The sequence below is a fragment of the Pseudochaenichthys georgianus genome, chromosome 1, assembly GCF_902827115.2.
Source record: "Pseudochaenichthys georgianus chromosome 1, fPseGeo1.2, whole genome shotgun sequence".
NCBI lineage: Eukaryota > Metazoa > Chordata > Actinopteri > Perciformes > Channichthyidae > Pseudochaenichthys > Pseudochaenichthys georgianus.
In genome coordinates, this window is record NC_047503.1 from 46465297 (window position 1) to 46526332 (window position 61036).

Below are 61036 nucleotides of genomic sequence, written 5' to 3' on the forward strand. Positions count from 1 at the left end.
TGCTTAAATTCTCTCAGAAGGTTACTGAAAGATACACTTTTGTATTTAAAAAGTTGAAAAGTAGATAGTGAAGTACTTTGTGTCAGTAGATTTCTTTAAGAATCTTACTCTTGATGGCAGTTTGTGATTTTGAGGCTAATTCGGTGAAGCAAGGCTGTTTTGAACATTTGACAGATTTATGCTTAATTCTCTGAGAAAGTTACTGAAAGATACACTATTATTTTTAAAAGCTGACCACCCCCATGAAAGTACTCTGTTTTAGTAGATTTAATTAGGATTCTGACTCTTAATGTCAGTTTGTAATTTTGAGGCTATTTCAGTGAAACAAGGCTGTTTTTAAACATTTGACAGATTTATGCTTAAATTCTCTCAGAAAGTTACTGAAAGATACACTTTTGTATTTAAAAAGTTGAAAAGTAGATAGTGAAGGACTTTGTGTCAGTAGATTTCTTTAAGAATCTTACTCTTGATGGCAGTTTGTGATTTTGAGGCTAATTCGGTGAAGCAAGGCTGTTTTGAACAGATGACATTTATGCTTAATTCTCTGAGAAAGTTACTCAAAGATACACTATTCTTTTTAAAAGCTGACCACTACCATGAAAGTACTCTGTTTTAGTAGATTTAATTAGGATTCTGACTCTTAATGTCAGTTTGTGATTTTGAGGCTATTTCAGTGAAACAAGGCTGTTTTGTTGACATCAATGCTTTATTCTCTTTTCTTGTGCTATAATCTTGTGTTATTTTAAACACAACATTACTTTTTTCATATTTTTTCAACATACTGTGATATTTTGTTTTTTGTCTTTCTCTCCTTTTTTCATTATATTTTTTGAAAAACTACATATTGATTTCTAGCAAAATACAACATGCAACTAATACATTATACAATATTACGACTTTTTGCGATATTTTCAACACAATATACTTGTCCCTCTTCCTTCACCCCTCACAACAACAATCAAGGTGGATCTGTGAAATGAAACAAAATTAATATGAATACCCTCTTTGCAAGCAGATACTTCCTTGTAGTTAACAGTTTCACAGAAAACTTAAAAAGAAACATCCTTAGCACTCACATATCATTTAAAACAAAAACTGAATCAGACCTAGAGAGGGCAATAACGTTTTTTAGGTCTCTTAGTGAGTGTCTTAATTAACATATAGATTAACATCCCCTGCTTATCTTAAATCCTCACATCAAGGGGCAACTCCAACATGTGTGTGTGTGTGTGTGCGTGCGTGCGTGTGTGTGTGTGTTAATTGTTCTTAAGGGTAGGGAACACTAACACTATCGCACAGATAGTGTTCTAAATCTGCCTACCTTCCCTGCACTTTTGTGTATAAAAGCTGAAAAAAGTAGATAATGAAGTACTTTGTTTTAGTAGATTTCGTTAACCCCCTGAGGCAGTACAAAAACTAAGAATCTGTCTCTTAACCCACCATCCCCCGAGAGCAGCCTGTCCTCCTACAAAAAACGACCATATAGGTCGATTGTTCAGCAGCTAAATACGACCCAGAGTCACGTTTTAAAGTGTAGCACCTCTAGTGGTCATGTAAGAAACAACATGCTCCTGTCGATTGCAAACGCTCCGGAGGGTCGTTTATTCACAAATAACCCTCTCTGGAAAATCCTAAATTGTGGAATAGTTTGGCCATTAAAATGCTTTTTTATTAGATTTCTAGCGAGAAGTGTATATTGTACTTTTATAATCCACGTCCAGTCGATGTGTAGGATCTACAGTTTGATAGATATACGAAGATGATTTGAGGTCTCGCCAGGAGAACGTGTACTGTATATGGGGCAACTTCCATGTAAAGTTAGCGTGGGTGAAAACAGTATTTCCGGTCTCGAAGTTTTCATAATAAAACCGGAAGTATTCCCCACACTGTCAAATGATTTTGCAGTGATATCTCCATTACTCATCCACTAAAAAACATCAGTTTATCCTTGTTAATTACACAATATTGATTGGTTTAAATTGTGTACAATGCTTTTGTGTTTTTAACCTTCGATTCGGAGAAACAAATTGTTTTTTCGGAGTTTAGACACTACAGAGTTTCCGAAGACACTACACTACCCAGAATCCCCAGCTATCGTTTGGGACTACAACATCCGCCTTGCTTTACAAACCCCGTGATTAGCCCTCAAGCTCTGTGATTGGATATTGGAGTGGCAGTGCGACAAGGTTACGCTGAGCGTCAACAGCTCTTTGAAATGGAATGGAACCACGCCAGACTATCCAAAACTGGACTTGGACGGGTCCAGCCCGGCCCTCCCCCCCAGAATTACACTTGCTGGCTATTGTGTGTTTCGCAACATGTTCTATGTCACGTCTCTACTGGGAAATATAGTTTTAAAAGACGTTTTCGTATTTCCCACAATTAGAAGTTGCCAGTATTAAACTGTATACATCCCTGGAGGTTTAGGGGATACGAAACACATTGGTGTTATCAAATTTAAAACATATAATTAATACATGGGTGAAAATTGCTTGTGTCCATAATGGGCAGCATTAATACCACATGACAGCTGGTCTTATGTCTGTGACCCCTCCTGTTTTTAATTGATAAGCCTGAAACATGCACTTGTCAAGGTTCAGATGCACATTTAGCAAATATGGCAGTAGCCATCGATCATCTTAAGATAAGATACTTTATTGATCCCAAGTTGGGAAATGTTTTTGTTACAGCAGCATGTACTACTTTGTTCTACTCCACTACAATTCAGAGGTTAACCTGGTATTTTTACTCTACTACATTTATTGTTGTTACTTTTCAGATTCTGATTAATGATGTGAAATATAAACAACCCTTAAATCAGACTTTAGTTACACCTGAGTAAAATTCAGCCTTATCAGTTTGTCTGTTTTGCATATCCTCCTGTTAATATCTTTGGACGTCCTGCACTAAACTGTTTTATTGTAGAGATCACTACAGTATCTTCTTGATATTTTCCATTCTATATTTCTATCATTGACCCCTATTTTGTATGTAGGCTACTCTTAATATTTAAATGTTTTCATCAAATATAACTTATTCAACAACTAAATTCAATAACGTGCTTTAACCACTTGGAGGTGCGGTTTAGACCAGTGGTCTAGTTAATAAAACATAATAATATCGTACATAATATGACTATTCACTTTATTGTGAAATTAAAACAGAACGGTAAAGGAAAATACAGTTTCAGTCTCTCGATGTGAAGCTTATGCATTGTACCATGAACCTGTATAGACCTGTAACAGTCAACTGCATGAGGAGTTGGAAAGGTAGTTCAGAAAACCAGTAATATTTTTAAAAACTACAAAAAAGTCCCTTTCTATCAGCTGTGCACCGTTATGGTGTAAATACAGACTATCTACTAATTGGATCAAATATAAAAGTCAGCCGAATTAGTGTTGATATTGCAAGGAGTCGTATTGTGTGAAAAGAAATGGAAGATGTTGTTTAATTGTTGATATATTTATGGTCCACGTCACGTATTCAGTTTTGGCGGCATCTCTTCCAGTTTGTCAAAAGGTCTTCTGATCAGGGCTCTATAAATACATATCTAGGGCAGATATGTAATATTTAATGCAGCCGAACCGTGTATTGCAATGCCGTTATGTGATGACTTCCAAAGAGAAAAGCAAGAACACTCGGAATAAAGTATTATTATTATTTTTTTTAATGTTTTCCGATTTCATATCACATAAACACCATATCCCGACGTGCATTGCAGCGTGATTTTAGCCTATCAAAACCTCTGAAAAAAGAAATGTGTCTCTCAGAATCGAAAGAGAAAAACCTATGGGAAAAACACAAAAGCATTGTACACAATTTAAACCAATTAATGTTGTATAATTAACTAGGATAAACTGATGTTTTTTAGTGGATGTGTAGTGCAGATACCACTGTTAAATAATTTGATCATTGGTTTTATTATGAAAATGTCGAGACCGGAAATACTGTTTTCAACCCGTAACTTTACATGGAAGCTTGCCGCATATACACGTTCTCCTGACGAAACCTCAAATCATCTTCGTAATATCTATCAAACTATAGATCCTACATATCGACTGGACGTGGATTCTAAAAGTACAATATATACTTCTCGCTAGAAATCTAATCATAAAGCGTTTTAATGGCCAAACTATCCTACAATTTAGGATTTTACAGAGAGGGTTATTTGTGAATAAACAACCCTCTGTAACATTTGCATTCAATGGGAGCACTCGAGGCCGACAATTTTAAAACGTAATTCTAGGTCGTATTAAGCGCTTGAACAAACGACATATTTGGTCGTAATAAGGGCTTAAACAATCGACCCATTTGGTCGTATGAGTTGGAGGACTTGTTGCCGAGAGCCATAACATACTCAACCCCCTGCAGCAGCTCGGGTGTGAACTCCCATACAGAATGTCAGTCACTGCGTAAAACTTTTTAGTGAAACTCTGCAGATTTGTGTGTAATTCACTCACAAAGGAACTGTAAGATACAATTTAATGGATGCAAACCTATAGTTAATAAAAGTAATTATACATTAGTTCACAATCCTACAACTAAAGAGAACATCCTTAGTTATCACTAATAAAAAACTAAACAAGATCTTTTAAATTAATATGAATACCCTCTTTGCAAGCAGATACTTCCTTGTAGTTAACAGTTTCACAAAAAACTTTAAAAGAAACATCCTTAGCACTCACATATCATTTAAAACAAAGACTGAATCAGATCTAGAGAGGGCAATAACGTTTTTTAGGTGTCTTAGTGAGTGTGTGTGTGTGTGTGTGTGTGTGTGTGTGTGTGTGTGTGTGTGTGTGTGTGTGGTGTGTGTGTGTGTGTGTGTGTGTGTGTGTGTGTGTGTGTGTGTGTGTGTGTGTGTGTGTGTGTGTGTGTGTGTGTGTGTGTGTGTGTGTGTGTGTGTGTGTGTGTGTGTGTGTGTGCAGTCAAACCGGGGGGAGAAATCCTGCTCCTTCCTTCAACCTTCCTTACAGAGCCCCTCCTCCAACACACATGACCAGAAAGAGGCTGTACTCTGAACCCCCGATGCCGCATTCGTTTCTTGACTGGCGCTTCAGACGGTTTACTTGGTAAGCTGAATTGTCTGTCTTTTTTAAATTTAGTTTTGAGCATATCTCTATACACTGGTCATAGCCTTAGGAGGTTCATTTATACAGAGGCTTTCATCAATGTGAAATTACACATCACATCAAAGGGCAAACATCAAAGGCTAATTAGATTAGACAACAAAGGGCTCTGAGGGGCAGGGGTCAAAGAGACTATCTTATTCAATACATCAAAAGACCTATACAACAAAGGGACTGCCTGGGGATAATCTAATTACTCCACTCTCAGGGGCAGGGGTCAAATACCTTAAGCTCATTTGCATAATTGGGGGCGTGTCCACCTGTCACTTTTTATGCATACTAATTTGACGAAAGGAACATCATTACTACTACTACTACTGTGTGTTTGATGTGGCTCTTTGCAGTAACATAGAACAAATGTGGCTCTTAACCTCTGACTGGTTGGCCACCCCTGGACTATATCATATTATTTTCGAATCAATAATTTTTCAATTTATGATTTTTTTTTTTTAATCTTTTTTATCTGGTCTCTCGCGCCCCCCACTTTGAGAACCACTGTGTTAGTGGAAGACTTTGAGTGAACTCACACACTGCAGGAGAGGGGAAGTCCTCATGTCCCTTCAAAGCACAGGAATAACTGTCTGCTGAACCATAACTGAAGTCTGCATAAGGAGATGTGTCTTCCTTCACTTCCTGTCCTGTTCTTAGACCAGATGTAGGAAGTATGACCAGGTGGACAACTGCTGATGCACTGAAGGTGAGTAGACGATCCTGATCTGCCCACCTGCACCTGGAGATCTGAATAAAGCTAGAAAAATAAAAATATCAATAATGTTCATGTATCAAAATTAATAGGACATTTTTCAGATACCTGTGACGGACAAAGTGACTGGAGGACCCCAGTGTGCATCTTGGTTTGTTGTGAACCTGAACCTGTACTCAGCTGAGTCGCTCTCTGTCAGGTTTCTGATTCTCAGAGTGCAGATGTGTGCAGAGATCCTCCACAGGACCTGCATACTCTGAGTCTGTGGTCAGATCTACAGGTTCACCATCTTTCTGTTGTCACGATTCTCAGGTTATGTCACGTTTGTAGTTTTGTCTGTGTTGGTGTCTTTCTTGTTTTTGGGTTTCCTGTCTTATTGTGTAAAGTGTTCACCCCCGTTTCCTGCCTGTCTGCTTTCTGTCTGTTTCCCTCCCTGATTACCCGATTGTGTTCACCTGTTGTCCTTGTGTTTCTCCTCCCCTGCCCAGCTGTGTCTTGTTCTGTGATTACCCTTCTGTGTATTTAGTCTAGTCTTCCCCTGTGTTCCATGTCGGTTCATTGTTTCCCCTCCATGTTATTCCACGGTCTGTGTTCCTTGTGCTGCTCGTTGGTGTTGGATTTTTGGATTCTGCCTTGTTTTTGCCACAGCTTTATTATTTAATAAAGCTCGCTTTTCGTTATTCTGCATTTGAGTCCTACCTGCTTCACCCATTCGTAACATCTGTTTAGTGAACCAGAATGTTTTCTGTACTGTGTTTACACCACCTTTCCATGTAGATGGGTATTCGTAGCTGCATCTCATCTCCACTGTTGATCCGTTCACTGCACAGACCTCAGTAGAAGAGTAAGTCACTCCCCAGCCAAAGAGACCCTAACCCACTGAAACACAGAGCACATCAGACTAGAATCAAATTGAATAACTTAAGTTAATAATTAGTTAGACCCAGTAAATCAAACTACACATGTGTTAATGGAGTTAATGTAACCAGAACAAGCTTCAAGATCAAATTATCAGCAGATATTATTATTAAAAAAATCCTGAACATGAATCTAACTCACTCGAGCTGAACTGAAAATAAGAATCATATCATGCATTTATCATAGTTGAGTTTCTAAAATTTGTAAAATATATATATATTTTACACGCAAGAGAAGAGGAGCACACATTTTATACACTAGAGAAGGCAGTTTATAACTGCTGCCAATACTAATGAATGACTTTGTTGTTTCTGAATTAAACCGGGTAGAACAGAAGTCAAAACACAAGGTGTCAACATGCCAGCACGAACATTACAAGATTAGGAATACTTTTATTTATACAGGTCTTTGCTCTTCTGTCCAGTTCCCTCTCTGTTCGCTCTGCGGTCAGGTTGCTGCTGAGGTCAGTTAGAAACATAACAATGAATGCAGAGCACTGAGGTGTGAGCAGCTTCTGTCGGATATACAGATGAGAAAAAGAAGAAGACTGCTTTTAACTCAGAGCGTGGAAATATAACACTGAGGTCAGAGAGGAGAGAAGGAACTAAGGCAAGGCGAGGCGAGGCGAGGCAAGGCAAGACAAGTTTATTTATATAGCACCTTTCAGCACCAGGCAATTCAAGGTGCTTTACAAAAATGAAAGACATTCAGACAAAGGCATTTAAAAACAGTAAAAGATAATAAAAGAAACATTAAAAGAAAAACAAAAAAATAAACATTAAAAGATAAAAATTACAGTGCAGTCTAAGATATGAATAGTTCAATTATTTCGGTTCTTGATTTTTAATTTTGGAAATCCGAACATTTCCGTCCCGATTGTTAATTTAGACTGATTGTTTTCACCATGTTTTGCTCGCATTACATCCACAATCGGACCCTCAGGAGGGTGTACTATCCCCCTACTCTGCTTTGCGTTCCATAACAAAGTCTTTAAGTGTTACCTGAACACCCCGTGTTACCAAAACACTATTGTTCACCCGTCGGTGATGTGATACTTGTTCCTCAGTACAAATCACCCAGAAACTGATCGTAAACCCTGGCTACTAAGGGTTTGGTGCAGAGGACTGATCCATAAGAGTTGAGTCAATATGTTTTGACTTAGAATAAGAATATCTCTCTAAATCACTTAAACTTCATAAAAACAGAGCTGGAGATTCTTGAAGTCGTCTTAAGAAAAAAAACAAAGCAAAATGTTTTTAGAGAGAGAGAGGATGGAACAGTTATGCATGCACTATATTCTCATTTTAACGTTTGTAAAGGTGATAAGCAATCTGATATGTTATGCAGATGATTGGAGCAAAGGACAGCGGCAACGCACGACAAGACCTTCAGAATATCCATCAAAAAAACTAGTAACGTCTTTGAGTTTCTACAATTCTACACACAATGACATTTTAAATGTTTCTGCTAGGTTTGACTTTTACACAAATCCATCCCACTTATTCCCACATGTGACCTGATTTAACAAGTCCCACATTTCCCAGAATCCCCTCTGTTCATGTGATGAATGTAAGTGTAGAAGTATAGTACCTGACACAGAGAGCAGGAAGACAACTAATCCACTCGCTGCTGCAGTTAGACTCATAGCTGCTCCTCTCATCTCTGTGAGACTATAAAACATGTCAGATTAAATAATGTTCACAGGAGGTTTACAGAATCATTACATCAATAAACTGTTTCTACTCACAGTGAAGGAGGAACGATGTGTTGAAAGATGCCTTTCCTCTGTCGCCAATGAGCAGAAGACGGATATCAGGCTGTTAAAAGACTAGATTTCCTTCCTCTTTAGACGATTAATATGCATGATGAGCCAAATGCCAGTAACACCCATCACACAGTAACGTTTTGTTGTTTTACAAAGTATAAACTTTTCTTATACAAAATATACTATGGCTTTAACTTCCATATAGCTCGCTAAACGTATGTTGTAGACGACTTGAGATCGCGAGCGAATGCTACCCGCAAATCCATTCTCACAGCGTTTATCAACCTTTTTCTTACTCGATATCAAGCCACACTTATTGTTTTTACTTCTTTATTTTAATTGAATAATGTAGGACTTTTGTTGCCGTCAGTTAGGGGGAGAGTAGGGGCTCAGAATACTGACATCTGTATCTGTATTAATGGATGTGCCGTTGTGCGATTGCGGTGCCAGGCAATAATTTACAAACTCTTGAAATACAACCCTAATTATATTTCAGATGTCAGTATTCTGAGCCCCTACTCTCCCCATAACTGACGGCAACAAAAGTCCTATATTATTCAATTAAAATAAAGAAGTAAAAACAATAAGTGTGGCTTGATATTGAGTAAGAAAAAGCTTGATAAACGCTGTGAGAATGGATCTGCGGGTAGCATTCGCTCGCGATCTCAAGTTGTCTACAACATACGTTTAGGGAGCTATATAGAAGCCTATGGACATCCCGGAAAGTTGAAAATGTACGCTAAGGGCCGCCCCCATTGCGTTGGAAAAAGCCGACAAGGCCGTCCCCCCATTGCGTTGGAAAAAGCCGACAAGGCCGTCCCCCCATTGCGTTGGAAAAAGCCGACAAGGCCGTCCCTCCATTGCGTTGGAAAAAGCCGACACAGGGGACTTCACACAACGTCAACATAGGCCGACCTGGGAGTGAGGATGTGAAGACCACTGACACCAGAAAAGAGCATTCAAATTATATGAAGAGAATAACAGTTGATCTCTCTGAGCACTGAGGACGTCACACAGTCTGCAGGTGGAGTGAAGGAACAGGAATGCATTAACCTGTGAAACCACGAGGCAGTTTGACTGAACAGCATGAAGAGAACCAAATTAATTATCAGAGAAGATGAAAAATGCCATTTCAATTCTCTTGGTGTGTTTCTTGCTTCTGTTTCAGAGAAATGCAGAACTCTGAGGCGTGAGAAACTCACATGCCTGTTAGTGTGAACCCAACATGAACACACACATCATCCACTTCGAGCGATAGAATTACTAACAAAGAATTACTAACAAAGCACTTATATACTAATAAAGGACTGGCTTATCTAAAGCCAGTTGAGTAGCACTTGAAATACTTGGCTCTATGAAACCTGATGTACTTTATGATTCTGTTTTCTTCAAGTTTGTATCTTGTTGGTCGAACGCACTAATTGTAAGTCGCTTTGGATAAAAGCGTCAGCTAAATGTAATGTAATGTAATGTAATGATCAAGTGGACTGGAAGGAGCAGACACACAATGGTCCAGTAATTATTGTTGGAGCTATTTATTGATTTCACATGTTGATCTGTGTAAGAAGTTTCCTTCATAATTCTCGTGTATTCTTCTTTCTAGTAGCATCCCTCGTAGCAAGAGTATATTTTACCTACTTTAAAATCAAACAGAAAACCTAGAGCCCTGGTTCAGTGTCTTTGGACTCTGCCATGTCTGCTGGCGCCCTCTGGTGGGTGAATAGATACATGACTGCAATGATGATATTTACATTTACTTTCATTTGGTTTAATTTGTTTATTCATTTGTGTTTACTACCAAGCAGAACCACATCGTGTGAAACACAGACACAGACATTAATTAATCTATAAATGTTGTTGGGGACATATTTTCCAAGGCCCATAACTGTGATCCAGTTTATCAGTTCAAACTGTCCTGACTGAGCACCTCGTAACCTTGGCTGCTGTGCTCTCAGTGTTCTGTCTCCTTGCTCCTGCCTGTTGGCGTCAGCTGATAGAGGTGTTATGGTTTTATCTTGTTATGCAGCATGTTGATGATTCTCTCGGAGCTAAACACACGGGTCTGGGGGAGAGTTCTTCAGAATTGACGTGGCATCTCTACCGTGCAGTCAGATCGTGGCTGCTGTGACTTGTGATGTGAATTCTCAGGCCGAAGCTCCAGCTCTCCCCGTGTCTCTTTCCTGACTCCCACTGCATTGCTGCTGCACAGAAGTTTCCCGTACAAATGTAAGTGAGAATAAATGTAAAAAATACATCATATATATATAATAATGTGTGTTCTGTATTATTCTCAACTTTAATTTTGTAATGTATACATTCATTTCAGTAATTATTATAATTTTTTATTATTCTTGTATTTATTCATGATTCTTTTCCTGTATTTATGCGTTTATGTATTTTTTACTTATGCCATGTTCTGTCCTCAATACCTGTGTGCTCGTTGTGTGCACAAAGGTACACGTTCACTCTAAATCACAAGACCTGTAGTTTGGCATTCATTATTTTAAAAACACACTCGTGGTCCAGAGGATTAAACAGCCGTAAAACACCAAAGAAGAACAAGAGGAAGTGCATCTATTTTGAAAGGATTCCGTGTTTCCAGGGTGCATTAAGCTTACTCGCAAACATGGTGGATACATGAATGGAAGAAGCTTGCATCTTGAATATCGGGTGGAAAGCTCAGTATATAGAGACCAGGTAGCAATTTCCACCTGTTACCACTAGAGGGTCCTGTTACAACAAGACATCTCTGAAATGAGTGATGAGGTGTGGCTTTTACAGGAAAGTGAAACTTAAGGTTTAGTTCAGTGAGGCAGAGCAGAAACCATGGCGTCTGGTTCTTTCTCCGAGGATTTGACTTGTCCTGTCTGTCACACTTTCTTCACAGATCCAGTGAATCTTCCCTGTGGACACGCTTTCTGCAGAGAATGTATTCCAGACGGTGTGAGTTCGCAGCTCTATTGTCCACAGTGTGGGGAGGCTGTTCCTTCAGAGGGGGGATGTCTGCCCACCAGCCTCATATTGAAAAGCCTCTCTGAGAAGGCCAAGGCTGAGGTATGTTGCTGCTGCTCACTTACACTCACTTTTGGGTGTTCTAAACCCACAATAACTATATAGGATGAAATAGTAGTGTTATAATAGCACTATTATAGTAGTACTACTAATAATACTATTTTGCTACGTATTCTTCGTTCTGTCTTTGTATGCACCATTTTTACAAAGGCAAATTCCTCGTATGAGTAAACCTACTTGGTAAAGAGCTATTCTGATATCTCAATTACATGGATCATAGTTTGAATCCTGCGAATATATTCAAGTCAACGGCAGTCATTACATGAGTTAATGATTTGTTTGTGCATGCTAGTATGGAGTCAGATTTGGGTCAATATTCTAGCGCGTAAAACAAGCTACTCACGAGCGTAAAATGTGCTTTTACACGCGCATAAAATGACCCTTGCGTGCAGATTAAACCCCCGCTAGCGCTAACTTGAAATAATGCAACAATGGGGCGGTGGTGGCGAAGAAGATAGGGACTCGGCTTGGCAACTAGAAGGTCACCAGTTCAAGTCCCGGCAAGACCAAGTGCTACCGAGGTGTCCCTGAGCAAGGCACCGTTCCCCACACTGCTCCCCTGGCGCGGTTCAAAAATGCAGCACACTGCTCCTAACACAGGATGGGTGAAATGCAGAGAAACTATTTCCCCACGAGGATTAATATAGTATATCAAATCAAATATATCAATCTGCCAATAGAAAAAGTGAGAATTAGCTTGGTAAGATTTCTTGAAATAAGAAGGGATATTTAATTAAATCAGATCTTGTAATTAGCTGGGAGAACTTATGTTGAACTATATTTGACCAGAATCAGGATATTTTGTGTTACAAATTATGCCGCAAATGCTCAAAAGTGTTGTGTTTTCTGACGTCAGTTGGTGATTTTCCAATAAATATGAAAATAAGTTTCATCTGAGATACAACTCAAGACCTGATATCTCACTGCTGTGTTACTTCTGAAGTTATGTCTTATAGCTAGTAGTGTTGTCACGAAACGAACATTTTGGTTTCGATACCGAGTCAAGAATTTCGATTTCGCAATTTGAAATTATTTTCTTAAAAAAGGGAAACCATCTTAAATGTAATTATTCAGGGTTCGTACGGGTGCTTGAAATCCTTGAAAATGCTTGAAATTTGACGTGGTGTTTTCAAGGTTGGGAAAGTGCTTGAATTTTGGGAATGGTGCTTGAAATTGAGATAAAGTGCTTGAAAATGTAAATGCTTTACTTTTACAATAAATTGTTGTCTGACTGAATAGTTCGCTTTTTAGATTAAAAGAAAAGAATTGCTTCGCTTCTACATAAAACATCTCCGCTGCGGCCTTCCCGCGCTATGCGCGCGACCTGCAAGTGTTCGGGTTACGTGTAACCTGGGCATTCTGATGAGAGTGATAGATGACTGTGTGCCAGGAGGTTGCAGTTTCAACGAGCGTTGGCTAGCAGAAGACAAATACAAGCCATGGCTAAGAAGAGGGTCAAGCCCACGATACATAACGATGCGAGAGTCTGCGCTGATGAGCCACATGAAAGGTACGACGTAGTAGAGCATTTTAGATTAGGCTAACGTTACATGTTACGTGTGTTTAAGCTAACGTTAGCGAGCTGAATAGCGAACTCGATTGAGGGATAATAATAATTGCAGGGGACAATCATTTCAGAGGAGCGTACCTATGTTATGTGCGTTACAGAAGCCATCCTGTGGTGTTCAGAGTAGGGCTGTGCAATTAATCGTATTTTAATCGCGATTACGATTATGGCTTGCGACGATTATGAAAACAGCATAATTGACAAAATACGATTATTTTGCTGGGTGCGCTTTCGCCCCTCCCTGAAAGCCCACTCGGCCACGTGGGAGTGACATGTGTTGTGAGTGTTCAGCGCGAGCGAAGATGTCAGAACAAGAGCAGCAACTCGTTAAAAAGAAGGGTAAAACTATTTCCCCTATTTGCAAGTACTTTGCCATTACATTTCACATCGCTAAAGATATGTGCCCAGTTAGCACTGTTAGCAACCAGGGCTTCAAGCAACTTGTCAACACGTTGGACAAGCGTTACGCGATGCCGTCTCGGTATTATTCCAGCAGGTCTGCGCTGCCTGCACTATATGACACATGCCGTGGGGAAGTTGAGAGAGATGTGGCTTCAGCTGACTACTTTGCCTCCACAACAGACCTATGGTCTAGCCCTGGGGTGCCCAACCAGTCGATCGCGAGATGTGTCTAAAAATAAAACAACAATATTCTGTTTATCGTTAATGTCCTGTAACATAATCTTCCTGTGCCAGAATAATGCACTTGAACGCATCAAAGCTTTGTGATTGGCCGGCGTCACCCCATGTGTCGGGGCGTGGCTGAGGGTCTTCAGTCCAGGTGGCTTGTCACCTGCCTGCGCTCATCTCTGAAACCAGACCATGTCAACAGGCTGGTGTTTCTTGCATCTTTAAGAGATGACATGAGCAGCCCTAACAGCATTTGCCACGGTGGCCTAAACATTTTTATTTGGTCTTAAATTGTAGTTCAACATTTATTTCCTGTTACTTCTGGACCATGACCGTTGGCCAGCCTTCAACGTTTAACTGAGTGGAATATGTTGAATATGTTTTACCAACATGTTGGCTATATGTTAAGGAGTTTTCAGTAGGTTGTGACAGTGCACTGCAACATATTTGATTTAATTTATTTTGGTCTAATTTATTTTTATTTATCATATTAATAATATATGTTTAGTATGGTTTTGGAAGTGCGCTCCAACATATTTGTTGATCTTGTTTATTGGTGAAATATTATTTGTTTTAAAGTTCAATAAATGGTCAATGAATAATCGTCAAAATAATCGTGATATCAATTATTGACCCAAATAATCGTGATTATGATTTTTGCCATAATCGCACAGCCCTAGTTCAGAGGATGAAGCACTCATGGCATTTCGCGTTATATTCATGAAATATAATCTATTGATTCGACACAGAGCGATTTTGAAAGCAATGTATTTCTACTGGTAGTATGTTTCGTGCCTAAACCAAATGAGACTTGCTCTATCGAAATCAGTCGCATTGACCCGAAGACACATTTTCGTTTGTATTACTGGTCTCGGGGAAGCTCGCGAGTGTGTTTGTGTATTTTTGCGTTTGTGTTTATTGCGTTTGTGTACCGGGGAAACACTCACAAGAAACACCGGCTGTTGCTATGCTTGCTGTGACGTTACATTAGTCCGTTCTCTGATTGTAATTATGCCGAAGCTTCAAAGTTGTATTTATCATCTGAATTTGCCGAAACAAGTTTAATATTCTGAAAGCCAAGACTTTGTTTATTTGAAAACAGATGAAAACAAACTGTCTTTTATATCAAATTGAAGTATTATACAAGTAAAACTACATTTTGTTTTAATCCCATGTAATTGTAGAATGAACACAGTCTTCCTTTGAAGATGTATAAGTGAGGAGTCTTGAGTAGAATTACCTACAATCATTTACACATTAGTAAATATTATTTTCCACTTGTTACCATTGTGAGTCTATTTTTATGCAGCTCTGCGTGATTTTGTGGCTACAATTCAGACTAATACATATATATTATATATATATAATATAATAAAAGTAGAAGTACTCAGATCTTGTACTTGAGTACAAGTAGAAGTACTCAGATCTTGTACTTGAGTAAAAGTAGAAGTACTCAGATCTTGTACTTGAGTAAAAGTAGAAGTACCAGAGTGTAGGAATACTCTGTTACAGTAAAAGTCCTGCATTCAAAATGTTCCTCAAGTGAAAGTAGAAAAGCATTCTCATCTAAATAGCCTATAGTGAAAGACAGTGAAAGTAGTCGTTGTGCAGATTGGTCCATTTCAGAATAATATATATGATATGTTTTATAATGATTGATCATGAAAGTGTTCTCAAAGCTGGTGAAGGTGCAGCTAGTCTGAAGTACTTTGTATACTGCAGGGTAGCTGGTGAAGGAGCAGCTAGTCTGAAGTACTTTGTAGACTGCAGGGTAGCTGGTGGAGGTGCAGCTAGTCTGAAGTACTTTGTAGACTGCAGGGTAGCTGGTGAAGGTGCAGCTAGTCTGAAGTACTTTGTAGACTGCAGGGTAGCTGGTGAAGGAGCAGCTAGTCTGAAGTACTTTGTAGACTGCAGGGTAGCTGGTGGAGGTGCAGCTAGTCTGAAGTACTTTGTAGACTGCAGGGTAGCTGGTGAAGGTGCAGCTAGTCTGAAATACTTTGTAGACTGCAGGGTAGCTGGTGGATTTACTCCAGGTGGAACTAAAGTCTGATTTAACACTCGATTATATTTACCATCATTCATCCACATCTGTGAAGTAACTAAAGGGATTAAATGCATGTAGTGGAGGAAAAGTACACCATGTACCTCTGACTTATGTTCACTGCTAACCTAAAAGTACCTCAACAATTAATCAATAATGTATTGAAAAGTTATTTGGCTGATTGTTTTATATTGGCTCAGCCAGGTTATATGGGAGGCCCAGTCTACATACAGATCACTTAGTTTTCTTTTCTTTAATGTTTCATCCTCGTGTAGAATGCTATCACGAAACACACATTTGGTTGTTTATAGCATAAAGAACATCTGATTTAATGTGAGGTAGGGAAATAATCATTTGAGTATGTGTATATAAATATGTAATTTACAACAGCTGGAAGCTGCTTGAAAAGCTGGAAAATGCACCTTGAAAATGCTTGAAAAGTGCTTGAATTTGACTTTGGAAAAGGTGTAAGAACCCTGATTATTGTGCTTTATTTCAGTCATAACACAAACTGTTAAACAATGAGAGCATTCTTCCAAGAAAAAATCGTCTCTAATGATGAAGAAAATGAACACATTTTTTGCAATAGTCATTTATGCACAAACTATACATTACTACTTGTACTATACATTAAAGTACCGATGCTACTGAAACGGAGGAATCGTAACATTTTTAACGGCAGGGTATCGCGGTACCTTTCTAGTATCGGTAGACCGTGCAACACTGATAGCTAGTTTAAAGGAATATTCTGACTAGATATTAGACAAATATACTGGGCAAGATGTGTTTTTGTAGTGCAGTGCTTCTGAAAGTGTGGTCCGTGAGTGCCCCCTAGTGGTCCGTGAGTATATTGGTAACATTTCACATTTGAAAGAAATACATTTATTTAAGTTTTTCACACTCTCGCGGGAATATCTCTGCAATGGGTTTCACTTCCGATTGCATGATATAGCCCAGATAAACACCTTCATCACACATGTTGCCACTTGTTTGTACCATTTTCAGGCGATTTGTAAAAAACGATGTGTTTTTGGATATTTGTGGAGTTAGGTGGTCCGCGAGTGTTTTTTTATTGGTTAGGTGGTCCTTGGTATGAAAAAGTTTGAGAAACAATGTAGTGCATAAGCTGGGCAGGGAGATGCAGGTCATTAACATATGTTTCATTGCAACCCTTGTACCAACCTAAAGAACTCTTTTTTCCACAGGCGGCTGAGATGTGCCCAGAGCATGAAGAAAAGCTGAAACTGTTCTGCGTCACGGATCAGCAGTTAGCTTGTATCATATGCCGAGATGGGGAGAAGCACGAAGGACACAAGTTCAAACCAATCAAAGAAGCCGTCGCATCTCTCAGGCAGGAGTTGGAGAAGGGAATGGAGAAGTTCAGTGGTGATATTCTTGCTACAGAGAGCTTAGCCAAAAGTCAGGGAGAAGAATTAACAAAAACCAAGGCAAAGTCTCAGCAGCTGACCTCCCAAATCCAAAGGGAGTTTAAGGAAATGCACGACTTTCTGAGCAAGAGGGAAAAGGAGATAAGGAAAGAGTTGAAATACAAAGAGGAAGAAGCCGTTGAGAAAATGAGCAAGAACCTAAATGCTATAGAGAAAGCTCTTTCTGAGAGCAGAGAGCTGGAGCAAAAGCTAAAGTCTGTTCTGCAAACTGGAGATGCAGGAAGTCTCTTAAAGAGCTGGTCTGAGAGCAACAGCAAGATGACTCCAGAGGACGCTCTCAGGTCCAGAGCCAAAGATCTGCAGGTGGTGAAGGACTCGCTGTGTTTTGATCCCTATGAAAGCCACCTGCAGTTCTTCATGTGGAAAGAGATGCTTCAGGTGATCAAGCCGCGGGAAGAGCTGCTCTCTCTGCAAAGCAACAGTTCAGATATAACCCTATCTGAAGACGGACAGAGTTTGTTTCCCAAAAGCAAGCAGGCAGCAGTATATTGTTCCAGTTGTAATGTTAATTATGACCGCCCCCACAATTGTCAGTTTGGGCAGATGCGCACGCTTAGTTTCCAGCTAAATACTACTATGTATATGCCTTCTCCTATTCCTTCTTCTGATGGAGAACTTGTCATCCATACAAATCCTCAGTTCACTTCAGGGCAGCATTACTGGGAAATAGATGTCGGACATAGGGTATTTTGGAAACTTGGAATAGAAGATAATTTCCTGAAATACGAAAGTCAAAGATATGTTACCTGCAGTAAAAACGAAACCACAGTACTCGAATTTGGAGACGTACCTCGAAAGATTGGTATTTACCTGAACTGCACATCCAAGATGCTCTCCTTCTATAATGCAGACAGCATGACGCTTATTCACACCATGAGCGTGGGCTCAATCTCCATGCCACTGTCAGCATATGTTGCCATTCACATCAGGTCCCAAGCACCAGATCGTAACCCCCTGACAGTCTGCCGGTACTGATCAACGTCAATATTAACACAAGCACCAGTTTGATCAGTGTCATCTTCTTTGGAGCCGAAAATATCCGCAAATTAGGAACGTTTCATATCCCAGGAGATAAATTAGAAAAATCAACAAGTTACTTTAAAATGTAAAAACGTGTTATTTTGGGGATGTGTCAGAAACTCATAATTAGGAAAGATAAGATAAAATAATATATACTTCATTAATCAAGACAATTGGAAGATGTTGTCGTTGCAGCAGCATGTAAAATAATTATTGCACATAATTAGATGTTTTCTGGTAGTGTAAGTCTGATGTATATTTGTACAGATACACCTCATTATACAGCATGCGGCAGATCTCCCATTTTCTTTAGAAGCTCTCTAATTTTCACACAGCTTGACATAAAACACACACAACACTTTTGCAGACATAAAAAACCCACATGAAGCACGACAAATTAAACACATGACGTGGATTCATATTTCCGTTAGCAGCGCACTGACTTTGGTTTAGCAACTGCATCGACGGCTGCATACAATACGTATCCTGCCTGATTATATGGAGGCACTCTTAATCGACTATTGGAGGGCAACACTTTGTATTTCTTTTATTTTTCTTTCTTTTAAAAAATCATTTAAATGTTTTCTTAAGATAATTTATGTTCTTATTTTGTTCACTATTTGCCATCTGACTTTGAACTTTAGGGCTTTATTTTATTCAGAGTTTTACGAGAGCGAATCAAAGAGGTTTTCAAGGTTTCAGGCAATTCAGTTTTCATTTTGAAATCTTTATTTGAATATGTTTTTGTTAATAATACTGTTTTGTTGATGTTCTATGGATTCTAACAGGGACTAATATAGCATTCCTACTTTTGGAGCGTGATTTATATAACATGATCCTTTCAAGATCTGTACGATGTCTTTAAATATTGTTTTCCGATTTGAATCCCCCTTCCTCAGTTCATTGGATGACTTAATACTTTTCTGAAAGATTATTGATCAGCATTTTTTATTTTAGTTATACTACTTCCATGTATGTGTTGCTCTGGTTGTGTTCTATCGATGTATACATTGTTATTTCTTGATCATTGATATTGAATTGAGTCGGGCTTGGATGTATCTATGATCCGGTGCTTAATAAATTCCTGAAGATAATATACTTGTGTCATGTCAAAGTTATTTACTGAAGAGATTAATGATTTGATACAAATGTAAATCCAGACTTTCATTTCATTTAGTAAGAAATTAATTTTGTATTGCAAATTGAAAAGGCACCTATACCCTCCCTCGGCTGTCCAGAACCAGGAGGGGAATAAAAGAGAAAGGAAATCAGGAACTATGAACACCAAGACCACACCGGGGGAACATTGATGACGAACCGATAGATAACAGGGAAGACATAAGTACATAATCCAAAGTCTAATAACAAAGACTAGACACAGCTGGAGAAGGTAGGACAAAACGCAAGGGGCGCCAGGTGAACACAATCAGACAGGTGGAAAGAAACCAGGGCAAACAATTACTAAGGCAGGAAGTAAAACAAGACAAGAAATAAAGAGAAAAGGAAATGAACGTTTTCATGAAAAGTTTAAAACTAAAACCCACTGAGACAAATGTAACATTTGTGATATTGGGCTATATAAATAAACATTGATTGATTGATTAATATTGAACCTGCTGCAAGAAAAATGAATACCTTTCCTCTGCAGTTTGCTCCATTTCCTCTTCTGGCTCAGACTGGTTGTCAATAATGATAAGTGCACACATTTGTGTAGTTGCTGCAGTGAGAAGACAGTTGAATAATTACTTTCAAATACATAATATATGCATGACAGTCATATTTACAACAGGATGCCGATCCTCTTCCTGTTTTGTTTTTAATACATTGGGTTCTAAACTGAAAACAGCACTTTAGGCATACTCCTGCACAATCCTTGTAAACATTTGAAATGGATGCAAGAGACAATATCTGACCTTTGAAACATATGTGTGGGTGTTTTCTGTATCGTCTTCACTAAGATGTCAGATGTTGTGGGTGTCATTTGGAAATGTTTAAAAGTGTAATTGTTCTGCTTCCTGGCACTGTGATTGGAAGATATACAAACAAGCAAATGTACAAATAAAGACACACAGCAGACAACTGTGTCACGATGCAACGGTCAACCTCGTTTACCTATAGAAGGTGTTCTGACCCGGGGCAGACTGGACCTCTCCCTGGAATGGGGTTGGTTCCTATTTTTACCCAGGAAATAAGTGCAGTTGATCTAATGATAGTGGCATTAGCACACAAAGGTATTTATTGATTTCATGTTCACAAATTCAAACCTACATCGCATTACATTTTGAATTAGTCTTACCCGATCAGACGCTGGTTGTGGGTGCCTGAGAGGTCTGATAAAAGTAAACGAAAAATATATTCAAACTACTGTACTGTTAAAACATTCTGCTTCTTGTGGCACAAAATAATATGTTGACAATGCTTTATTTTACCCAGGCTAACTGTTGTCCATTCTGGGAGTGCTCACTTTGTGAACATTTGGAATGTCTCACCTGCATACACACAAATGACTGAAATAAAAAAATTCACTTTAATTAAGAATAAATGCCACGATAAATCCAAGCTGACCAAGGTACATTATATTGTTGACCGTCCTTTAACTCTCACATTAGGATTTAAATTGGGGCACAATAAACCAACTCCTCTCTGCACCTATAATATATCTATATGATGTCAAGAGTTACATTTAGGTGCGCAGTGCTGTCTCTTCACTTGCAAGCTCTTTTTACCAACAAGCTAACGCTAGCTGGGTAAATATGACGCTCTTTGTATAAAAACATATGTCGACTTTGTCCACTTCCATCAACTTTGTTTCCTCCGGCTTCAATTTGCCTCACTCTCGTCGTTCTCTCTATGTCTGGTATTGTGTGTTTTTGGGTTTGTGTGTTTTTGACTTTGCATATCGTTTTTGTATTTGCAGCGTTTGTTTTCGCTTATTTATGCGTTTTTGGCCGTTGTTCCGCGTTTGCACCTGCCGGCCACCGTAACTCTGGTCTGGTGGAAAGACTTTATAAAAGTGTGAGAAACAGTAAAATCCAGAGGGAGGCAGTGATGCAACACTGTGGGAGCAAACAGCCGTAAAACATCAAAGAAGAAGAAGCAGAGGAAGTGCTTTTATTTTGAAAGGAGTCTGTGTTCCCAGCGTGCATTGCGCTTACTCGCAAACATGGTGGATAAATGAATGGAAGAAGCTGTTAATGGTTAAAAATCCGGAATACACTTCTTATTAATTCATGATTTGAAGCACCAGGAATTCAACATGTCCTTACCCTGAAGCAAACTCGCTTCAAGTCGGATACATAAGTGAGCATCACCTGAAGAACTGCTGTGGGTTGAAAATGCTTCAGTAAAACATGCTAATGTCAACTGTAAATATTGCACTGTTAGACCAACATGTGATCCAAAAACGCTCTTATTTTGATCAAATCCATTACTTTTCTGTGCATTTGTTTTTATTTTTCAAGAAGAAATGCTTATCTAGATTATACTGTAGTTTGAGTAACGTTAGCAATCAGTCTGTCTTCAGAGCTTTGTTGAACAAGTTGTACACTTGATATAGTGTACAACGAGGTTTTATAGCTATTATTATGTCGTAAACTTCTGTACACCCCCTCATCAATATGTTTACTACAACTGTTTATTATAAATGTTTCTCATGCTAACACACAGTTGCGATGTTGTACACATGTGTTATTGTATTTCTTTCTCTTCTTTATGTATGACTTGCGGGTGCAGTATTTTTTCTATGCATCTGTTTTCTGCTCTATATTTCCGTTCTTGACTCGAGCAGTATTTTGCCTGTATGTGTGTTCTCTCTCAATATGCTCATCACACACAAGGACATGTTCTTTTCTGACTCTGATTATATTTATTATTTGTCCTCCCAGGTAACGCGATGTCGTTCCCGGAGCCCAGACCTCAGGTTCCTCAGCTCCCTCAACACCTGCTGAGGAGCATCGACTGCCAGCAGGGGGCCGTCCGGGCGGTGCGCTTCAACGGTGAGGCACAAATATATATCATACTGATGTTCAGACTGTTGGGGTTTAAACATCAGTAAGATAAGATACAGCTTTATTTATCCAGGGAGGGTACATGTGGTGCTGCACTAGCCAAATAAATAGAACAATACAATAATTGGCGTATGCTAAGGCTGGATGATTTGGAAAAGTCACATTATTTTGACTGATAATGAAATTGGGATATGATTCACGATCAATCAATCTTATGTATATAGCCCAATATCACCAATGTTAGGGAGGCGTGTGGTGCAGTGGATAATGCGTTGGTGTTCGAGTCAGGGGTCACAGGTTCAAACCCCACTGCAGTCAGACACCCTCTGTCCTTTGACCCTCACATCGGACAAGGAAAAACTTCCAAAGAAACCCCACAGTCAACGGGGGAAATGCTGTAAACCATGGGGAGAGCAACAGACGTGCAATAGATGCCGTGTGTAAACTGAAAAAATAATAATACATTTACAACATACGCAGTCCACATGCACGACATTGAAGGGGTTTATCATTTGTAATCATTAGCTTTTACACATTGTGTGCTTCGTGACATTTGTGAGTGTCAACGGTGAGAGAGAGACAATAATATGTATCGTTGATGTTCAGACTGCTGGGGTTTAAACACAAGTAAGATGAGATGCAGCTTTCTTTATCCACAGAGGGTGCATCAGGTGCGCTAGCCCATTAATAGAACAATGGAATAGTTGGTGTGTACTCAGAATCAGAAACAGGTTTATTAGCTGGTAGGTTTACACATACGAGGAATTTGACTTGGTGTTGGGGTGCAAGTAAAACAAAAATAAAACAGCGCAAGTAGAGAACTATTTTAAAGATCCCATGTCATGCTTTTCTGGTTGTCACCCGTCCCCTTGTTGCTATGTAGGTTTTTCTGCATGTGAACGGTCTGCAGAGTCACAACCCCTCAAAGTACACCGAGTAAAACTCTCACACAGAGAAGACCTGTCTGTGCTGCCCCAGAACGCCTCGATGGACATTTCTCTTCTTCCATTGTTTACTTCTCGGGTATAGTGACGTTACGTTTGGACCTATCCACGGACTTCCTTACACACACACACACACACACACACACACACACACACACACACACACACGGCGGGATGCTGCGAGGAGCGGGACACTGTGAGCCGGCTCACTGGTGAGGGGTCGGCGAGACACAGCGGAACTCAGCCTGGGCACACACACTAACTCCCAGCCTGTGTGTGTGTGTGTGTGTGTGTGTGTGTGTGTGTGTGTGTGTGTGTGTGTGTGTGTGTGTGTGTGTGTGTGTGTGTGTGTGTGTGTGTGTGTGTGTGTGTGTGTGTGTGTGTGTGTGTGTGTGTGTGTGTGTGTGTGTGTGTGTGTGTGTGTGTGTGTGTGTGTGTGTGTGTGTGTGTGTGTGTGTGTGTGTGTGTGTGTGTGTGTGTGTGTGTGTGTGTGTGTGTGTGTGTGTGTGTGTGTGTGTGTGTGTGTGTGTGTTCGGGCTGGGTTTCTCTGTGTCTCGCAGACGGCCACTGGGCACACGGGGGGGGGGGGGGGAGGAGCTCCAACAAGCCGTGTCGGACAGAGAGTGAACACACAGACTACACAGAGATGCTGTGAGAAACCAATGAGAGTTTGGAACATTGCACGATATTAATTTATTTGAGTAGACCTCAACAATGGAATCATGATCAGTATGGCCATGACACGGGACCTTCAAGAACACTATAGTAACATTAAAAAAAATATATATATAGTAAAAGAAAATAAAGCAGAATTTACATTGATATAAAACGGGAATACAATATAAAACATGTGCATTAAAGAAACCTGGCTGGGTGCTTTGGAAAAGACACATGATTCCCAACATCGAAGGGTTTCTCCATTTTGAGTCATTAGCTTTTAGACATTGTGTGTTGGTGCAATTTGTGAGCGTGAACCCTCCATGTGAGTCTCGAGTCGTCCATCAAGTGTCTTTGTCTTCCCTCCTCCGTGGGATGTCAGCTGACGGGAACTACATTCTCTCCTGCGGCAGCGACAAATCTCTGAAGCTGTGGAGCGTGAGTCGCGGCACTCTGCTGAAGACGTACAGCGGGCATGGATACGACGTGCTGGACGCTGACGGGTGAGAGAGCTTCTGCTACGGCCTCTTCCATAGTGGGGCAGGGAGGTTTAACCAAAGTGCACACATATGTACAAACCAATGCAGTGATTGACTTGTAATAATCAAGAAGCTGGGCAACTCTGTTCATTTCCCTTCTTATCATACATGACGCCGTGTGGAAAAAACAATATATCTATATTCTAGGCATTGATAGTCTAGTCTGATAGTGTACATGTCATTCCTTTATAAATGCTTTTTAAATAATACTCCAGAAGTCTGTTTTCAGTGTACATTATGGGTTATTAATACACGAGGAAATATTATTATGTTGTATTTGTTACGCAATGATACTGTTTATTGTCAGGCCTGTTCAAAGTTTAGAAATGCACTTAAAGGTGGGGTAGGTCGTTCACTTCAGAAACACTTGTTATATTCCATGGAGTGCTCTTAACATCCCGATAGCAATGAATATCTGAAATGCTTTGACAAAAATACATTAAATATTTCATCTGGAAGCCGTGGTGCTGTGAAAAGCTCGACCAATCATCTGAGCCGGCTAAAGTAGCTGGATGGCCTACCTGCCTGTCAGCCTTCCATCGGGGCACACACTGATCTCGTGCCCTCATTGGTCAGGAAAACATCTGCCCCTTCCTTCAGACTTCCTCACAGAGCCCCTCCTCCAACACACACGAACACGCACCGGTTGGGTATTTTCAAATCCTAGCGCACTCGAGCCGGTTTCTCCATTCCTACCTAGCCCACCTTTAAGGAGCCTATTTGCGCTCTCGATGCAGCTGGATTTGAAATACTGTTTTAAAATGAAGGCCACTGTAAACCATATTTCATTTTACAGTACTGTGCCTTTTTGTAGTTTATTTGATCAATCAATCAATCAATCAATCAATCAATCAATCAATCAATCAGTCAATCAATGTTTATTTATAGCCCAATATCACAAATGTTACATTTGTCTCATGGTCTTCACAGCGTGTACAGAATATCAGTATGACAATACGACACCCTCTGTCCTCAGACCCTCTGTCCTCAGACCCTCTGTCCTTAGACCCTCTGTCCTTAGACCCTCTGTCCTTAGACCCTCTGTCCTCAGACCCTCTGTCCTCAGACCCTCTGTCCTTAGACCCTCTGTCCTTAGACCCTCTGTCCTTACACCCTCTGTCCTTACACCCTCTGTCCTTAGACCCTCTACCCTTAGACCCTCTGTCCTTAGACCCTCTATCCTTAGACCCTCTATCCTTAGACCCTCTGTCCTTAGACCCTCTATCCTTAGACCCTCTGTCCTTAGACCCTCTGTCCTTAGACCCTCTGTCCTTAGACCCTCTGTCCCTAGACCCTCTGTCCTTAGACCCTCTGTCCTTAGACCCTCTGTCCTTACACCCTCTGTCCTCAGACCCTCTGTCCTTAGACCCTCTATCCTTAGACCCTCTGTCCTTAGACCCTCTGTCCTTAGACCCTCTGTCCTTAGACCCTCTGTCCTTACACCCTCTGTCCTTAGACCCTCTACCCTTAGACCCTCTGTCCCTAGACCCTCTGTCCTTAGACCCTCTATCCTTAGACCCTCTGTCCTTAGACCCTCTATCCTTAGACCCTCTGTCCTTAGACCCTCTGTCCTTAGACCCTCTGTCCTTACACCCTCTGTCCTCAGACCCTCTGTCCTTACACCCTCTGTCCTCAGACCCTCTGTCCTCAGACCCTCTGTCCTCACACCCTCTGTCCTTAGACCCTCTGTCCTTAGACCCTCTGTCCTTAGACCCTCTGTCCTTACACCCTCTGTCCTTAGACCCTCTACCCTTAGACCCTCTGTCCTTAGACCCTCTATCCTTAGACCCTCTGTCCTTAGACCCTCTGTCCTTAGACCCTCTGTCCTTAGACCCTCTGTCCTTAGACCCTCTGTCCTTAGACCCTCTGTCCCTAGACCCTCTATCCTTAGACCCTCTATCATTAGACCCTCTGTCCTCAGACCCTCTGTCCTTACACCCTCTGTCCTCAGACCCTCTGTCCTCAGACCCTCTGTCCTCACACCCTCTGTCCTCAGACCCTCTGTCCTCAGACCCTCTGTCCTCAGACCCTCTGTCCTTAGACCCTCTGTCCTTACACCCTCTGTCCTTAGACCCTCTACCCTTAGACCCTCTGTCCTTAGACCCTCTGTCCTTAGACCCTCTGTCCTTAGACCCTCTGTCCTTACACCCTCTGTCCTCAGACCCTCTGTCCTTACACCCTCTGTCCTCAGACCCTCTGTCCTTACACCCTCTGTCCTCAGACCCTCTGTCCTTACACCCTCTGTCCTCAGACCCTCTGTCCTCAGACCCTCTGTCCTCACACCCTCTGTCCTTAGACCCTCTGTCCTTAGACCCTCTGTCCTTACACCCTCTGTCCTTAGACCCTCTACCCTTAGACCCTCTGTCCTTAGACCCTCTATCCTTAGACCCTCTATCCTTAGACCCTCTGTCCTTAGACCCTCTGTCCTTAGACCCTCTGTCCTTAGACCCTCTGTCCTTAGACCCTCTGTCCCTAGACCCTCTATCCTTAGACCCTCTATCATTAGACCCTCTGTCCTCAGACCCTCTGTCCTTACACCCTCTGTCCTTAGACCCTCTGTCCTTAGACCCTCTATCCTTAGACCCTCTATCCTTAGACCCTCTGTCCTTAGACCCTCTGTCCTTAGACCCTCTGTCCTTAGACCCTCTGTCCCTAGACCCTCTATCCTTAGACCCTCTATCATTAGACCCTCTGTCCTTAGACCCTCTGTCCCTATACCCTCTATCCTTAGACCCTCTATCCTTAGACCCTCTGTCCTTAGACCCTCTGTCCTTAGACCCTCTGTCCTTAGACCCTCTGTCCTTACACCCTCTGTCCTCAGACCCTCTGTCCCTAGACCCTCTATCCTTAGACTCTCTATCCTTAGACCGTCTGTCCTTAGACCCTCTGTCCTTAGACCCTCACATCGTACAAGGAAACACTTCCAGAGAAAACTCACAGTTTAAAGGGAACATGGAGAAACCTCAGGGAGAGCAGCAGAGGAGGGATCCCTCTCCCAGGACGGACAGACGTGCAATAGATGCCGTGTGTAAATTGAAAAGATAATACATTTGCAACATAGGTAGACCAAATGTTTGGAAATGCATGTGTGTGTAATAGGAAGATGAATCCACGAGGATATCCATCCAGGACCGATGATCCAGGACCACAGCCACGACTATTTATCCCACACAGTACATTAAAGTAGTGAGTGCAGTAATTTAAGAAGTGTTTGAAACGGTAAATAGCGTTCTGTAAAAATAGCAGACCATCCTTTCCATTACTTTATATTTACAAATGTTCATTAGATGGTAATCTGATGGATAATAAAGATACAGATGGTGTTCAATTCGACCTGGACTAAAGTGGCAACATGCTGCATGATTCATCAGTAAATAAATAATGTTTATTATTTGTCTTGCTTCCCCAGTTCCTTTGACAACAGCCAGCTGTGCTCCTGCAGCTCTGACAAGTCGTTGATTCTCTGGGACGTCGCCACGGGACAGGTCACTCGTAAACTCAGAGGTCACGCTGGGGTCAGTATGAAACCGATACTGTACTTCAGTTGGTTTTTGTCCCGTCTATTAAACTCTTTGTAATGTTTGTTCTCACCTGACTGTCTTACAGAAAGTCAACTGTGTCCAGTTCAACGAGGAGGCGTCGGTCATCTTCTCTGGTGAGTCTCCGTGTTGAATACCTTGAATGCACAACACATCATTTATTGGATTCACTATGTGTCATTTCTTGCCACTTTAACATTGAGTTGTTTAAGTGTCTTCTTAAGTATTTATGTTACATTGAAATCAACCCGAGTACTGATCAGTAACTGATTCTAATTTGGTTTTTCAATGGGAACTCACTAAAGGGCCCATGTCATGCTTCTCTGGTTATCGATCGATCAATCAATCAATCAACAACTTTATTAATCCCACAAGAGGCAGTTGGTTTTGAGCAGCAGCTTATGTCATGAACACAGGCAGGAACATACAGGAAGAAAGCACACAGATACACCCGGGAGCCCAGATGTGGATACTTATAATAATACACTATAAATAGTTCAAAGCATCACAATAATAAATAAATAATCAAGTTAAAAGCCTTTTCAAGAATTTAAACGTTTGAGTGCAGAAGGGATGAAGGATTTAGAAAAGCGATTAGTCCTTTGAGCAGGTAGAGCATATCTTCGCCCTGATGGCAACAGACGAAATTCATGTGAGAGAACACGACCTGGAGAGTTCAGAATGCGCTCTGCTTTCCGCAGAACCTGTAGCGAGTAAAGCTCTGACACAGAGAAGACCTGTCTGCTGCCCCAGAACGCCTCGCTGGACATTTCTCTGTTTCCATTGTTTACTTCCTGGGTATAGTGACGTAACGGCTCACACACACACACTCGGCGAGACGTTGCGAGACTCGCTGCTGAGAGGAGCGGGACGCTGAGCTGGCTCACTGGTGTGGGGTCGGCGAGACAGCGAGACACCGCGGAACTCAGCCTGGGCACACACACAAACTCCCAGCCAGGCTGCGGGTGTGTGTGTGTGTGTGTGTGTGTGTGTGTGTGTGTGTGTGTGTGTGTGTGTTCGGGCTGGGTTTCCCTGTGTCTCGCTGTCTCGCTGACGGCCACTGGGCTCATAGGGGGGGGGGGGGGGGCAGGAGCTCCAACAAGTCGTGTCGGACAGAGAGTGATTACACATGCTATACAGAGATGCTGTGAGAAACCAATGAGAGTTTGGAACAGTGAACAATGTGAATATATTCTAGTCGACCTCAACAGTGGAATTATGATCAGTGGAAATGGGTGAGTGAGAGAGGATTTGTGAATGAGAGTGTAAGAGACAGTCTTCCTGAAAGAATCTGTGCTGTGCTTCATATATATGTGTGTGTGTGTGTGTGTGTGTGTGTGTGTGTGTGTGTGTGTGTGTGTGTGTGTGTGTGTGTGTGTGTGTGTGTGTGTGTGTGTGTGTGTGTGTGTGTGTGTGTGTGTGTGTGTGTGTGTGTGTGTGTGTGTGTGTGTGTGTGTGTGTGTGTGTGTGTGTGTGTGTGTGTGTGTGTGTGTGTGTGTGTGTGTGTGTGTGTGTGTGTGTGTGTGTGTGTGTGTGTGTGTGTGTGTGTGTCCGTGTCCGTGTCCGTGTGTCCTGTCCTCCAGGCTCTCTTGATGGGACGGTTCGTAGCTGGGACACTCGCTCCAGGAGGTTCGAGCCGATCCAGATTCTGGACGAGGCTCGAGACGGCGTCAGCAGCCTGAAGGTGGCTCAGCACGAGCTGCTCACCGGGTCAGAACACAATCACTTCCTGACATTAAATACAGTTCAGTTGAAGATTACATCGATCATACATCGTCACCGTGGCTCTGTTTTGAAATGTCCTCCTGCTATTGTCTCACGCTCAGGTCTGTGGACGGCAGAGTGCGGCGCTACGACCTGAGGAAGGGACAGCTGCACGTGGACTTCATCAGCAGTGAGTACTTCATGATGCATTCACCACTAGCAGTACTACAACATGCAGCACTTGTAACTGTGTGTGTGTGTGTGTGTGTGTGTGTGTGTGTGTGTGTGTGTGTGTGTGTGTGTGTGTGTGTGTGTGTGTGTGTGTGTGTGTGTGTGTGTGTGTGTGTGTGTGTGTGTGTGTGTGTGTGTGTGTGTGTGTGTGGTGTGTGTGTGTGTGTGTGTGTGTGTGTGTGTGTCAGGTCCCATCACGTGTGTGTGTTTCAGTCAGGACGGTCAGTGCACTCTGAGCTCCAGTCTGGATTCCACCGTCAGACTGCTGGACAAAAGCACCGGGGAGATGCTGGGAGAGTGAGTCGTGTTCACTCTCATCCGTCAAAGTTAGAACCTGTCCCTAACTGCTAGGCGACTTGTACTTCTGAGGCGGGAGCAGGAGGCGTCTCCCACTCATGTCCAGTGGGGGACAGAACTTATGAAGTTTCCACACATGGCTTCACTTGCTAATGTTATAGGACATGGCAACCAATGTCAACGTACATGGAAAGTTTGAAACTGTGTACTCTTCCCTAAAGCCCCCGTCACACCGTCCCGAAATTGACACCCGATGGACACACGATAACAATTATGTTACTGTACTGATATCTTCAGACTTTGTTCTTTACTTTATCCGTCTTTATATGTAGAAGATATTACCTTTTCTCCGTAATGCTGTTTCCATAGCAACAACAACTTCCTGTCAACTCGCCTTCAAAATAATATATTATATCCTTTTTAGTTTCACAGAACACAAATTGGGTTATTTACATGAGATTCTGCTTAAAGCCCCCGTCACACTGTCCCGAAATTGATACCCGATGGACACACGATAAAGGAAATGTTCAAATTCGGCTGTGATCGTAGCAACATCGGGCCGTTCGTGAGGGCATCTTAAGCCATCGTATGACCGCCGGTGGAGTTTCTCAGGCTCCGGCAGCGACTTCGTGAGCGGCAACTTCGTAAGCACTCGTGAGGGCATCTTGTCAAATCGTGTCATCTTCGTGTTATCATCAGTGCATTCGCCCTCACTCTGATCGGGGCGAATGCCCGATGGCACCGAGGATAACAAGATGCCCTCACGACGGCCTTACGAAGGACAAAATGGACACACGAATTCAACACGAAAATGAACCTTCAAGGTCCTTCGGCTATTTGTTGGCATGCCAAAGATTTTGCCGCCGCTCACGAAGTTGCTGCCGGAGCCTGAGAAACTCCACCGGCGGTCATACGATGGCTTAGACGCCCTCACGAACGGCCCGATGTTGCTACGATCACAGCCGAATTTGAACATTTCCTTTATCGTGTGTCCATCGGGTTGTTTTATTGCACAACAAAATCATGTAAACATATTATGTAAATAACCCAATTTGTGTTCTGTGAAACTAAAAAGGATATAATATATTAATTTGAAGGAGAGTTGACAGGAAGTTGTTGTTGCTATGGAAACAACATTACGGAGACGTAATATTTTCTACATATAAAGACGGAGAAAGTAAAGAACAAAGTCTGAAGATATCAGTACAGTATCATAGTACTGTAACATAATTGTTTTTGGTACTTTCGTTGCAGTTGTACGTCTTAAATGTAATGAAATGTTGCCTTCGTGTGGTTCGGGGCCATCTTCGTGCGAAATTCACAATTCCATATTCGTGTGTCCATCGGGTGTCAATTTCGGGACAGTGTGACGCGGGCTTAACTGATTCCTCATTTTTTATCTTTTATTTTTTAAACTGAATTACAGTATAACACATTAACTATAGCCTATAGACTAACATTTATCTCTGTGCTGTGATTTCAGCCATCTGTTTGTCTATCATTTTAAATGTGTTTGTACTATTAATCTAGTCTTATTTCCTCCTAGTAAAACACATGGACAACCTGCACACCTGTTTGTCACTGTATGTGTTGTTTATGAAAAAGGAAAATACAGTTTAAAAATAAAAAGTCCATGTTGTCTGTCTGTCTGTCCCTCAGGTATACGGGACACAAGATGAAGGGCTATAAGCTGGACTGCTGTCTCTCCGGTAAAGATACTCACGTGCTCAGCTGCTCAGAGGACGGACACGTGTACTGCTGGGACCTGGTGGAGGTACGCTTCATTCAGCCTCATTTAGCATTTTACACAACGTACGTACAAACAGTTGGCTTTAAAATGTGTTGTTTCAAGACATTTTTCACAAATAAGTCTGTGGATGATCTTGATTTCACAATTAAGACGTTGTTGAGTTTTTTTAAATGTTTTTTTTGTTGCCCCTTTGACAACAAGCCGAGTGCCATTTACTTCCATTATATTGGAGAGAAGGCAGACCTAGTACTATAGTTGGAAGAAGGGTGAACTCTCCCTTTTTAAGTTGACAAAAAAATATCTAGTTGGCTATTAGTGCACACTTTTATCTTTTCAGGGACGGAAATGAGACATTTATCCACCAGATTTGAGATGCATGACACGTGTACTGCTGGGACCTGGTGGAGGTACGCTTTCATTCAGCCTCATAGTGCATTTTATAGAATGGGTTACCTTTAGCATTTTACACAACCTTAACTTACAAACAGTAGGGTTTAAGAATAGTCATTTCAAGACATTTTTCACAAAGACGTCTGTGGGTGATCTTTACCAGGTCATGATTTCACAATAAAATGTTGTCTTTGCCACTTTGACAACAAGCCGAGTGCCATTTACTTCTATTATAGTGGAGAGAAGGAAGACCTAGCACAGAAGTATAGTAAGAAAAGTATGTCTTTTGATTTTCGAAACTCTCCCACTTAAAGGTGGGGTAGTTACGTTTCAGAAACCGGCTCGAGTGCACTAACATTTGAAAGTACACAGCCGAAAAGAATCCGCCCCTTCCTTCAGACTTCCTTACAGAGCACCTCCTCCAACACACATGAACGCGCACATGACGTCAGCAGACGGGTGAAAGTGGCCGCCTGTTGCTGGCGAGTCATCGAAGTGCTGCTGCAATGCACGCCCAATGACGGCACGCCCAATGAGGGCACGAGATACATTTGTGCGTGCACGAGATGGAAGGCTGACAGACAGGGCGGTACTTTTTACAGTACCACGGCTTCCACAGATGACATTTTTTTATGGATTTTTGTCAAAGCACTTCAGATATTCATTGCTATCAGGATGTTAAGAGCATTCCATGGAATATAACAAAAAGTGTATCTCGAGCCGGTTTCTCAAACGTACCTACCCCACCTTTAAGTTAACAAAACAATAGCTAGTTGGCTTTTAGTGCAAAGCCTTATATTTTCACTCCAAAACGAGACATTTATCCACCAAGTGCTTGATGAATAATGTCTAACCTTCTGTTAGAAACAGACATTGAAAGTGTTCTGAAAGCGTGTTGTATTTCTTCCTGCAGGGATCTCTTGCGCTGAAGCTTCCTGTGGGGAAAGCTGTCGTCCAATCACTGTCCTTCCACCCCACAGAGACCCGCCTCCTCACCTCCATGGAGGGGCGTGTCCAGGTGTGGGGGGCGGAGCCTGAGGAGGAGGAGGAGGAGGAGGCCATTGCCACGTAGAGGTGGAGGAAATATGAGTTTGCGTCGTGAGAAGATTGTATTTTCTATCATAACAATTAAATACTCAACTTTTAACACCATCGACCTCATGGTGGCATAAAAACCTCTCACTTCCGTGTTTAGTTTTTGAGTCACAAGGCGTCGTTGGAAAGAAATAAGAATATTCAGAAAACATCAATCTGAAGTCTCAAAAGCAGTGTTTGTGACCTGGCCTTTTTTTTCCCAAGAAGTGAGTTATTTAAATCTACTGCTTTGATTTAGATAACTCCAGATATATAGATGATCTTATTGGTTCATTTCTTCATTCAAATGTATTTCTCCTAAGATTGAAGCTATTGCTAAACATACTTTGATACAAAAACTACAAAGTAAAAACAACTTTTTAGAGGCTTTGGTTCACAAATGTACAGAAAACATGACCTGGAGTTGGATTTAAGTGGATGATAGTTATTTGAACACGACTTTGATTTTCGTCTGTGTGTAAAACTTCTATTTTTGTACAAAACGTTAAATAAACCTGTTTTTCTCCGAGTACACATCGTGTCATGTTTCTCTTTATACTAATCATACTAACGCCAACACTGTTCTGTACAAAGGTGTCTTTATTAGGAGCAGAACACACAATGAACATATCACAAAATAAGTTAATCAGCACGACAAAAGAATGGCAACAAATAAATAAATAACTTATCTTACATAAATAAAAAAAAAATAAGAATCAGTCTGAATTTTAAAGAACTTCACTCAGCCGTGTTAGTGGTTGGTACACAGCTTCGTACATTGAACCCATCGTCTAGTAACCCCACCATTGCACTTAAGAAATAAAATAAATACAGCTTATTTACAAAAACAATCAAGTCGCTTGTAGTTGAATAATGTCTCGTTTCAGTTTCACCTTTTTGTCAGAAACTAGTATCGTAATAAGGCAGCTTGCATTTGCCGGGCTCTTTTCTAATAACTTATTTTATATTTATTGCCAACGTCAGATGAGAACAACTCCCTTCGCTCTGCAAACTGTCCATGAACTAAAATAAGCCATACTTTCTGCGATGGGAGTACTTCTTTAAAGCCTGCAACCGCCAACGGTCGTAAACTTCTAATCCCGTTGAGGCCCGTTAGATCACCAGCTGAAGGCAAAACACTTAAATCAACAACCCTGGATGCATGAGCTCTCACCTGCAAGTGAGAGGGAAATGGCTTAGAAGTTTGCTCGTTCATTTTGACATAAATAAGCTCCCAAGAACAGGTTTCATCATTTACCGACACTGTGATACAGACGTATCCTCACAAGTTGTCCCAATGCATCCCTTCCCCCGTTCAAAGGTCTCTTATCACGCAAAATGCACTTTTCGATGTCCTTTATATATAAATATGTGTTCCCGGTGTCGGAAAACAAAACCCTCTCTCTTTTCCTCCGTACCCAAATCTCAACAAACGGGGGAACAACGGAGCTGATATGACGCAATATCGGAAATACGGACTGGCTTTACGCCCACGCTAAATAGCATGATGTAACTTAGGGTTAAAGAATAGTTATTTCAAGACATTTTCCACAAAGAGGTCTGTGGATAATCATGATTTCACAATCAAGACTTTTTTTGTTAAACGTGTCCTCACAAATGGTCCCAATGCATCCCTTTTTCCCCGTTGAAATGACCCACGCTCAGCCCACGCAGCTGCAGCCGGCGGCCGACAGCTTCTCCACCTTGTGCCAGCGGTGGGAGTTATCGAGGAAGGCGATGTCCTCGTGCAGCGTGGGCCGGCAGCAGGGCGCGTGGTGGTGCTCCCTCACGTCTCCGGGCAGCACGCCGCTCTGCAGCAGGTTGCTGAGCGTCAGGTCGTGGTTGTTGCGAGCGTGAGGGCACGTCCCGCTGCAGTACTTGAAGAGGACCGTCTCGTCCGAGTCGTAGCCGAGGCCCAGGTGCCGGACCTGAAGCAGTACGGAGCGCAGGCCGCACGGTGAGGCCAGGGCGGAGCGGCGAGACCGGGCTGGGACGAGGGGAGCGGGGGAGGGTTCAGAGGCTAAGAGTCCAGAGGCTCCGAGTCCAGATGCTCCGAGTCCAGATGCTCCGAGTCCAGAGGCTCCGAGTCCAGAGGCTCCGAGTCCAGATGCTCCGAGTCCAGATGCTCCGAGTCCAGAGGCTCCGAGTCCAGAGGCTCCGAGTCCAGATGCTCCGAGTCCAGAGGCTCCGAGTCCAGATGCTCCGAGTCCAGATGCTCCGAGTCCAGAGGCTCCGAGTCCAGAAGCTCCGAGTCCAGAGGCTCCGAGTGCAAAAGCTTCAGCAGATTCATCCCCGTTGTGTGAAGAAGATGCTGTTTCTTGTTTGTGATCTGGAAAAGGAAGAAAGTGTCAAATCTTATGAACAGAATTCAATCAATCACATTCTATTCATATGGCGTAATCAGGGCCGCCCCCCCTACACGCAGAACACACAGAGTGCGTAAGGCCTCATCTTATGCGCAAATGCGGCGCAAGAATGCACGGCACGCCACAATTTCCCCGCAGCGAGGCACCGGCACTAACAGTTCACGAGCGTGCTCTACCCCCCCCCCCCCCTCAGCAGTCGCGAAACGTGAGTTGTGTACAGATCTACAGACCCGGGGGGCCTCATAACACAATCTCACGCAGGGTCCCAAGTTGGCTTTACACTGTGTACAGCACACTGTCTTTGGACCCTCACAGCAACGGGTAAAAAAAACTCAATTTAGAGAGAAACAAAAAAGGACATATTCTGCTCATCTTCACCCTCTGTCTGAAACCAGAGCCCAGTCTGCTCTGATTGGTTAGCTGGCCGCCTCTGTTGTGATTGGTCAACCTCTTAGAGATGTCCCGCCCCTTAGCCTATCACGTACAATGTGTTGGAGCGCTAGCCAATATAAGCGAGAGTGTTACATAGTGATGTCACTATGTTCAAGTAAACAAAGGAGTCCAATGGAGGGGTGAGTGGGAGAGAAACTCCCTCTGAAGGAACACAGGGATTTTAGCCTTTGCAGACCATGTACATGCACACAAACCTATAGAACACACTACAGGGAATGTTTTTATATTTGAAAGATAACAAAATACAAAATAGACAATCCAAATGACAATAAGGTTAAATTCCCTGGTGGAAAATATATGAAAAAGCAAACAATATCGAACTTAAATGCGGGTCATTTACACTCAGAACCGCTTCTGAAGATGCCGAAAAGTCAACAAGTATATATTATTTCCATAGGCCATATTTAACACATTACTCTCAAAGCAAGATTTTAGCCAAACGGTCACAGGTCGCGAGCCTCCCAAAAAGCAGAACAGGGCCTCTTTAAAAAAGCAGACAGACGTGCAAAAGATGTGTATCGATAAAGTTACAACATCGACAATCCAAATGACAAACAGTTAAATTCCCTGTTAGAAAATGAATGAAACAGTAAACAATATCAAGCTCAGATGCGAGTATTTACAATCAGAACAACTTCTCAAGACGCCGAAAAAGTCTACATTTGTGTCTCGAAGCCATATTTAACACATTACTCTCAAAGCAAGACTTTAGCGAAACGGTCAGAGGTCACGACCCTCCCTTCAGAATCAGAATACCTGTATTAGTCCCACAGAGGGGACATTCACATTGAGCCAAAGACAGCTTAATGTTACCTAAGTGGCATGCATTAAAACAAAAATGAAAGATACAAATATTAAAGATAAAAAAGCTAAATTATGATAAAACACAATCGACAAAAAACACAAAAGATTACCCACTCAGGACTCACCAATCAACGATGGCAGCGAGTGGCCCTCGCCCCTCTGGACGTAACCCAGAACCAGGATCAGCTTCAACAGGACCCTCATGGCTGGAGTCTGCTCTCCGTCCGCTCAGTCAAACAGACACGTGTGTGTATGTGTGCGTGCGTGTGTGTTTGCCAGCGAATGTCTGCGTGATGATGCTTAAGATGCAGACGACCTCCAATATATAGCCCTGGGAGATGAAGGGGGGTTGAAGGGATGATGATGAGGATGTGAGAAAGGGGGGAGACAGACGCTAACCCGTCCCACCTTAATCTGACAGGAGCGGGCGCTTTACCCAGAATCCATCCTGTTCAGATTATCTAATTGGCGTAAATCAACGGTTTATTGTCGACTTTCCGCCCAGATGTTTTTCCAGAGGCCCAGGTGATGGTGGATTTGTGGATTTGCTGAAGTTTCGGGGCTTCTTAAAGCTCCTAAGGAGTGGATAATGGTGTCTCATCGATGATGCTAAATGATAAATGAGTCAGTAGGGTTGGGAAAATACATTCTGTTATGATTACTAATTTCCTGTAAATATAAAACGGGAACCTAATCTGAGTACACACCAAGATATTTAGGATCAAAGATGATTGTATTAACAGGAAAATCTGCCTTTCATTAAGGATTGTCACTTTTGGATAACCTCTTTTGGATAACCGATATCAATAAGATATTTAGACAATAAGAAACCAAGATATTTATGATCAATTTATAGGAAAACCTGCCTTTTATTGAGCATATTCAGCCTATAGACACATAATGAAACACATGAGCACATACTACAATTTAACAAAGAATAAATGAAATCTGAGCTGACAGAAAATGCTCCGTTTTAGTTTGACACACACACACTATGTTATGAACATATGGGTTCACCTGCTGAATTGAAAACAGAACAAATGAACCAAAGAAAGTGAAAACCATAAAGCAGATTCAGGCAGTAGGAGATTAGATTCACACTTATTGCAAGTATTAGAGAACAGAACAGATTACAGAGAAGATATAATATCTGATCCGCTCAGATTCTGAAAATAAATCAAAACTTGGAAAAAAAGTCAGATCTTTTTCAAAAAAGTAAAAAATAATTCGACAAATAAAATCGACATTTTGAAAAATAAGGCAGAATTTTGAGAAAAAAGGGAGAATTTTGTCAAAAAATCTAAAGTAAAAAGGGATTCTGATCATTTTTTAAAGAAGATGATTAGGGCCACATGTAAAAAATAAATATTCTCAAAAAGCAGATTCAGGCAGTAGACGTATAGATTCACGCTTACGGCCCGTCCACACGGCAGCGTGCGTTGCTTCAACGGAGACGCTTCCCATTCACTTTGAATGGGGTGACGTCACGCTTTGCCGAACTGCATTGTGGGTCCGTCGCGTCGCTTTGCCTCCGTTGCTCGCTTCGACAGTTGAGAAGAGTTAAACTTTTCAAGCTTCGACGGAAGCGCCAGCCAATCAAATCATATGCCAGTACAAGCTCTAGCCAATCAAACCGCGTGGTTGTGTGTCCGGGGCGGGAGATTGATGTGATTGGTTGTTGGTTGAGCTTCAGACACGCCCACCGGCAAGCTTCAACGCACGCTGCCGTGTGGACGTACCGTTAAATTATTACGGTAACACACGGTTCGTCAGGGCGAAGCTTGCCGGTGGGCGTGTCTGAAGCTCAACCAACAACCAATCACATCAATCACATTAATTGATTGGCTAGAGCTTGTACTGGCATATGGTTTGATTGGCTAGAGCTTGTACTGGCATATGGTTTGATTGGCTAGAGCTTGTATTGGCATATGGTTTGATTGGCTAGAGCTTGTCCTGGCATATGGTTTGATTGGCTGGCGCTTCCGTCGACGCTTCAAAAGTTGAACTTCTCTCAACTTTCAGCGCGAGCAACGGAGGCAGAGCGACGCAACAGAACCACAATGCAGTTCGGCAAAGCTTGACGTCATCCCATTCAAAGTGAATGGGAAGCGTCTCCGTTGAAGCACGCGACGGAACCGTGTGGACGTGCCGTTAGACTACAGAAAAGTTTACAGCTTACAGAGAAAAAATAACATCTGATCCTTCTACAACAAACACTATGCTCTTTTTTAACCCTGCTAGTTTTAGAAACGTAATCTGATCACTTTTGTCTTGATGAAACCGCCCAACCTGATTACGTTATCCTCTCACTTGTACGATCCTATGAGTCAGTAGAAAGGCAGCCAGACTGATATGAAGGAGATCCAGGACATTCATAGACAGAACTTTTATCAAATAAGCAGGAAACTATCCATGTAGGAAATGTAAAATAACGATGAGTCATCGAGGAATGTCTTAAAATAGTCGCCATCCAGCTTTTTCTTATCCCAATGTCCGAGGATTGATAAAAGAAGAGCCAACATGTGAAATATGTAAACGGTTAAACAGCAGAAAACGAAAAGCAGAGTTATATTTAGAACTACCAGGGCCTGTTTCTGCAGACATTCCTCAATGGGTGACTCTGCTCCATAAATCGAGGGATTTCATCAGCAACGTGTGGCTGACATGTAGGATATGTAGAATATGCATTATGTAACGCTCACAGGGCCCGAACTGGCAGTGAATGGAATTTGGAGTTTGCATGAAAGTGCATATTTGGACGCTGTTTTCTGGTGCGGGTCAAACACATCAGTGCACATTATTTAGCAACTGATATAACACCGAAAACATGAACTCAACCCAAATGAATGTGTTGCTGTCAGTCCTTTCCTGCCCTACTCTTTATCCGACTGTATTTCCGTCACGGCCCGTCCACACGGCAGCGCCGCGTGCTTCAACGGAGACGCTTCCCATTCACTTTGAACGGGGCGACGTCACGCTTTGCCGAACTGCATTGTGGTTCCGTCGCGTCGCTCTGCTTCCGTTGCTCGCTTCGAAAGTTGAGAAAAGTTAAATTTTTGAAGCGTCGACGGAAGCGCCAGCCAATCAAATCATATGCCAGTACAAGCTCTAGCCAATCAAACCGTGTGCTTGTGTGTCCGGGGCGGACACCAGAGACGCCCACCGGCAAGCTTCAACGCACGCTGCCTTGTGGACGTTAGGTTATTGGTTTCATTATTACGATCATTATGTATTAGTTATACAGCTTCTTATTACTCATTTTCCAATATATGTACTGTAATATAAACAATATGTATTGTACTAAAAGGTGCACATACATACTTTATTTGATTTCCTTTCACTTTAACCTTTTATGTTTGGCTAAATATCTTTATTTTAACTTTTGTTGCACATTCTGATGTTAACTTCATATATAATATTAGTTTAGTGTGTTAGCATGTAAGCACTAAATACTAAATCCTGCTGAGGCTGATAGGAATTATATTAGTTTTTCAGGTATTTTATAAGTAACTAAAGTATGGTATTATTGGTATTATTGGTATTATTATTATTATTATTGGTATTGGTATTATGGTATTAAGATGGTATTATTACCATCATTATGTATTAATTATACAGCTTCTTATTACTCATTTACCAATATATGTACTGTAATATAAACAATATTTATTGTACTAAAATGTGGCCATTTATACTGAATGTTTTTATGTATATGTAACTTTTTTTTTCTTTTCTATTTAGAGAAATATATTTATTTAATTTATCTGTTCGTTGCACATTCTTACTTTAGCTTAATTTGCTTATGTACATTTTTCTATTCTTTTGAAAAACTTATCTTTAATTTATGTAATTCTGAAATGGAGCAACTATCACAAAACCCAATTTCTCTGGGATAAATAAAGTAATTTATTTCTGATTTAGAAAGGTATAATTTCATTTTAGTGTTATCATGCAACCACTAAACACTAAATCCTGCTGAGGCTGAGAGGAATAATATGTCAGGTATATTATTAGTAACTAAAGTATTGAACACATCTGATTTTTTGGATGACTTTGCAGGTGAGTCAGATCGTTACCAAAATATGTCAAAATTCAACCTGAACATGAAGGCAGCTATAATCTTAGTTTAGAGAGTTGCCAACACTTAAAACCTCTTAAGCCCCAAGCCTGTTTTTCAGGTCTCAGGCTCGAAAATGACATTCCCAGAACAAATGACCATATCTTCCCTTCTAAAAGGGTTAAAATAATAATCTTTTTTCTTAAAGTAATGATACACCTGTGAGTTGGATGTAGAAAAGTCAGAATCAATATAGATGTTTCTTATTTTAAAGAAAATTCAGATTGAACATGGTAAAAAACTGTAAATTATAGTGTCCGTCCAAAAGATATGTTGTACTTATAGTGAAAACTACCCTTGGATGATGGGATAGTAGACTAAAAGCTTTAGGAATCCAAAGTACAACAGATAATAAGTACCCTGTATCAAGATTGATGCAAAACAAGTGATATTTGACCTTTTTAGACAGAGTTAGCAAAAAAACCCTCTTCTGTGGCCATTTGGGTGGATTTTCCTTATCTCTGGGCCCCCTTCTTCGATTTTGATGTGACATCTCTGTCTGACCGTTACAGCCAATAGAATCCAAGGAAAATCGTCCTGCACACACTCATGTCAACAAAAAAAAGTTGTGTCTTCGTAAATTCAATCTTGCTACAGAGCGTAGGAATGGCCTGCTCTGATGTTTGAAAACGGAATTGCAGTTTTATTGCTTATGGATTATCAGAACATTTCAAAGGGGACACAGCCACATTGGATATTAACCTATGGATTAACTACAGCATCGTTATTACCGTTTTAATGCCATTGAAGACCAGTTTTGACCAGACAAAACCAAGGTAAGCCATGTTAGCGTTGTAGGCTACCTAGCGCCACATGTTTCGATGTACGTTTTTGTTGATAACGTCGCGAGTTTGTATCTTTCAGTGTTGAGGTGGACACCGTTAGATTCTGTGTCTTTACGATCAGAAACGATGTGTTGGATGTGCAGCTAGGATAAGTAATAAGGGAGCTAGGAGTGATTTTCGGTGCAGTAATAGGTTAGCATTGTTCCCTCTGAGCTAATTCAGAGGCCCACTGTTAGCATTGATTGTTTTTTTTGAAGAAAAAAAATGAAAAAGATCAGTTAAATTCGTTTTTTGCCGTTATATGGATATTAAATATTCATAGTTTATTTAATATTAAGGTTCCTTAGACGTTGTTTCCTGCAAATGACGCGATTTCGGCCCCGGAACCGGGTCCGTGGGGCTTAAGAGGTTTTAACACAAAGTAAATCTGAGAGTGATATCAATGGCTTTTCATATGTTTTTAAAGCGAAGTTTGCACAGGAATTTTGGCCTGATGTCAGGATTTCACCAACATCATTTATAGAGAGTGTTTAGACCAAAACAATGTCAGCATTCTTAAGATACTTCAGTCTGAACAATGGGGTGGATACTCAAATAAACTGACAGAAGTGTTGTGTTCAGTTTCCTGTTTTATTGTGACTTTGATTTGCTCCTGGTTTCTTCCCTCCTGTGTCTGATTGTCTTGTGTTTCACCCCCCCCTCCCCAGCTGTGTCTTGCCTGGTTATTACCCGTGTGTGTTTTTAGTCTGGCTTTCCTTAGTGTTCTCTGTTGGGTTGTCGATGTTGTTCCCATGGTTGTTCTCTTAGGTTTTCAATCAATCAATGTTTATTTATATAGCCCAATATCACAAATGTTACATTTGTCTCCTGATCTTTCGTCTGTCCTCTGGATTTCCTTCGTCTGCCCTCCTGTGTCCTCCAAGTCCTCCTGGTTTGTTCTAGTTGTGTTTGTCACTTTCCCTTTTGTCCAACCTCGGCTGTTTTTGTGTTGTACCAGATTTTAATTTAATAAAAGCTCGCCTGTTGTTTACCCTCCCATACCTGCCTCCCCTCTTTTTGCTGGTCTTGGGTCCTGCCTCACGAAACCCTTACAACAGATCTTCTGTCCTCATGAAGATGTATACGCTAAATAGAGATTACTCACTGTATTGACTAAATTACTTTTTGGGATATTGAGGATAATATTTACTAAATCAAGACGATACAATTAGTTATGTCAGTTGTTGTTGTTGACTGCATTGCTTTACCTTAATGTTACAGTTAATTTACAGGTTGTATTTAATTCATAATAAGTAATGTTTTGACAAACTGACAGTAAAACAAGCGAGTCAATCATTATGAAATAAATACTACAAAGCAGGCATTATCTAAATACCTCTACTGCATTTTGTTCATACCTGACTCCTAATTTAGTTACATTCAGACAAGAGGAGGGTGTCAAGTGAGATTTAAAGAGTATTTATTATATTTAAACAGTCTCATTTTGTTACAGGTGTGTTCACATGAATTACAAAGGAATCATCCCTAAAGTCTGAACAAATATTAAAGTCGTAAAATTCACTGCCAGGAATTTCAATAATTCTTTAAAGGATAAAGTTATTCAGACTGCACTAAATCAGACGTAGAAATGAAGAAGGACAGTGTGTTTTAAGTGAGCTCTTCAGTTATAACACTCAATACTTCTCGCTCTAACTTTACCCTCAATACTTTTCTTTTATAGAAATAACTACTGAGTTATCTCCTTTTTGAATTATAATTGGGAAAACTATATTTTAAATTCTCAAAAATAGGATGTTTAAAGATCTCACGGAGTATAATAATAAAGATTGAGCGACGAAACTCACACACTCATGGCGCCTCGAAATGACCGCAAGGAGAGTATCAAAAAGATGACGGAGAGACACAAATAGCTGAGACCAAAACGATTAAAAAGAGACAAAGAAACACACACAAAGAGTACAAAAGTAAATGCAAATAAACTACACAGATATGCTAAACTACTATAGACAAATACTAACTTTGAGATGAATAAAAACAATTACATAAGTGACAAAAAACAACAAGAAAGAGACACAAAAAAGCAAATAGCAACTATAGTTCAACTCAGAGATGAAAGCTTCTAAGAAACGGGCAACTGTGCACCGTTTATTGCAATTATATTGAAATTGAAATGATGGATTATCCAAATTGCAGTAAGCTAAATATTTGGTAAAGAAAACAATATGTGAAAAAAGCTGATTGAAGTATTGTGGACTGTGGAGCAGAGTCCTGCACGGGTCCTATTTTCAAGACCCGCTCCCGTCCCGCACCCGCGACGTGCAATACCGAACCCGCCCCGCTACCCGCACATATTGCCAATTAGTTCCGCAACCCGACCCGACCCGTCGGTACAAGATCCGCAACCCGACCCGAACCCGCATAGCCTATATATGAGTAGTGAAAACGTGCAATTATTAACACATGCAGTTGCATATTTGTCTCAAAAAGCGTGGGATGTTGGTTATTTTCTCCATCTAGGAACCACAAGCCTCCCAGACGTTGGATTTCGCTCTTGAGGAAGTGTTATTGAAAATGCTGTATTCTCCGTAGAGAGCTTCACCTCAGCCATTTCGAATGTGGCGCGCTCAGCAGCAGATTGATGCGCTGCAGAGGTTATGATTATGCACGGTCCCGCGGGGGAGAAGTCTGAGGATTTAAACATTAAACTAAATTATTATTATTTTAATATATTTATTATGCAATACCCGCGACCCGACCCGCATCATCTTTGTTTTACCCAGAACCGAACCCGGAAAAAAGCGTTTGAAAAAATACCACCCGCGAATCACCTTTTTTGCGGGTCACCCGATGCAGGACTCTGTTGTGGAGCAACGAAATGTCCAAACCTACAAACAGGATTGTAAAGGAAGTTGTTCAGTTAAAAATCACTAAAGTGTAAATATATATACATTACACACTATTATATTTTTCAATCATAATGTGAACAATGTTTCGCGAATTCAAAAACATTACATATATCGCAATTTCCATTTTATTTCCATTGTTATTTCTATTCATGTTGCACAGTGAGAGGAGTCTGTGACTTAACTTTTTCATTGCCATATCTACACTGAAGCTACCGTTCACATGACAATAAAGCCTTGAATCTTGAATCAGAATATTCACAATTAGTCATTTTTTTCAAAATCGTCGAGCCATACTAACCGTCGCAGTTAAAAAAATACAAACCTAATGATCAAAACTACAAAAAGACACACAAAACTCTGGTGCGGCCTTTGTGAATTTCAGTGTCCACGAGCCCATTGTCTCATAACCGACCCATCAACGCATAGTCTTTTAGGAAAGCAAAGCTCAACCTGCAAATCTACTGAAGGTCTTTGTCACACCCAAATGCTCTATAGTGGACTTTCTAAATGGCCTAGTTTGGACTGAGACTACATACTGAGCACGACGCGCTCCTCATTTCTGCAGAAACAAAAATCAAACGCCTTTCTTATGTGTCGACCAGCGTAATTTAGGAAATATAAAGATTCTGCCGTCCATAAACAGGTGAAATGATTCTCACGGAGAGCATCCTTCACACAAACAAGGAGAGGAAAGGTCAGAGGGCCGGACACATTCCTTCCTCCTCTCAGAGAGACGGGAGGATGAAGAGAGGGATGAGAAGGAAAGTGGAGGAGGAGGAGGAGGTGGAGAAACAAAGTGGAGACACCGCCATCCCATTGGAGCGCCGCCTAAAGAACCAGTCTGGAATTCTGGGATGTCAGGAGACAGGAATGGAGGGAACGTGGCGTTAATAAAAATGTTAAGCAGTAGTAAACCAGGTGTGATCTGAAACCTGTCTGATGATGCTCCAAAAAGCCCAGTTGATCACACATTTAAAACAACACAGGGCACCATTGGTGGGATATTAGTCAATTTAAGGTCTCAGATTAGTTATCTAATGTACAACTCAAATACACGTAAAATCTTCAATAAATAAAGTAATTTATTTTGAAATAATGACAAAAACAATTTAAGATATACAGACTGAAAAGATGTAGGCCATGCCTATTACGTCGCATACACACACTATAATGTTCATTCCTCAGGTTTATATTTCTTTATCATATTATTTTTTATATGCATGGTTTCAAATCTAGTATCTTGATTTTACAATATGCACTATATAAAACTATTCAACAAATGACCTTTGACTGTTAAACACCTTTCCTCTGCATGTCAATCTGGATACAGTCTGAAAGCATCTATCTTTTGACAAATGAATTGAGGCGTGTGGCGCAGTGGGTTGTGCGTATGTGTTCGGATCAGGGGAGCCCAGGTTCAAACCCCACTGCAGTCAGCATGTCGTTGTGTCCCTGAGAAGCTTCACCCCAAACTGCTCCTGTGGGGATTGCCCACAGTATTGAGAATGTAAGTCGCTTTGGATAAAAGCGTCTAACAAGTGACTTGTGATGTAATTAGCATGTAAGTAATTTGTTGGTTGGGTTATGAAGCTCTGTTTGCAATTATATTCTAAAATTCCCCAAAACACTGCAAACAAACTCTGAACAGGTTAACGTTGTCAGATGGAAACACAGAGAGCAAATATTTAGTGACCTGTCGATCACAAGGAAACCAATCGTAAAGCATACGCTGCTTTATCCTGTCTTTTACTCGAAATTAGACCACTATTCGACCATCATGCTGAAGAACCGTCATGCTGAAGAACCACCATGCTGAAGAACCGTCATGCTGAATAACCGTCATTCTGAATAACCGTCATGCTGAATAACCGTCATGCTGAAGAACCAACATGCTGAATAACCAGCATGCTGAAGAACCATCATTCTGAAGAACCATCATGCTGAAGAACCAGCATGCTGAAGAACCGTCATGCTGAAGAACCGTCATGCTGAAGAACCGTCATGCTGAAGAACCGTCATGCTGAATAACCATCATGCTGAATAACCGTCATGCTGAATAACCGTCATGCTGAAGAACCATCATGCTGAATAACCATCATTCTGAAGAACCATCATGCTGAAGAACCGTCATGCTGAAGAACCATCATGCTGAATAACCATCATGCTGAATAACCATCATTCTGAAGAACCATCATGCTGAAGAACCAGCATGCTGAATAACCGTCATTCTGAAGAACCGTCATGCTGAAGAACCGTCATGCTGAAGAACCGTCATGCTGAAGAACCGTCATGCTGAATAACCGTCATTCTGAAGAACCGTCATGCTGAAGAACCGTCATGCTGAAGAACCAGCATGCTGAATAACCGTCATGCTGAAGAACCGTCATGCTGAAGAACCGTCATGCTGAAGAACCGTCATGCTGAAGAACCGTCATGCTGAATAACCGTCATTCTGAAGAACCGTCATTCTGAAGAACCGTCATGCTGAAGAACCAGCATGCTGAAGAACCGTCATGCTGAAGAACCGTCATGCTGAAGAACCGTCATGCTGAGGAACCGTCATGCTGAAGAACCGTCATGCTGAATAACCATTATTCTGAATAACCATCATGCTGAAGAACCATCATGCTGAAGAACCGTCACGCTGAAGAACCATTATTCTGAATAACCATCATGCTGAAGAACCATCATGCTGAAGAACCGTCATGCTGAAGAACCGTCATGCTGAAGAACCGTCACGCTGAAGAACCGTCACGCTGAAGAACCGTCACGCTGAAGAACCGTCACGCTGAAGAACCATTATTCTGAATAACCATCATGCTGAAGAACCGTCATGCTGAAGAACCGTCATGCTGAAGAACCGTCATGCTGAAGAACCGTGACGCTGAAGAACCGTCATGCTGAAGAACCGTGACGCTGAAGAACCGTCACGCTGAAGAACCGCCACGCTGAAGAACCGTCACGCTGAAGAACCGTCACGCTGAAGAACCGTCACGCTGAAGAACCATCATGCTTTATTGAAGAAGACTTCCCTATTGACTGGGCTATAAACTCATCAGTTAAATGTTTACTGCTTTACTCTTGAGTAGGGGTGTAACGGTTCACAAACATTTATACGTACCTCGGTTTTTTGGTCACGATTCGGTTCGGTACGTTTTCGGTACAGCAGAATTATTTTTCACAAAACATATATATATATATATATATTTGTTTTAGTTATTATTAAACTGTGAATAATGTATTCACTCAAATACATACAAAATATAATAAAATAAACATTAAGGTGCAGCATTTCGATGAACTGAAATAATCTGTATTTGAACTGTACTAGTACCTAAGCAGCCAGCTTGACATTAGGACTTGCTTGTCATTGTATTTTCATGTTTTTTTAAAGAAAGATGAACTTGTCCACATTGCTTGCCGAAAGGGCAGATCTGCTAACAATGTCTCCTGCCGTGGAGAACACCCTCTCGCTAGGGACAGAGGTAGCAGATACAGCCAGGTAGCGCTTTGCTACCATGGCAACATAAGGATATTTGGCATTTGTAATAGCTTTGGCTCGGTCTGAACTATCTGTGAGTGGTGGAGGCTTAAATGCTAGCGGGAGTTGGGTTTGCACTTCAGTATTTTTTCTTTTGGTACCGGTGATATTCACGTTCGGGTGATGCCTTTTCAAGAGTGTGCCAGTTTGATGTATTGCCAGCCGCGTAACTAATGTTAGTTGAACAATGTCAACAAACAGCTTTGGTTCGGTCCACCTGTCTTTGTCCGTCATCCTTGTACGTAACTGCGAAACCAAAATGTTCCCAAACCGGAGACTTCAATGATGCTGGAGGATTTTCAGCTCAACTCATCTGCGTTCGCCATTTCGACAGTTCCTCAAATTACTGACTACATTTGAACGCATCCCTCTGACCAGCTCTCAGAGTATGCCTCTCGTCCAATTAAATGACTTGCTCGCTCTATGACGCGTTGAGCCCAATGTGAGCAAATTACTCTGAATGCTGCGACGCAGCACCTGAGATTACTTCCAAGAAGTTGTTCACGTTCTCAATTTTTTCCGTTTAACGTTATATTCGTTCGGTACACTTCGGTACACACCTGTACCGAACCGAAGGGCCCGTACCGAATAATTTCGGTACGGGTACGTGTACCGTTACACCCCTACTACTGAGGCAATAAATCAAGTGAGATTCAAGGTCATTTTCTCATAGACTTCTATATAATCAGACTTCTGAGGAGCCGTGCTGTTATTATAAAAATAAAGTACTTCAGTATTAATTTTTCATTTTTCAGAACGGTGTATCAGTGCTAGCCAAACTGTCCATAATCTCAAGCTGTAACGTATGTTCAATCCTGATTAGCAGACGTGTGTTGAACATGTTGATTAATGATGATAGCATTTATCTTGATGCGCCACTGTTCCTAATTACAGCCTCACAGAGATGCTAGCGTGGCATATACACCGAATATTCACAGGATCTTATCGGCTTCGCTCCGAGGACTTGTTTCATCTAACTGAACCAAAAGTCCGTACTGAACTGGGGGAAATGGGCTTCGGTATGATGCTCCTGTGGCAGGGGCGGACTGGGACTAAAAATCAGCCCGGGAAACTCGACCGGCCGACTGGCCCACTTCGGTACCGGCACACCGTGAAAACTCCCGGTATTCCCAATGGCCAGTCCGCCCCCTGTTCTGTGGTTTCTTCAGACTCAAAGCGACTCTAAACGACCTTGAAGCTGCTGTGGCTGTAAATGCTTTGGCTAACTTGTTGTCTTGGGCCAGGACTCTTAAAGAATTGATTTTTAATCTCGATGAGACCCTATCCTGGTAAAATATAGGTACAAATAAAATGAAATGGCTGTAGACACTTCGTTTTCTTTTCACATAAATGCGATTCCACAAGGCTTTAATTTTTAACTTGTATTAGAATACAGTGCCCTATAATCATGCCTCGTTTAATTGCACGACGTTCCTCTATGTGTTTTTCCAACCCTCCTTTCACCGATATTGCATTTTTTTCTTCAACGGTGACCTTGCAGATTTTCAACCCTCTGGGCTTCTAACATAAATGTCACAACAATCGTCTGGTTTCTAGTCCACTTTTAAATCTTTCTGGAGGCCTCGTAGATCTTTAGGAGGAGCATCTCTCCTCCCAGCACTCTGTCATTCTGGCACATTCCTGCACGTTCAGCGTATTTATTGTATTTCTCAAGAAGCAGACATATTTTTATGATGTCCAGCTTCCTGTATGTCTATCCCATCTATAAATAAAACCCACCTTTTGACATTTAAAATAATACATATTTGTTCCATGCTCTTCTGTAGGTTTAAGACGATTATTTTTCTTAGTCTGGAGTGAGTTCTTACTTGTTTTGATTCCCATAAATTCGTAAATACATTAAAACGATATATTAAAAAAAAATGTAATGCCTGTAAGAATGATCTTCTTCATGTGGAAGTACTTCAAGATAAAGATATGAAATAAAGGTTTGTCTTGAGTCTGGCAGACTGCTAAAGCCCGGGCATGAGAGCGGGCTAAATGTAGTCTGAGTTACTGCCAACACTGAGATGAAGAGGTAAAAATAGACTGGAAAGATATATATACAGAGAAACTGTGAGATATAAAAAAGCTGCCATTGTATGTGTTCTCATCGGCCACAAAGCAAAAGCAATTAAACAAATGAAAGTTAATGCAAGAAAAGGTGTTTCTGGCAAATTCTCAACGATGCTGTGAGTGATGAATTTTAGCCAAAATGGTGTTCATTAGACAATAATTAAAATGTATTTATGTCTACTCTTTAAGCTGCGGTTAAATCAGGACAAATATGAGCATTTTTCCTACGTGAGAAACTCTGTTTTGTATTACTTGGATATCTGTGTAGAAAGGTCTTAAAGAGCAGATTATTGCAGGATAATATATGAGGTAATGCAGGGCAAAATGGTAGCACACGTCAACACGAGGAAATTCAAAGTGCAACGCAAAACAAAAACATTTAAAGAGGCCCTATTATGCTTTTTGGGGACTTCCCTTTCCTGTAGAGCAGGGGTGTCAAACTCAAGGCCCGGGGGCCAAATCCGGCCCGTGACTTCATTTCATGTGGCCCACAAGAGCTTGCAAAGAATATAATATGTTTATTATACGGTTAAATGCTACTTTACAGAAGCACGTTGCCCATAAACTACATGTCCCACAATGCATCTAAAAAAAAGCCTGTTTTTCTCAGAATTTGACTTTTTTCTCAAAATGTCACTTTATTTTTGTTTTCCAGAATGTGGCTTTTTTTTTAAAAATCATTTTGTGGCATTCTCACTGAAGAGACTTGCAATTATTTGCCCCAGACTTCTGCTTTCAGACGTAATTAATTATAAAGTGATTACCCTATCAGATAATAATCCAATGCAGAGGTAATGATGTAATATAATACATTATTTTATATATATTATATATTTTATATATGTATTTTTATATATTCTTAATGTTCAACCGGCCCTTTGAGTGCAACCATAATGCTGATGTGGCCCGTGATGAAATTGAGTTTGAGCCCCCTGCTGTAGTGTGTGCTATAGATTGTAGTGCATGTGCATGGTCTGCAAAGGCTAACATCCCTGTGAGTTGCTCTCCCACTCACACATGAGAAAAATAAAGATTGTTTGTAGCCTTTATTTAACCAGATTAAAAGATCTCTTTTTCAAGGGTGAATAATAACGATATTTTTGAACATTAAAGCATGGAAACATGTCACAGTAGAGACACTACATCAATAAGAACCTAATAATGAGCAGAATATGTCTTCATTAACACCATATTAAGAACATGTAAGCATTTAGATCAGGGGTGCCCACACTGTTTCAGCTTGGGAGCTACTTTTAAAATGACCAGGTCAAAATGATCTGCCTACATTAAAAATGCTAACAAATATATTTATTTATATACATATATATACTGAGTATACCTTATGTTGGTGTACCTTGCATAACTGCATGAACCCGTATGGCACAATACAACTTTTTTGGTCATTACGTAAATTGTATACCCTTTATTTGGTAGAATTGTATACATTGGAAGGCTAACTAAAGGTAATCAGCTCGCCGGGGAATTGTAGCAGGCACGGTGAACTGCTTGTTAGACAAGACCTCAGACTGGCTTACCTGCACGTCAATCAAGTGGCAAATGCCATAGTAAGGATGGATGATAGACTCACTTTTTTTTGTTCAATGCCATGCGATCTACCCACACTACCTTAGCGATCGACGAATTGGGCACCCCTGATTTAGATAGTTCAACAGAAACACATTATAAATATAACATTTAAGTACTTTTTAAGGGTAATTTCAAAGCCAAGAAAATACAAATAAAACAGCCTAAAATAGACTACGGTAAAAAAAAGACAGGAATAAAAGTTACGGTGCAGTGTAACATGAATTGCAATTATATTTAAAGTGGCAAAAAACGATTTAAAGAAGTGAGAGTTGCAGATTCCTTGTAAATGTTTCCAGATGGAGCATAGTAAGTAAATGCTGCTTCTCCATGTTTAGTTTTGACTCTTGGGACAGAAAGCATTATGGTTCATATTGCAGCAGAAGATCAGACATGTATGATAGACCCTAAACCATTCAGTGCTTTAATAATAACAACAACAATACATTGGATTTATATAGCGCTTTTCCTGGTGCTCAAATACGCTTTACATCTTTACAATTAGACGTATGAATGTTAATTGGATGAGGTCTCCGGGTCACACCGCCGGTCCTTGTAGGGCTCGTCTGAGCTGCAGGGCAGGAATGTGGGGAGCAGACTTCCAGTAACGGGAAATATTCGGAGAGGATTTAGCCTCGGAATCTCAGCCTCGCACGGAGACGCTCCTGTTTACACCGTAAATCTGTGGAGACGCTCCACAGTTTGTCATCGAGGCACGAGAGCCTGCAGCCTGTCTCTCCAAACGCTGTGTGAAGCAGGTGATTTCACACACAACACACACCCTATTACACTGAGGCGGTGCAACGACATGTGACACACACTCCTGCTCCATGATGACATGAAGATCAGCAGAGGTGCGAAGTAGTGGAGTACAAACACTTCATTACTGTACTTCAGTACGACTTTTTACTTTGACTTCTTACATGTTGAACCCAAATACCTGTACTTTCTACTTCTTACATGTTGAACACAAATACCTGTACTTTCTACTTCTCACATGTTGAACTCAAATACCTGTACTTTCTACTTCTTACATGTTGAACATAAATACCTGTACTTTCTACTTCTTACATGTTGAACATAAATACCTGTACTTTCTACTTCTTACATGTTGAACTCACATACCTGTACTTTCTACTTCTTACATGTTGAACATAAATACCTGTACTTTCTACTTCTCACATGTTGAACTCAAATACTTGTACTTTCTACTTCTTACATGTTGAACATAAATACCTGTACTTTCTACTTCTTACATGTTGAACTCAAATACCTGTACTTTCTACTTCTTACATGTTGAACTCACATACCTGTACTTTCTACTTCTTACATGTTGAACATAAATACCTGTACTTTCTACTTCTCACATGTTGAACTCAAATACCTGTACTTTCTACTTCTTACATGTTGAACATAAATACCTGTACCTTCTACTTCTTACATGTTGAACACAAATACCTGAACTTTCTACTTCTTACATGTTGAACCCAAATACCTGTACTTTCTACTTCTTACATGTTGAACATAAATACCTGTACTTTCTACTTCTTACATGTTGAACACAAATACCTGTACTTTCTACTTCTTACATGTTGAACCCAAATACCTGTACTTTCTACTTCTTACATGTTGAACTCAAGTACCTGTACTTTCTACTTCTTACATGTTGAACATAAATACCTGTACTTTCTACTTCTTACATGTTGAACTCAAGTACCTGTACTTTCTACTTCTTACATGTTGAACCCAAATACCTGTACTTTCTACTTCTTACATGCTGAACCCAAATACCTGTACTTTCTACTTCTTACATGTTGAACACAAATACCTGTACTTTCTACTTCTTACATGTTGAACTCAAGTACCTGTACTTTCTACTTCTTACATGTTGAACACAAATACCTGTACTTTCTACTTCTTACATGTTGAACTCAAATACCTGTACTTTCTACTTCTTACATGTTGAACACAAATACCTGTACTTTCTACTTCTTACATGTTGAACACAAATACCTGTACTTTCTACTTCTTACATGTTGAACACAAATACCTGTACTTTCTACTTCTTACATGTTGAACTCAAATACCTGTACTTTCTACTTCTTACATGTTGAACACACATACCTGTACTTTCTACTTCTTACATGTTGAACCCAAATACCTGTACTTTCTACTTCTTACATGTTGAACTCAAATACCTGTACTTTCTACTTCTCACATGTTGAACTCAAATACCTGTACCTTCTACTTCTTACATGTTGAACACAAATACCTGTACTTTCTACTTCTTACATGTTGAACACAAATACCTGTACTTTCTACTTCTTACATGTTGAACTCACATACTTGTACTTTCTACTTCTTACATGTTGAACATAAATACCTGTACTTTCTACTTCTTACATGTTGAACTCAAATACCTGTACTTTCTACTTCTCACATGTTGAACACAAATACCTGTACTTTCTACTTCTTACATGTTGAACATAAATACCTGTACTTTCTACTTCTTACATGTTGAACATAAATACCTGTACTTTCTACTTCTTACATGTTGAACATAAATACCTGTACTTTCTACTTCTCACATGTTGAACTCAAATACTTGTACTTTCTACTTCTTACATGTTGAACATAAATACCTGTACTTTCTACTTCTTACATGTTGAACTCAAATACCTGTACTTTCTACTTCTTACATGTTGAACTCAAATACCTGTACTTTCTACTTCTTACATGTTGAACTCACATACCTGTACTTTCTACTTCTTACATGTTGAACATAAATACCTGTACTTTCTACTTCTCACATGTTGAACTCAAATACCTGTACTTTCTACTTCTTACATGTTGAACATAAATACCTGTACTTTCTACTTCTTACATGTTGAACACAAATACCTGCACTTTCTACTTCTTACATGTTGAACCCAAATACCTGTACTTTCTACTTCTTACATGTTGAACATAAATACCTGTACTTTCTACTTCTTACATGTTGAACCCAAATACCTGTACTTTCTACTTCTTACATGTTGAACCCAAATACCTGTACTTTCTACTTCTTACATGTTGAACTCAAATACCTGTACTTTCTACTTCTTACATGTTGAACACAAATACCTGTACTTTCTACTTCTTACATGTTGAACTCAAGTACCTGTACTTTCTACTTCTTACATGTTGAACACAAATACCTGTACTTTCTACTTCTTACATGTTGAACACAAATACCTGTACTTTCTACTTCTTACATGTTGAACTCAAATACCTGTACTTTCTACTTCTTACATGTTGAACACACATACCTGTACTTTCTACTTCTTACATGTTGAACCCAAATACCTGTACTTTCTACTTCTTACATGTTGAACTCAAATACCTGTACTTTCTACTTCTCACATGTTGAACTCAAATACCTGTACTTTCTACTTCTTACATGTTGAACTCACATACTTGTACTTTCTACTTCTTACATGTTGAACATAAATACCTGTACTTTCTACTTCTTACATGTTGAACTCAAATACCTGTACTTTCTACTTCTCACATGTTGAACACAAATACCTGTACTTTCTACTTCTTACATGTTGAACATAAATACCTGTACTTTCTACTTCTTACATGTTGAACACAAATACCTGTACTTTCTACTTCTTACATGTTGAACATAAATACCTGTACTTTCTACTTCTCACATGTTGAACTCAAATACTTGTACTTTCTACTTCTTACATGTTGAACTCAAATACCTGTACTTTCTACTTCTTACATGTTGAACTCACATACCTGTACTTTCTACTTCTTACATGTTGAACATAAATACCTGTACTTTCTACTTCTCACATGTTGAACTCAAATACCTGTACTTTCTACTTCTTACATGTTGAACATAAATACCTGTACTTTCTACTTCTTACATGTTGAACACAAATACCTGCACTTTCTACTTCTTACATGTTGAACCCAAATACCTGTACTTTCTACTTCTTACATGTTGAACATAAATACCTGTACTTTCTACTTCTCTCATGTTGAACTCACATACCTGTACTTTCTACTTCTTACATGTTGAACATAAATACCTGTACTTTCTACTTCTCACATGTTGAACTCAAATACCTGTACTTTCTACTTCTTACATGTTGAACATAAATACCTGTACTTTCTACTTCTTACATGTTGAACACAAATACCTGCACTTTCTACTTCTTACATGTTGAACCCAAATACCTGTACTTTCTACTTCTTACATGTTGAACTCAAATACCTGTACTTTCTACTTCTTACATGTTGAACACAAATACCTGTACTTTCTACTTCTTACATGTTGAACACAAATACCTGTACTTTCTACTTCTTACATGTTGAACTCAAATACCTGTACTTTCTACTTCTTACATGTTGAACACACATACCTGTACTTTCTACTTCTTACATGTTGAACCCAAATACCTGTACTTTCTACTTCTTACATGTTGAACTCAAATACCTGTACTTTCTACTTCTCACATGTTGAACTCAAATACCTGTACTTTCTACTTCTTACATGTTGAACACAAATACCTGTACTTTCTACTTCTTACATGTTGAACACAAATACCTGTACTTTCTACTTCTTACATGTTGAACACAAATACCTGTACTTTCTACTTCTTACATGTTGAACTCAAATACCTGTACTTTCTACTTCTCACATGTTGAACTCAAATACCTGTACTTTCTACTTCTTACATGTTGAACACAAATACCTGTACTTTCTACTTCTTACATGTTGAACACAAATACTTGTACTTTCTACTTCTTACATGTTGAACTCAAATACCTGTACTTTCTACTTCTTACATGTTGAACTCAAATACCTGTACTTTCTACTTCTTACATGTTGAACACAAATACCTGTACTTTCTACTTCTCACATGTTGAACTCAAATACCTGTACTTTCTACTTCTCACATGTTGAACTCAAATACCTGTACTTTCTACTTCTTACATGTTGAACTCAAATACCTGTACTTTCTACTTCTCACATGTTGAACACAAATACCTGTACTTTCTACTTCTCACATGTTGAACTCAAATACCTGTACTTTCTACTTCTCACATGTTGAACTCAAATACCTGTACTTTCTACTTCTTACATGTTGAACTCAAATACCTGTACTTTCTACTTCTCACATGTTGAACTCAAATACCTGTACTTTCTACTTCTCTCATGTTGAACTCAAATACCTGTACTTTCTACTTCTCTCATTTCCCAAACAGCTGGTTCCTTTAGTCTGAATGTGTGTTGGTGCGTGATCATTATTCTTCAGAGTCACTGCGTGCCTATTGGTTGGAACACGATCCGTGTATTCATCACTTCCTGGTCTTCTCTAAAGAAGAGGGACCAATGGAAACGTTGTCATGTTGCCGTTGGTCGGCATGGAAACATGTTAGCTAACAATGACATTATTGTTCTATTGATATAAAGGGAGGTCAGGTACTCTTTAAAGCAGCTGCTAGTTATGGGTACTTTTTACCGAAGGACACTTCAAAGCCTTTACTTTTACTTGAGTAAAGAAGTTTAGTCAGTACTTCAACTTTCACCAGAGTATTTTTAAACACGAGTATCTGTACTTCTACTTGAGTAAAGGACGTGTGTACTTTTGCCATCTCTGAAGATGAGATAAATACACCCAATGACCCAAAGTATGTTGACACCAAAGCAGAGTATAGAGTTTGTACAATAGGGGGGTGAGTTAGTCGGTGTCTCTCAATCCGTTTCAATTCTGGGGTCCCAATCCAAATGAGATTTTGTTAGAGTCCATTTCAGTAAAAAATAATCAAGATAATTCAAAATTGATTTGACATAATGCTGGGAGATGTATAAAGAACAGTTTGGTGTAACTCACGACTTCTTCTTGGGTTCCCGATTCGATTTAAATCTTTACAAAATCGGGTTTCGTGACAGTCTATTACAGTAACAATTATAAAAAGGTATTAAATGAAAGATAGATAGGGAAAAATTATTCATATAAATATGCATTTAAACATAAAAAGTTAAAGGTAGAATGAGAAATACAAATGTAAAAGTAAGAAGTTAAATCCAAATAGATGTTTGGATTCATCCCAGAGGAGAGCATTTCAGAATCAGATGCTGTTTCTTCGTCCTGGGCGATATGAAATAAAGTTGGGAGATATAGAACATATGTTTTCGTATCAGGTGTCAATTTGATCACTGTGTCGTGACAGTCCACTTCAGTAAGAATTAATAAGCTGTTATATATAATCAAAATACTTATATAAACATAAGTTAAAGGTAGAAATATATTTAAAACAAATCGTAGCTTAAATAAGTTTCATAATCAAATGTGAGAAATGTAAAAAGCAGAAAACTGAGGATTTCAAGTACTGCATGTACATAGTTTTTAATGTAGAATATACAATACATTTGACATGTCAGTAGTAATTACACTACAGCATAGGATGTTTTACACGCATGGATTCTTTTGAGTTTCAAAAACATGTATACAGTATTATCCAACTTGCAGGTTTGTATGCTGTTCAACATGTTACTGTTTTTATTTTAAACATCATCCTAAACAGAAAAGGTCGTTATTGAACATCTTTAAACACGTCGGACCTCAGGAGGTAGAGCAGGTTGTCCATTCATCACACGTCAGGTTATATAATGACTTTGAAATAGCCACATTTTGATTAATTAACAGCCAAAACCCAGATCGTAATGTGTCTTGAGGACACTTCTTTGAAAGTCAGCTCCTAACTCTTACAGCAGGCTCTCAGACAAGTCCTTATTTAAATACTATACACAACACACATTCATTATCAGGTGTTATTGGAACAAACCCCGTCTTTGTGCAAAGTCATATATTTTCTGAGGTATAAATTACATACAAATAGATTTTATAGCTCCAGAAAAGTCTCCACAAATCATTTAAACACAGAAACAGGACAGAATATTTTTCAGAATCATCACGAATGAAAATATATCAACTCAAGGTTTTGTTAGAGGATTAGGGCCACATGAGACCACAGTACAATTTATGTCTTCTCGCGTGGCCCGAATCCTCTTCCATACAAACCAAACAGTATCTCAGAGCCATTGTTTCCCCGCAGACACAACACCAAGACCTCAAACAACCGAAGTAGAAGATATTGCTTAACAAAGCTTTCCCTTTGATTGAGTCTACAGTCAGGTGATCTGAGGGTATGTTCATTGTTTTAACATGCTGGGTTAAAAACATATCCTTAGATATAAAATACAGAAAGAGAGATTTAATGACTCCAGAAAAGTCCCCAAAAGAATGATTTAAACACCGACTAACACCATGCATAAAAACCAGCCAGGGTTAAAGATCCAAGTCAAAATATCTCGCTGCGAGGATTCATTTTCAACTTTGGTTGTTCTTTAGACTCCTGCGTACAAAACTGTCCGAGATAAGGACCTGGTTTTGACCTCAAACAACCGTGACATGATCGTGCGGGACAAACATACTCTGTATCGGAGTCTACACAGTCAGAGGGGACGTCAGGGCGTCCGTGAGTCCCTGTGTGTCCACAGCAGCGCCGCACAGCAGGGACGTGTCCTGCAGCAGACACACCAGCTCCACAGGACCCGGAGGATCACTCAGCGTCTGCGCAGGCTTCCTCTCCGCCTGCCTGGTCTTCTTGTAAACCAACCGCTTCGTGTCACTCAAGCCGCTCAACCTGGAAGCGAGAGATCTCTTCGCCTGCTGCCTCTGGATCTTCTTCCTCTGCGGGTCGTGAGCGATGTTGTGACGCTGCAGACTCTGTTTCATGGCGAAGGTTTTCCCACAGCCGGCGTGGGGACAGGTGAAGGGCCTCTCCTCTTCGTGGAAGGAGCTGATGTGGCTCTGCAGGTTGAACATCTTAGTGAAGGATCTTTCGCATCCCTCTCTGGGGCATTTGAGCACCACCCGGGTCTCAGAGTGCACGTACTGATGCTGCTGCAGGAACCAGGAGTCCTTGAACTCCTTGTTGCACTGCTCACACTTCAATGTGGGCCTGTGCTGCTCCTTCCTGTGCCTCAGATACTCCGTCCACGTCTTCCCTGTGAAGCTGCAGCCCTCCTCCTTGCAGGGGTAACCTTGATGCACCTTTCAAAAGATTCAAAGGTGTTATCGTCATATGAACATAAGCTACAGCATATAAATGCAATATATAAAATAAAATACAAAATACAAACTAGTCCAAAAAGTCTAGATACACGTCAATAGAATATGATATGTACAAGAACAGAATATGAAATGCACACAATGATATATGTTTAAAAACTCAAGTTGTACTCTTCACTAACAGAGTACCCTGTACTGATGTCTTGACAGGGTGAAGGAAAAGGACAAACCCATTACTACCCTAGGTGTGTAATGTGCCAAACAGGAATATATACCTTATCATGTCGCTTCAGCTTGCTGGGCACAGTGAACCTCATCTCACAGCCTTCATGCGTGCACTTATAAGGGGGTAACAAGGTGTGCTGCTCACACATGTGGGACTTCAGCAGCTCCTTCTTCTTGAACTCCAGCCCACAGCCTTCATATTTGCACTCGTACTTCTTGTGCTCCTGAGTGTGGACTCTCGTCATGTGTCTGGCTCGGTTTGTGTTGGTGGTGAAGGCCTCCTTGCAGCCGTCCTCGGTGCATTGAAAGGGCTTCACCCCGGTGTGTGTGAGCTCATGTCGGGTCAGATGGTAGGAGCTGCAGAAGGACTTGCGGCAGCCGTCCTGCCCACATGTGTGCGGCTTCACTCCGGTGTGTTTACACAGATGCGCGTCCAGTTTCCACTGCTTGTTGTACGCCGCCGCGCAGCCGGAAACAGAGCAGATGTAGCGTTTCTGCGGCTCCGGTTTAGTCGCCATTTAATCATTAACGCTATTAAAACCCCGATTGAAAACACTGCTTCAGCACGTTGACCGTTTTGACACCGCTACTTCCCACAACCCACTGCGAAGTGACG

At 40.7% G+C, this 61036-nt stretch overlaps 5 protein-coding genes across 6 annotated transcripts in view; 3 read left to right on the forward strand and 2 right to left on the reverse strand.

The window, feature by feature from the left end:
* The first annotated feature begins 11290 nt into the window (after positions 1–11290).
* LOC117451248 (nuclear factor 7, ovary-like) lies at positions 11291–19389 on the forward strand. The gene is made up of 2 exons (XM_034089456.2): positions 11291–11569; positions 17031–19389. Exons 1-2 carry the CDS (start codon positions 11342–11344, stop codon positions 18246–18248), a joined length of 1446 nt encoding a protein of 481 aa, XP_033945347.1. The 5' UTR covers positions 11291–11341; the 3' UTR covers positions 18249–19389.
* Positions 19390–21389: 2000 nt separating this feature from the next.
* Positions 21390–33959, forward strand: wdr83 (WD repeat domain containing 83). Of its 2 annotated transcripts, none has more exons than XM_034089566.2 (10): positions 21390–21617; positions 22178–22288; positions 24284–24404; positions 27850–27955; positions 28047–28095; positions 29563–29689; positions 29806–29873; positions 30103–30211; positions 31871–31985; positions 33265–33959. In XM_034089566.2, the coding sequence occupies exons 2-10, from the start codon at positions 22186–22188 to the stop codon at positions 33421–33423; spliced, it is 957 nt and encodes a 318-aa protein (XP_033945457.1). In that variant the 5' UTR covers positions 21390–21617; positions 22178–22185; the 3' UTR covers positions 33424–33959. The 2 variants fall into 2 exon arrangements, with proteins under 2 accessions (XP_033945457.1, XP_033945466.1); XM_034089575.2 differs by having other exon boundaries at positions 21390–21593.
* Positions 33960–35086: 1127 nt separating this feature from the next.
* Positions 35087–35449, reverse strand: LOC117453207 (persephin-like; the record flags this gene model as incomplete). Its single annotated transcript, XM_034092104.2, has 1 exon — positions 35087–35449. A coding segment is annotated over one exon (363 nt), but the record flags the coding sequence as incomplete, so codon positions are not given.
* Positions 35450–58451: 23002 nt separating this feature from the next.
* LOC117451289 (transcription factor IIIA-like) lies at positions 58452–60938 on the reverse strand. Its single transcript, XM_034089518.2, has 2 exons — positions 60471–60938; positions 58452–60177 (listed from the first exon to the last, which is right to left on the reverse strand). Exons 1-2 carry the CDS (start codon positions 60936–60938, stop codon positions 59569–59571), a joined length of 1077 nt encoding a protein of 358 aa, XP_033945409.1. The 3' UTR covers positions 58452–59568.
* A 67-nt stretch (positions 60939–61005) lies between these two features.
* Positions 61006–61036, forward strand: part of yju2b (YJU2 splicing factor homolog B) — a 13031-nt gene continuing 13000 nt past the window's right edge. The window contains exon 1 of the mRNA XM_034089469.2: positions 61006–61036. This exon is cut by the window's right edge and continues 69 nt beyond it. The gene's annotated coding sequence lies outside the window, so the exon portion shown is untranslated.

Coding starts and splice junctions, on each gene's coding strand:
- LOC117451289 (XM_034089518.2), bottom strand. CDS start 60,938: ATGGCGACTAAACCGGAGCCGCAGAAACGCTACATCTGCTCTGTTTCC. Junction 60,178..60,470: donor AGCTGAAGCGACATGATAAG/GTATATATTCCT, acceptor ATCTTTTGAAAG/GTGCATCAAGGTTACCCCTG.
- wdr83 (XM_034089566.2), top strand. CDS start 22,186: ATGTCGTTCCCGGAGCCCAGACCTCAGGTTCCTCAGCTCCCTCAACAC. Junction 24,405..27,849: donor GACGTGCTGGACGCTGACGG/GTGAGAGAGCTT, acceptor TTGCTTCCCCAG/TTCCTTTGACAACAGCCAGC. Junction 29,690..29,805: donor CAGCACGAGCTGCTCACCGG/GTCAGAACACAA, acceptor TCTCACGCTCAG/GTCTGTGGACGGCAGAGTGC.
- LOC117451248 (XM_034089456.2), top strand. CDS start 11,342: ATGGCGTCTGGTTCTTTCTCCGAGGATTTGACTTGTCCTGTCTGTCAC. Junction 11,570..17,030: donor CTGAGAAGGCCAAGGCTGAG/GTATGTTGCTGC, acceptor TTTTTTCCACAG/GCGGCTGAGATGTGCCCAGA.